General features: G+C 34.1%; 2 protein-coding genes and 1 long non-coding RNA gene across 3 annotated transcripts; all 3 read left to right on the forward strand.

The window, feature by feature from the left end:
- Window positions 1-16,530: 16,530 nt before the first annotated feature.
- Window positions 16,531-21,948, forward strand: LOC145616486 (syntaxin-71-like). The gene is made up of 9 exons (XM_081671216.1): window positions 16,531-16,757; window positions 16,847-16,972; window positions 17,810-17,978; window positions 18,106-18,191; window positions 18,317-18,385; window positions 18,477-18,521; window positions 18,611-18,673; window positions 18,771-18,847; window positions 21,691-21,948. The coding sequence occupies exons 1-9, from the start codon at window positions 16,602-16,604 to the stop codon at window positions 21,704-21,706; spliced, it is 807 nt and encodes a 268-aa protein (XP_081527342.1). The 5' UTR covers window positions 16,531-16,601; the 3' UTR covers window positions 21,707-21,948.
- An 8,513-nt stretch (window positions 21,949-30,461) lies between these two features.
- On the forward strand, window positions 30,462-31,365 carry LOC145618489 (uncharacterized). The gene is made up of 2 exons (XR_014107921.1): window positions 30,462-30,901; window positions 31,065-31,365. It is a non-coding gene; the product is annotated as an uncharacterized LOC145618489 (long non-coding RNA).
- Window positions 31,366-57,813: 26,448 nt separating this feature from the next.
- Window positions 57,814-62,464, forward strand: LOC145618630 (zinc finger protein JACKDAW-like). Its single transcript, XM_081673403.1, has 5 exons — window positions 57,814-58,000; window positions 58,571-58,967; window positions 60,112-60,374; window positions 61,597-61,992; window positions 62,056-62,464. Exons 1-5 carry the CDS (start codon window positions 57,814-57,816, stop codon window positions 62,370-62,372), a joined length of 1,560 nt encoding a protein of 519 aa, XP_081529529.1. The 3' UTR covers window positions 62,373-62,464.
- The last annotated feature ends 9,625 nt before the right edge of the window (window positions 62,465-72,089 follow it).

Consider the following 72,089-nt stretch of genomic DNA (forward strand, 5'->3'; position numbering starts at 1 on the left):
CCAAATTTTATATGGTTCGATAGATCTTGAAATTATCTTTCTAATTATATATTATAATATTAAATCCGAGCTATAACGAAAAAGATATTAAAGATATACGAAACTCTATCCAAAACTGACACCCTTTCACTATTTCGGTCATATCTTTTTATCTACAGAAGATTTTAATCTGATTCTAATTTCATTATAAAGTAGACGTCAAGATATTTCCAACGACATATTATATGACTTATTTGGACTTCTAGATCAAAAGATATGATAAAAACAAAATCCGCAAAAACTGTCTCTGTCGCCAAACGACAGGTTTGTCGCCTCGCTACAAACTCTGTCGCCTGGCGAGAAGATAAATTTTTGGCGACAAGGTCGGTTTGCTAGAGACAGAGTGGAGTTTTATTCCTTATCAAATTCTATGATTTTCCGGACTATTTTCTTATAAATAGGGTCTCGAACCTCTGTTTTTATTCATCAACTATCAATCCTATCAACAATCAACTTTTCATCAACTCTCATCATTAATTCTCTCTATTCTCCCTCTAAGCAATATAGCTTAATTCTTTCTCTCTCTTTCTAAACTAGCTTTTCAAACACAATATTCTGCATTCACAAGACTTAGAATCTCTTAGCCAAGTTCGAAGTTGCCTTCGCCCTAGACGTGCAAGGTTTAATATTTTCTGAGGGTTTGGTCCCAAATCTAGTCAAAACTTTATTTAATTTGATTTCAATTTAATTATTTAGTTGTTCTTTATTATTTTCATTGAAGTTTACTAACTTGTGTATTTTTTTTATTAGAAAGAGGTACGAGGCTTCAAAGTAAGTAGATTAGCTTACTCCGTATTTTATTAACAATGTAGAAAGCATGCTTATTATTGTTTTATGATTCCTAGTGTCATGTTAGGATGTGTTCAATTCCTAGTATCATGTTAGGATGTTATTTTATGCTTTCTAGTATCATGTTTAGGGTGCCTTTACTCTTTTCTAATGTCATGTTAGCATGTTAGTACCATGTTAGGTTTAAAGCTTTGATCTTTATTGTTTAGTGACATGCTAGGATTGGTTATTAATCTTGTTAGTATCATGCCTAGGATCTTGCTATTATTGTTAAGCTTTATTATGCCTTATCATGTTATTATCATCGTTATTATTATTTATTATGGTTATTGTTTATTATTATGTTGCTTGATATTTTATTGTTATTGCTTGATCACACCTTTTATGATGCTTAAAGGGAATTTGTACTTGAAATCACGCTTAATAAGATAATTATAAATTTGGTTTAGGCTAATGTGATTTTAATACAAGTGATCGCCAATAATAGTCTTATTTGTGCATTAATTTCAACCAACATAGATAAACAGGGTAGGTTTAATATAATGTTTGTATGTTATTCGAAAAGCGCGCATGAATACGAGCAGAACAAAGTAGAGGCCTATTTTTTAGGGCGGGTCCTTTCTTTTGTAGATTGGAGTTGTACCCTTATCCCCGGACCCTGTTTGGTTCAAGACCTTATGGAGTAGTTGATGATCCTTTTGGATTGCCTTTTGGGTTTACAAGTTCCTAAAACTTGTTGGCGACTCTTTTGCTCTCTTTTTTTTTCCCTTTGGAACGCTACCGTACTTTAGTGTATGATCACAGTGGGGTTCAAGTTTGGGGTTATCATAATGCTTGAAATATTCCCTACACTCTTGAACTCATTTCTGGTTTATTTAGACCAATTTGGGCATGGGTAAACTTACGATTAGTGCTAATTATCTCATGAATTCCACATGGGAGAAAGACATGAACGAGGTTTATGAGTTTTCCTAAAACTCATTGGCGACTCCCTACTTGTTTCTTATACAAAAGCGTGATGATAGAATCAATTCTAATTTAAGGTCCCCCAAACAATCGGGAATTCAAATCTTAATACACCCTAACAAGTGTAATGTCCTAGGCTTTTAAAGAGCCATGGGCATTTAAGGAGAAGATCCCCTACGATGGGAACACCCTCCTTACAGTGGCGACTCCACTGGGGACTTAGAGGTTACAAGATTAGTTCTTAGTTATGGTCAAAGGTTTCTAGCACTAGGTTACCTATGGGTTGTAACGGGAATTAACTTGGATAATCTCTAGTTAGAGAGCCAGACTTGAACGCATAATATCTTCCTTTTGCACAAAAGTAAAAACCAAACAAGCAACATTGCATCATGCATAATCATAGCACACTTTAACCTTTGGGGATTGACTCATTGATTAGGGGTTGCCAACACTAGGCTTCTATCCCGAAATCAATAACAATCATCCCACCCATATCGCCAACAAAATGTTGGGAGAGCAAAGCCATGAATCAACACATTAAGTGATTGATTTGTGCATCGTTTCTCAAGATATGGTACCTTTGGACACCCAAGCCTTTAATCTTAGAGTGGCATTGTGTGAATCTTGACTTAAGATATGCTTTATGTGATTATGTGACTATATACGACGTGTTAGGATAGTCCTTTTTCTTTTTTTTTAGTTTGGTTTAGGTTCCCAATTACGAAGTCGTCTCTTCATAATTTTAGTCATATTCGAAGGGTAATATAAAAAAAAATCGAAAAAAAAATAATGACAAATATTTAAAAAAAACGCTCGAATTATAAAAATTCTTACGAGCAGGTGGCTCGCGCAAATCATTGAGTTGCGCGACCCTTACCAGCGCAGGTGATTTGGATGCGCGCGCCAGCAGTGCACAGCTTAATCACTTGCGCGTGCCCACTGTTACGAGGGAATTTGATTTCTCAAAAAACAAATCGGCTCGTTCAAACAATAACTTCATTGAAGAATTGTTTAAGGGTGATATTATCCATTCGAATATATCTTGCGTCATTTCCTTTTCTTTCTTCTAAACAAGCGTATCGATTTACTTATCCTTTCGTACTTCTTTAAGGACCGGTTTTCAAGCTTGTGAACATAGACTCTCGGGCACTCGCATTTTACGTTTACCATCCAATAATAATCAACCCCGTTAAACCACCTTCCCTCGACAACTAGTCCTAGTCCAAAAACAATGTCAACCATGGAAGAACTTCAACAAGAGATTCTTCATTTAAGAGAGGAAAAGGGTCAAGAAACCGAGGAGAAAAGAATTCAGAAACTCGAAAAGGGTTGAAAAGAAAATTGCTAAAACCTTAGCCTTGTAACAAAAGATGGATCAATTGTCCATCAAAGAAAAGTCAATGGAGAAGCTAGTTCTTCGTTCTACAATGGGGAACAATTACTTCGACGCAGAAAAGTTTGCTCCTCCCACAAGACTTGCTTTACCAGAAAAGTTCGTTGTTATGGACTTGCCAATATTAAAGGTGACCAATAATAAATCCAAAAAATCATTTAATGTGTTTTACTGGCACCGTGGCATTAAAGGAAGTTGATCCTAAACTTTATGCTTTGACTTTCCCTACATATCTAGACCCAGCCGCGAGATAGTGGTACTATGGGCTAGACCCAAAATTCAAAACAACGTGGGAAGATGTAGTTTCGGCTTTTATTACCCAATATGAGAGTAACATAGAGTTCAAATCAACTCTACGTGAACTTGAAATGCTTAAGCAAGGCAACGATGAAGGTTTCCTTACTTTCTATGGTAGATGGCAAGAAAAAGCGGCTCACCTTGTCCAAAGGCCACCTGAACTCAAGTTAGTACAAAAATTCATCGACAACTGTCATGAAAAGTGCAACAAACATCTAGGCTAACTTGGTTTAGACACTTTTCAAAAGGTTTATTCTGTGGCTACTAGATCGAAGGTGATCTTGTTAAAAAATAAGCAAATAAACCCCATCATCATCACCCTAAGAATAACTACAAAAAGGGGAATAATAATACCTCATCCTCTATTGATGTATTTGCGACCTCCACGCAATATAATAATGCAAATCAATATAGCAGTAATGATCCTCGAAGGAGATGGACAAAAGAAAGAAAATTTACACAATTTCCCGTGAGCTATAAAGATTTATTAGAAAAATTGAGCGAAAAAGGTTTACTGGCACCAACAGGGCCAACATCACCCACTCCACCAGAAAGAAGGTTTGCTCAATGAGATGGTAATGCTTATTGTGCTTATCATAGAGGCGTTGGACATGATACTGAACGTTGCTACGTCCTAAAGCACAAAATACAAGATTTAGTGGACGATGGGAGAATTCCCACGCCTAAACCTAACAATAACGTATTCCCATTAGGGGTGTTTCATATTGATGAGGATCATATGGGAAGTGATCGATACGTTCAATCCTTTAGAATATATCACACCTATAGGAAAACCTCTAACCACAATACTCATAGGGTCAACTAATGAAGTATGTGGGCTATGGGGTGACGACTTTCAAGACTTATATGTCTCTAAGTATGCCACCGTCCCACCACCATCTTGTTTATGAAATGAGACAAATGGAGCGCTTGATTGGGATCATTTCTTGGGGAAGTCACAAGACTTATCGAATCTCTCCTTGGATGAACAATGACATCAAGCACAACTCATGGAACATCTTGAAATGGAGGCACATTCAAAGCCTCTAGAAGAAAGTTGGTTCACGAGTCCTACAACTAACCCAAACGAGATAGATCATCTAACTCGTTTTGGGCAAGTTTACCAAGCACCACCAAATGGATCTTCGACCACACAAATCAAACTCAAGGTCAAGTGCAAAATCCAATATCACCTCAACTTGAGGTGGAAGATCCATTGGTCAAACAACTTCGCCAATCCAAGGCGAATGTTAGCATTTGGGAACTCCTAAGTACTTCTAAATAAGAACATAGGAATTCTCTTATGAATGCTCTAACGGCTTTGTCTGTAAGTACAGACACAACTCCTTAGGATCTTTTTAGCTTGCTTACTAGCGAGAAATCTGACAAATCAATCATTTTCACTAATGATGATTTTCCTTCAAAAGACACTACCCACAACAATACATTATACCTAACTGTGGGGTGCAAGGGATACAATATCTCTCTTACTTTAGTGACAATTGGTCAGTTATAAATGTATGCCCATTACAAACTGCAAAATACTTAGGCCTTAATTTAGAAAAAAAATTTCAATCAACAACATAAAGCATTAGGGCCTATGACAACTCGAGGAGATCGGTACGTGGAACTGTTAAGCTACCAATTACCACAGGCCCAATTCAATAGATGGTTGAATTTTATGTCATGGACATTTAACCTACATTCAACCTTCTACTTGGACGTCCTTAAATACATGAGCTTGGTGCAATACCATCCGCACTTCATCAAATGATTAGGTTGAACTATCAAGTGCTTCCTATGACTATACATGCTTCTCCACTCAAAATAGCTATAAATGACCAATTACTTTTGGAAATAAACCATGATAATGATGAAGAGGACATGTGGGGATTTGCCGTGGAGCCAATCTGCACAATTGAAATGGAAGAAAGCCTTGAAGAACCATTCAAGCTTGATCTATATTCCACCCTGATTGTAAACCACATCTTATTTAAGAGTAGTTGCTTTCCTGGGATGCCTTTGGGAATAGGAATGAAGAAATCTCTCTTACTTCCTATCCGAAAGAAAAGTTTCTCCTTTAGATTAGGATACAAACTAACCAAAGAAGAACTAGAGTCTCACGATGCAAAAAACAAAGCACGTAGAGACAACAATAAGAAAGGGATAATCAATTTACTCCCATCCTACCAACAAACCCTTAATGGACAATTCATTAGGGAGGGAGAAAATTACTCATGCTATGACTTTCCAGAACCATTAGTTCTAGAAGGAATCAAGAAGCCTGGATTTGAAATATTTCATGATTGTTACTTCTTGAATGACGATCTTAAAATCGTTGAATCAAAACACCCAACTCGAGGGTGCTATAATAGGCAAGCATTCAACTTGCTATTTAGACTAGAGCAAAATCATGTCGCCACAATGACCAATCAGAATGCCATTCAAGATGAAGCTTTTGACCCAACCTTGTTGATCACCCCTTCTAATGAAACCTTTGAGCATGGATGGAGGAAGTCTTTCAAATGGACCAATCATAAAGGCGATAAGATGGAAATCATCACAGACGAAGGGAAGATGTTTGAAGGATCGGATGACGAAACTAGGGTAGACTTTAAGGAAGCTGAAAATTTGGGCCTTGTGGCCATTACTGAATTTTTATTTTCTAGTTCTGCAGACACCCATTTGTGTCTCCCCAAAACCAAACCAAGTGATGAATACCTTTCGCGTCGAACCCTAATCGAATGAAGTGAAAGTGTGAAAAATCTAGTGTTGCGGTTATTTTTATTAAAAATCTTTCTTTCTGTTTTCGAAAACCCACTCTATTTTATAAAAACGTTCAATCCAATTTATTTTGGTCCATGATAAGGGTCCAATAATAGTGTAGTTGGATGAGGCTTGAAAAGACCTTTCCAACGATATATTATAAGCCCAATTCCGATGAATAATGAGGAAGTTATGGCCAAAATACTAAACTGGGCCCAAATCGAATTTTACCTACGACCCAATGATCTAGAGGAGGGTCCAAAGGTTTAATCCTATTCCTAAACTAATTAGGATTGATTAGAATCTTCTATAAGTTTCTAAAATATCTTAATTATCCTTTTTTGAAAAGATAAGATTAAGGAATTTGATTTAAATATAAACTTTCCTTCTTTATAAAACTTTCCTTTTTTAAAGTCCTAATTCTATTCGAATTTAATGATGTTCAAAGACAGTCAGATATTATTTTCGTGCATCATATCCTTTATCCAAATTTTATATGGTTGGGTATTTCTTGATCTTTCCAATGATATATTATAATATTAATTCCAAGCTATAACGAAAAAGATATGAAAGGAATACAAAACTCTATCCAAAACTGACACCGTTATACTATTTCGGCCATATCTTTTTATCTACAAAATTTTTTAATCTGATTATAATTGGGTTGGAAAGTAGACTTCAATATATTTCCAACGACATATTATATGCCTTATTTGGACTTCTGGATCAAAAGATATGATAAAAACAAAATTCGCAAAAACTGCTGTCTACGAGTTTTATTTCGATTTGAATTTGGATTCTTTTCTTAATTCTTCGACCCTTTTTTTTCCTATAAATAGAGGTCATATCTCCCCTTTTTCAATCATCAACTCTCATCAAGGCTTACTTGATATCTTCTCTCTCTTTCTAAACTAGCTTTTTACAAACACAATTCTGTATACACAAGATCTAGAAACACCTAGCCAAGTTCGAAGTTGCCTTCACCCTAGACGAGAAAGGTTGATAATTTCTGAGGGTTTGGTCCCCAAATCCAGTCTAAACTTTTTAACTCTTTCTTTCAATTATTTAATTTAATTCTTTGATTTTATTATTTTCATTGAAGTTTACTAACGCGTGTATTTTGTTAGTAGGTTGAGGTACGAGGCTTCAAAGTAATAGTTTTTATTGTTTTCATTGTTCTTAATCATGTTTTGTTTTGTGTTTCTTGAGTTTATTTTTGGTTTTGCTATTATATTAATCTCCCTTCTATAATCTAATTTCTTAGCTAGGGGAAACGGGTGGAAAATATGTGTTGATATTGGATGAATGATAATGGTTGGATTGAACTCATGCCATAAATTGATGAAAGACATGATTTTTGCTAGCTTGAGATTATTTTGGCATTTTATTTGATGTTCTCTAGTTTAAATGCATGAAAGTGATTTGAACTAGATTACGATCATCTCTATTTTAATGATTGCATGAGAATGAATTGTTGAAGTAGAGTTTTATGGATTGTGCATCTTTAATCTCTTGCTTTGATTGTAACTAATAGGATGCATGAGAATGATCCTAATTAGTAAAGACCTATTTCATTGATTTGCCTAGACTATTGCATGAGAATGAATTGTTTAGGTAGAACCTAGTGTTCTTTGGCATGTTTATCATGATAACCATCGTTGTTCCCCTCTTTTTAATCATGTTTAACACCCCTGTACCCTTAGCGCCATTCTCTCTTGATTTAATTTATTTTATCTTTCTTTGTTTGTAGTTTTAGTGCCTTCAATAAAAAAAAATCAACAAAATTATCCTTTCCTTGACTCTTGCTTAGTGATTTTGATGTTTAGCTTGCATGCTTCCTTTTGGGTTCGACCCTTTACTTACCCCTATACTTGTATTAGGGTAGTTTAGGTGATAAATAATTAATTTGATTATGGAAGTAGTTTAACGACCTATCTAACCCCTATCACACGGTTAGCTCCCGTGTCACTTAACCTCAATTTATTTGGGGGAGGTAGAGTTGGAAACCCGTTCGATGCGTGATCAACGCTAAATAAATTATTTAGTGGTCTAATTGAAAATTCTTGTTGAATGTTGTGTGTGCTTGTAAACAGGTGCATTGACGTAAGTGTGTGTGTTGTTAGGAGAAAGCATGTTAGTGTGTTATTTGCGCTTATGTACTTAACTTTGCTGATTGTGTGTGTTTGTGTGTTTGACCATGTCTTTATCTTGGCCCTATGATGACCCATTTTTAATGAAAAGTAGTGGGGACAAGTAGAGATAAGCTTTTCAGGTATTGAAGCATATTCATGACGGGGCATGAGTGAAGCACGAATCATGATAGTTTTCATTAGTTTACGATGTGTTTAATGCTTTAATTATTTATGATATTATTTATATGTGGAACTAACATTAAGTTTTGGATTTGGTTCGATTTTTAATAAGGGCCTATAATGGTTCCAAGTTGTAGGTTGATTTTATTTGACTTCGTTTGACTTTGGTTTTAACTTTACTCTCGTTTGGTTGATTTCTTAAGTTGACTTGTTTTGAATGATTTTAAAATTAGTCTTCCGCTGTGTGTCTTTGATAATTGTCTTAGCCGTATTCACGGTGGCGGTAATGTCTTAGAATTTCCTATTTCGTATTTTAAAATAGCAAAATAGGTATTTTAATGGAAAGGAATTTCTAGGGTGTTACACTACATAATAGAAAAATGACAAAATTTTAAACAAATAAAATATTAAATGTATACGAGTTTTGAATGATAATAAGTTATGAAAAGCTAAAATTACATCCAGAAATTTGTTTCCTCTAGGTCATGCCTTGGGAGGGTTTTCTTTCTAGCATTCTGGCTAGGTTTTCCTCGTTCTCGAGGCTTTTCTCGATCAAAGATCGAGAATTTTGCTCAACATTTCATCAAATTTTGTGCTGTAATTGTTGTTCTTGTCACAATGGGTGAACCTGACAAAACCCTAACGATCGTGGAGTAAGTAATTAACGAAGGGAGTTTCAAGGATGCGGCGAAACAGTTTGACCCTGATGAAGCAAATGACTGGGGCGAAACTGGAGAAGTCGATGAGGATGCTCGAATTGAGTTAGCGCTTGTAGGTAAACTATGGACAAACCGTAATGTTAATATTAATGCTTTTATTGCTACAATAAAGGGGGTATGGCAGCCTAAACATGGGGTGGATATCTCAAATATTGGGAATAATAGGTTCTTGTTTCAAATTTTATCATTGGAGGGATAAGCAGCGTGTTATGGACGAGCATCCATGGCACTTTGATAGACATTCCCTGATTCTTGGTGAAACTACTGACTCTGTTAAACCCTCTGACATTGAACTCTATCATCTTCCCATGTGGATTAGAACATGCAATCTCCCTTTAAAGGGTAGGCTGAACATTGCTAATATTGGGAAAATTGGCAATAAATTGGGTGTTTTTGTTAAACTTGATATGGCTGCAAAGATTAATATGTTAGAATCCGTGTGATGGTGGATGTTTGAAAGCCTCTCTTTAAGCATGTTAAACTGAAATTGAGGGGAGGGACCGAAGAAGTGTTTGAGGTAAAATATGAGAAGACGCCTCTATTTTGCTTTTCTTGTGGAATGATGGGACACGGGCTCAAGGATTGTGAAGACTATAAGGAGAATGACGAGGGAGACCTTCCTTCTGGCGACTAGATGAAAGCATCCCCGTGGAAGCTCAATGTGGGTAATAGGGAGGCAGCACACAAGAAAGGAGGGGCATGTGCTAGGCCTCTATTTGTCACCAAGCCAAGGCATTCTGAAGAAAAGAAAACAAGTGAGTCTACGCAAGTGAAGGAAGTTCTTGATAAGCTGGGGGAAGTAAGATTGAGCAATAAAGATAGAGAAGGAGCTCCTAATGATGAGAGGGGCATCGAGAGCTTTGTCTTCACGAGTGGTGAAAAGGTGAGCAAGGAGATTTTTCAACCGGTGAGGGAGGAAAAAGCAGGAAGGAAGGGGGAGAGGCAAAATAAAACATGGAAACGTGCTAGTAGGGACTCTGACCATACTATGGAAGGGAGTGTGAATATTTCTGGAGAAAAAAGGAAAATATTGGAGTTGGAGAATAAAAGCAGTAGCATGAGTATGATGTTAGAAGTGCAAGAAAACAATAAGAAAAGATTTGTAGAAAAAATTGTTGAAAAGGTGGCGAGCCCCACTCAAGGGGCTCTTGGTGACCAATGAGTTACATTTTCTCATGTAATTGTAGAGGCTTGGGAGGCACCCTTGCAATTAATGCTTTGAAATGAATTTTGTTTCTGGAATGCCCCCAAATGGTGTTTCTCTCGGAGACACGGTTGAAAGCTTTTGAGTTCGAAAAAATAAAACAAAGTTTGATTGTGCCTTGGTGGTGGATTGCGAAGGGGAGGGAAAGAAAAGAAGTGGAGTTCTAGCGTTCATGTGGAAAGACACGGTGGATGTTGTTGTGAGATCCTACTCGAAGAATCATATTGATGTGGTAGTGAAACTTGAATAGGAAAAATAATTGGCGCTTTACATGACTCTATGGCCACCCCGAAGATGCAAAAAAGCACAAGACGGGTTTGCTTCTCAAAGGGTTGTGGGATAATCAGGAAAGATATGATAAAAACAAAATCCGCAAAAAACTGTCTTGTTGCGAAACGACAAGCCTGTCGCCTGGCGAAAGGTCTAGTTTTCTGGCGACAGAGTGGGGTTTTATTCCTTATCAAATTCTATGATTTTCCGGACTGTTTTCTTATAAATAGGGTCCTCGACCTCCGTTTTTATTCATCAACTCTCATTCAGAATCATCCCAATTCTCTCTATTCTCTCTTGAGCAATATATGCTTTCTTTCTCTCTCTTTCTAAACTAGCTTTTTACAAACACAATTCCGCATTCACAAGACTTAGAATCATCTAGCCAAGTTCGAAGTTGCCTTCGCCCTAGACGTGCAAGGTTGATATTTTCTGAGGGTTTGGTCCAAATCTAGTTTAAACTTTATTTAATTTGATTTTAATTTAATTCCTTAACTCTTTATTTATTCTTTATTATTTTCATTGAAGTTTACTAACTCGTGTATTTTGTTATTAGAAAGAGGTACGAGGCTTCAAAGTATGTAATCTTATTATTCTCTTTCAATGCAGAAAGCATGTTTATTATTGTTTAATATTCCTAGTATCATGTTAGGATGTATTTATGCTTTCTAGTATCATGTTAGGATGTTATTTATGCTTTCTAGTATCATGTTTAGGGTGCCTTTATCCTTTTTAATAGCATGTTAGTACCATGTTAGGATGTTATTTATGCTTTCTAGTATCATGTTTAGGGTGCCTTTATCCTTTCTAATAGCATGTTAGTACCATGTTAGGTTTAAAGCTTTGATCTTTAATGTTTAGTGACATGCTAGGATTTGTTATTAATCTTGTTAGTATCATGCCTAGGATCTTGCTATTATTGTTTAAGCTTTATTATACCTTATCATGATTATCATTATATTGTTATTATTATGCTTATTATTATGTTGCTTGATATTTTATTGTTATTGCTTGATCATGCCTTTTATGTGTTAAAGGGAATTTGTATTTGAAATCACGTTTAATAAGATGATTAATAACTTGGTTAAGGCTAATATGATTTTAATTCAAGTGATCGCCAATAATAGTATTATTTGTGCATTAATAAACAACCAACATAGATAAACAGGTTTAGGATTAATATAATGTTTGCATGTTAGTCAGAAAGCGCACATGAATACGAGCAGAACAAAGTAGAGGCCTATTTTATAGGGCGGATCCTTTCTTTTGTAGATTGGATTCGTACCCTCATCCCCGAACCCTGTTTGGTTCTAGACCTTATGGAGTTGACGATCTCCTGGATCGTTTTGGGTTTACATAAGTTCCTAAAACTTGTTGGTGACTCTTTTGCTCTCTTTTCTTTCCCTTTGGACGCCACCATACTTTAGTGTATGATCACAGTGGGGTTCAAGATTGGGGTCATAGTGCTTGAAATGTTCCCTACAGTTTTTTGGCGACTCCACTGGGGAGGATTTCTATTTATATTCCTGAATATATTTTGGTAATGATTTAGAATGAGCAGATGAGACTCGAAAAATTCTAAGTATTTCTTGTGCGTAATTTTGATTAACATTATTGTAACATGCATAAAAAGGTTCTCATTGGATAGACTAATGAGTCAAAAACATAGGATTTTTACACGTAGGAAATTTGAGAAATTTCTTTCACAACTAGAATTGAAATAATCTAGAAAATTCTAAGAACACATATACCTGCTGAGGCATGTAGGAACTAGCATCTAGAAAACAGGGCTTGTCGCCTGTAAAGAGCTTCTGTCGCCTGGCGACAGGGGTTCTTTTGCGCCGACAATCCCTGTAGTCCGGCGCCAAGTTCTTCCAATACCGAGCCAGAACTCTGCCTTCTTGTTTTGACCATTTCTAGTACTGTTGGCTCGATTCTACTTCCCGATTGAGCTTTTCTCACTTTTCTGAAACCCATATGTGTTCTACATATGGCCATAACCCTCTGGGGGTTCACGCTTCATGTACCCAAACGAACACTCCTGGCAACGACGGGTATATGCAAGTTTGTGAATCCACCAAACCATAGAAGCAAGTTTTTTTAACTTGCGGGGTCCCATCCATACGCGCCAACCCTTCACGGTTAGGCTTCCGCGCGATGCATCCAAACTCATAACCATGGACCCTCTTTGACTTAACCCATATCCTTGAACTTTAGAGAACTAGAGCCATGGTTAGGTCGCAAACTCATTGCATCATATTGTGACTACTTGACTACTTGTGCATCTCTTGCTTGTGCATAGCTTTATGTGACTAAACTAACCGTTTGGTTTGACTTGTGTTTGTAAATAAGTCTTAATAAACTAACCAATGACTAAAGGAATTTGTTTAATTAATTAATTTGAACTAATAAAATTCCCTTAAGTCGAGTCATAGTTCCTTTAAGTCAAACTGGATTTTTATTCCCGTAGACTGCACTTGCGTCAACGTGTTTTGGTCATAGCCGGAGTTCTAGGAAGAACTACGAGTCGTATAACCTATGAATCTGTAGCCTTGAGTTTTATCTTTAATTTGGCGTTGGTTTCGTCTCAATCAGAGCCACAGATCAAAAGTTATGACTAAAATACCACAGTCTGTCCAGTTTAATGCATATACGTGAAGTCTAAACTTAGTCTTTGTTTGAGTCTAGTCACATAGTCTAGCCACATGGTCATGACACAAGTCTTAACATGTCACCTACAATCATTAGTCTTAGCACACACTTTGTATATGTCACCATGACCATGTCTTAGGTTCATGCATGAGTCGTTTTTCCGTCATTTGAGTTGGGGGTCCATTTTATTCCTAATTCTTCCCTATTTCTCCATCTACATCATCTTCCCACTCTCCACATACTTTCTCTACACATATCATTCCCTTCATTCTTTCATGATATCTTCCCATCTATACATGTTGAATCGAGTTTGAGTCATGTGATTGACAACAATAAAAAAAGTAATGATGAGACAAAAGACAAGGCAAGCTTCTCACCAAGATTTCATGCTTTCTTCTTCTTTTTTTTCAAACCCTTCCCCAATAAGTCTAGCATAGGCACCCTTCGTCTTCCTTAGATTTATTTCATAGGTTTTTTATTTTGTTCCCCTTTAATAAAATGAGCGTTTCTTTTCTCGCATATGATCATTGCATTGCATTGTGTAAAAAAAAAAAAAAAAAAACAAAAAAAAAAAAAAAAAAAAAAAAAAAAAAACCGAATTAAGCACAAGGTATACCAATGATGGGAGGCACCTCTTGTAGCCATATCTTATCACTTTTACCTTTTACACTTCAAATATCCAATCCTTTTTTGATAAACCACTTTGAGCCTCGTCTAACGGTAGACCTTTCATTTTTCAACCCATATCTACCTAACCTTGGGATGTGATGGTGTGTAACTTATGCAATTTTCAAAATACAAAAGCTTGAGCGATTCAAAAGAATAAAATAAAAATAAAAATAAATAAAAGTGTACAAAAGGGCAAGTGTTCCAATGTCTTTGATATAAAAAAATCTTTGATAAGAACACGTCTCAGATTGCGTCTCTTATCGAGTGCTCGGTACCGTGCCTGAGAAATATGAATGCCAAGTGAGTGATAGACCACATGATCGGGATTGCCCACACTTATCAAAATAAAAATGCAAAAGCAAAAACAAAAATAGAGAAAGAAAAAAAATAAGCAAAATAAATAGAGAGCAAAAAAAAAAAGAAAAAAAAAAAAAAAAGAAAAAGAGCTCAAAAATGAGAAAACCTCAAGCATAAAAATACAAAGATTCAAAAGCAAGGTTGCCCACCTTGGGGGCTTATCTAGGGTCTTGAGCCTTTATCCCCTTCTTCTTCAACCTTTAGCCTAACCACGTTACAACCCTTAAAAGACCTTTTTGAGGTATACATACACTTGTGCGAGGTTCGGCTAGAGCTACGTTTGGCCTGATTCCTAACGGATACGTAGGCAACCTCACATTGGGGTGCGGCCGTAATAAAAATGCATTCATTCACACACTTACACCATGATCATATCAAGGGATCTCCGATGCTCATCCCTATTTGCTTAGAGCTAGACTTGGGGGCTTGATCCTTACATCATTAGCCTACCTAGCCTACCTACCAATAATAGTATTATTTGTGCATTAATATTCAACCAACATAGATAAACAGGTTTAGGATTAATATAATGTTTGCATGCTAGTCAGTTTGCGCACATGAATATGAGCAGAACAAAGTAGAGGCCTATTTTATAGGGCGGATCCTTTCTTTTGTAGATTGGATTCGTACCCTCATCCTCGAACCCTGTTTGGTTCAAGACCTTATGGAGTTGATGGTCCTTTTGGATTGTCTTTTGGGTTTACAAGTTCCTAAAACTTGTTGGCGACTCTTTTGCTCTCTTTTCTTTCCCTTTGGACGCACCATACTTTAGTGTATCATCACAGTGAGGTTCAAGCTTGGGGTCATAGTGCTTGAAATATTCCCTACACTCCTTGGTGGGATTTATTTTTGGGCATACTATGGGGAATTTGGTTGAGAAGGAACGCTTGGGTGTTCGAAGGAAGAAGAAAGGACATAGAGGACTTATTACACAAGGCCGTGGGTATATAGGGGGAGTATGCACAGGCGAAGGATACTCTCAACACTCATCCTACCCCGCAACAGTTGGAGGCTCGTTGGCTTTCTCCTCCACAAGGTATGATCAAGATCAACTCGGACGCAGCAACTTCCAACTCAACTTGTGTGGGCTTGGGGGGGGGGGGGATGCGTGATATGGTTGGGGAAGTGGTAGTTTCGACTTGTTTACGACTGAGAGGAAACTTCGAGGCCAATGTTGCTGAAGCTTTAGCAATGAGACATGCTATTGCTATTACTCTAGAGTCGGGGTTTAATGCATTATGCTTGGAGACAGATTGTTTGAAACTATACAATCACTTAAGAAAAGGAATGACCCCTCCTACAGAGTTTGGCCTTGTTGTAAATGACATACTCCGTCTTGCTCGTCGATGTCAAGCTTGTACTTTCTCTTTCGTGAAGAGGTAATCGGGTTGCTCATGAGCTAGCAAAGTTGAGTTTTTCTTTTGATGTTCTTAGAGTTTGGATGGAAGAGGTTCCTATGAGTATCTCTGATTTTGTAACTGATGATTTGAACCTTTTAGTTGATTAATAAATTTGCTATCTTGATTCTCGTAAAAAAAATATATTAAATGTATACACAATTTTTAACCAAATACAAACTTATAGTACTCGTAGTATTCCCTTCGTTATTTTTATTTGCATCACTTTCCTTTTAAGGGTGACTTTTTTATAAATGCATTACTTCTATATTTGGGAGCTTTATACTATATTTTATCATTATTCTCTCTTACTTTAAAGCCCACTCAAATTATTTTATCATTTCTCTCTCTTACTTTAAAGCCCACTCCCACTTAAATAATAAAATTATCTATTTTCTCTCACCATCTTACTTTTATTATAATAAATTTATTCACCAACTCACAATATTTTATTACTCTCCTAAAATTTTGCACATCCTCAAATGATGCAAATAAAAAACGGAAAAAAGTATATAAATGTATAATTTTTTTCTTGTGAATATGTGAGCTTTGCTACACTAGTATTTTTTTTAAAAAAACAAAAAAACCAAAAAAAAACGCTGTAAAAAATTTTGAATTCCATTAGTTTCCGAGCTGTTTTCGCCTGTCACTCACAAATTGTGTCCCCCCCCCCCCCCCCCCCCCCCCCCCCCCCCCCTCTCTCTCATACTCCCCTGACGGTGTTGTACGCTAAAGATCTTCGGCATAACCTCCCATCCCACTGCATTAACAATGAGTGTGATCGACATTCTCACCAGAGTTGACGCGATCTGCCAGAAATACGACAAATACGACGTCGAAAAGCAACGAGACTCCAATGTTTCCGGCGACGACGCTTTTGCTCGTCTCTACTCTTCCGTCGAATCCGACATTGAAACTGCCTATCAGGTCTTCCTCTCTCATTCTTTGCTTTAGCTTGATTTAGGGTTTTGATTGAATTTGTGATGGTTCAATTTGGGGGATTTTTGTTTTTTCAGAAAGCTGAATCAGCTGCAAATGAGTCGAATAGGGCGTCGGTTGTGGCGTTAAATGCTGAGATTCGTCGAATTAAAGGTCGATTACTTGAAGAAGTGCCTAAGTTGCAGCGATTGGCGCAAAAAAGGGTGTGTAATTTTCTTCATTTTTGGTTTGTGATGTTACTGAATTTGATTTTATGCTCAATTTTGATTGATTTGTTGCCAATTTTGCCCTAATTCTGCTGGATCTATGTTTACTTGGAACTTTGAAATGTCGGTAGTTTCTGCTAGCAAATACAGTTGAATAACTAAATAGTAGTAGGTAGAAATACAATGAATTATACTTTCTTATTTTGTAGATTGAAATGGTATTATGAATAAGTGTCGTTGGTTTTTAAGATTCTGTTGATATCGGCGAAGTTTTTTTCTTTTTTACTATGTGTATGTGATGCTAAGTTATTTGAGGTTGAATGCATAGGTGGATCAGAATTTTAAGATTGGGCAGGGCGTAAAGCCGTAAATTATAGAGCTTTCTCAAAGAATTAGGAGAAGGAATTCCTAAAGAGAAATAGAGGGAAAAAGCCAAAGTAATTAATAAGAAAATGTAGTCTGCTTATCACATAAAAAGATATTTACTAAATAAACCTGTAAAACTCTGAAATTTGTGTCAACGGAAGCAAATTGAGTAAAGGTACCACCATTAAAATTTGAATTATTGCATCAAACAAGAATCAAGTATGCTAACCCATTTTTCTGTAAAACGTCACATTCAATACTTTCTATAGATGTTCTGGGCAATGAGGTGAGTTGTGGCTTGGATTAGCCCGCCCCTAGATTTGCCCGTGGTTGAATGGTGAAAGACGATGTATTTTGATTTTAATCAAAGCCATTGTATCTTGCATTTTGTCTTGGTTTTTTTTTTTTTTCTTCTTCTTTTTTAAATTGCAATTTGAGTACTTATTTAGTTATTCTTATGTAATGCAGGTGAAAGGGCTTTCGATTGAGGAACTTTCCGCTCGTAATGATTTAGTCCTTGCTTTGCCTGATAGAATTCAATCCATACCAGATGGAACCCCTGCAGCTAAAAAGAATGGGGGTTGGACATCTGGTTGGACTTCTTCAGCTACTCGCCAAGAGATAAAATTTGATTCAGGTGTGTGTTAGAATTTATTTGCGCAGCATTTTGGAAAGTAAACCTACAATTGTTAGTGTTAAGGTTGACGCTTAAAAGTACTTATGGGACTAATATAATTTATTGTGTTTTGTTCTATAAATGGTAGATGGAAGATTTGATGATGAGTATCTACGGGAGACTGAACAGTCCAGCCAATTTAAGCAAGAGTATGAAATGAGAAAAATCAAGCAGGTGAATTTGCACAAAGCTCCCATTTCTAACTCTAAACTCTCAGTTGGAATTTGAGTTCTTTCTTGCATGTCCATGTGTCTTAAACTTTTAATCCTTACTATATGGTAATATTCTTATTTCGTTAGGATCAAGGTCTGGATGTGATTGCAGAAGGTTTGGACACTTTGAAAAACATGGCACATGATATGAACGAGGTTTTCCATCTTTTGTATCCTTTCTCTGATAAAATTCAAATAAGTTTCTGTTTTGATTTTGATGTCGTCCTGTGCTTTTTGCCAAATACAGGAGATGGATAGGCAAGTTCCCTTGATGGATGAGATTGACACCAAGGTGAAAAACAACTTATTCTAGTTGGCAAGCTGATAATGCAGCTAATGGATTGATTATGACCCAGAGATAACTCTCTTTGATTTTTGCAGGTGGATAAGGCAACTTCTGATCTCAAGAATACTAATGTCAGACTCAAGGACACAGTGACACAGGTATTGAATTACAATATAATGCTCAACTGTTACCTTTATATCCTTAGGTTTTTATATTTTTCCTTCTTAGTGACTTGACATGCATCTTTATTTTCAGCTGAGGTCGAGTCGAAACTTCTGCATCGATATCATCCTCTTGTGTATAATTCTTGGGATTGCTGCATATTTGTACAAGTAAGATCATTGCTTACTCTTAAACCGTTTATAAAAGTACTTAAGGATAATAGTTAAACATTCTCGCTTGCATTTAATTTAGAGTAAAAGGAGAAAATCTATTCATGTTGCATGTTAATGTTGAATCATGATTTTCATGAATGTTATTAGCAATTTTCCATAAGTTACCTTGCTTTAGGGTAATACGCCATGCTTTGTGGCCTTTTCCTTAGTGCTCTAGGCTTACTAAGCCCAACCTCTTATTGATTGTTTGAGCTGTAATGTTAAAATACATTCCAAAAGCTGTCTTACAAAGTACTCTTGCAATGTTGTTGCTTTAATTATGATTTGATCAAAAGTTTTGATTTAAATTTAAAATGCAATACTCCCTCCGTTGTTAAAATTCTTGTTCAACTTTTCATTTTTGGCATTTTTTATATAATTCCTTTATTTCCATACTTCGAAAATTTTACAATATTTAATTTATTTCTCTCACCTAGTGAAACCCAATATAATTATATTTTATTAACTTTACATTCTCTCTCCCAGTCTCCCTCCAATTTACCTTCCACTAATCCTACTACCTCCATATTTTATTACTTTCTCAAATTTACCTAAAAATTCCGCGTATGGAGGAATGGAGCAAGTATAACGGAGGGAGTATATCATTTTAATTTTTTTAAAAACTTTTTTTTAAAAAAAATAAATTTATTAAATTATGGTTGAGTATTGTGAGTATTGTAATGGACTGATTAAAGAGAGGGCCGGAAAGGATTTTGTAGTTGAGCTCTGTAATTTGAGAAAGTTCACGTGTTTTAGATGAGAAAGTAAGGAAGTCAAAACAATGTATAAAAAAGCTCGAGGTGAACCAAGTTATTTAAGAGTTCCCTACTTAAATAATAAACAATTAAAAAATTATGAAAATAGTCTGTGTGCCTCAAGGGTGCGCCTTAAGTTGCGCCTTCACCGCACATCATCAAAATCGCCTCACCTAGACCACGGAAAAAAACATGACCCCTAATGCCTTGCGCCTCGGCGTGCTTTTTCAAGCACTAAATCAAATTTTTTGTAAAAAGAGGGAGTAGTGAAAGAGGTTTCAAAATTGTTGAGAACTTAGTTTTTTGTTTGTTAGTTTGTTTAGGGAGAATTAAGCTTCTTGAAAGCTTGAATAATCTTTTTATTTCTTTGATTTTCCAAAGTTTGGTAGAATCTCAGTTTGGTAGCCTTTATCTCTCTAGAGTGAGTTGTAACCATTATGACCGTGTAGGCACCTAAAAATGTCTCCTCAAAATTGAACTTGATGATGAACAACTTTTCATTTAATTTTTGGAGTGCTTAAAATCCATATTACATCCATTTTCATTTAATTCACCTAAACCGACGCAATTCCTAGCCCATTTTCCTAAACCATAATCCATTTTTCTCTTTTCGTAACCATAACCCAAAAACCATGTGAAACTTATTTTGTGGCCCCAGAACTTTGATCCAAATTTTACTTGGTTGGATAGGCTTTAAAATAAGCTTTCCAACGATATATCATAAGCTCAATTTCGATTTAAAATGAAGAAGATATGAGCAAAACACTAAAACTCGGCTTAAAACCGAGAACCTTGCACTAAAACAGCCATATCTTAAAATCTACAAAGTTTTTGACCTAATATCAATTGGGTTGTAAAGTAGACTTAAAGATCTTTTCAATAATATATACTTTATTCCAAGTTACAGATCAAAATTATCGAAGTTTTAAAAACACATAAAAATTGGAAAGTACCGTGCCACGGTACAAGTGTCGTGACACCACACCAAGATCTTCCAAGATTCTTTTCTTAACGTGCTTTCTTTCCGAAAATGATAGAATTTGGTACCATGACATAACACCCAATGGATGATGGGAAACTTGTCACCTCTTTTATTCATTGAATCGCTGGAGGCGTATTGGTTCACGATAGGATTCCCGAGGTGCAAAAGACTATCATTCAACATCCGGTAGATTTATGGAGGTGCAAAAAGCTACCTAACGTGTTTGCCGCCGATGCACTTGTATCCCCTTACACTTTTATTTGTGGACCAAACCAACACTTTTTTGCAAGTATCAAAGGTATCGAGTGATTTAGGATCGCATTATGTCTTAAATCATTCTCCGTCCCTATCGACTTACTTTGACTATGGTTTTCAAAACTTACGTTTCTACAAACTCAGTCAAAGTATGTAGGGGCTTCTGTAGACACCTAAAAGTGTTTCTCAAAATGGCCTGCATTTCATTGGGATTGTGAATAACGTAAAATGAACATTTCTATTCCCTCATTTAAATGTACTCGCGTGGCTCCGTTGCATATTGTTTTCTGACCTAAAATCTTTATTTTTTTGGGACAAAATTGGTCGAAATGGGAAGAATGATATGAAACGGAGGTAGTATGTTTTTTTTTTTTTACTTTTTATTTTTTTTTAAATTTTATCCTTTGTATATAAAACCTAGGAATACAGGCCAATTTTATATACACTTGCCCGATCCTATATTCAAAAACCTCCATAATATATTTTCTCATTTACAAAATAAAAGTCTAAATATGCTAGACATAGGAGACTTAGGAGTTATTGATGATATGCTATTGTTAGCACAAGTAGAATTGAGTTATCTCCTATTCCTCACATGCCTCTCTAAATATTTTAGGTCACCATTGGGCATTTTTCTGCCCCTTTCATTGTCTATGTGTAGTTGTTCACCGAAATATCATTGTTATGCATCAAAATAAATACTGATGCATTTTGATTATAATTAGCATAATATGTTCAATTAGTTGCTTTTATTTATTTAAATTTATCTATTTGAATGTTTTTTAAATGGAAGCCAACTGTTTTTGCAGTGTATTGAAGAAGTAAATGATAAGGGGAGCTGACTGCCATTTGGCTTCGGTATTTTCTCATCCATCAGTGTTTGAGGGTGTGGGTTGTTGGTGTGTTTATCTCCATGTCTTTTTTTATACCTTTGCTTGTTCTTGGAAAATGAATGTGTATTGCTTATCAAAACTTCATGTACATTTGTCCTTGTATACTACATCATTATTAGTAATGTTCCTTGTTATTACTCCGTATCATTTTATAGAGAAGGTTATTTCTAGTTCTCTTCATCTGTCATGACATAGTAGAATCCAATAATACATTTGTTAGATTAAATCTGTAGCAAAATCATCTGGATGAAATATATGGAACCATTGGCCAAATAAATGACTTATGGTGAATAGGCTGTTTTGTGTAACATTTGTTTCTCGAGACAGGAGAGAAAGATTTCTTGTATTACCAATATATTTATAAATGCCTTCATTCTGTTAATGAACCAAATTTAATCAAGTATTGTTTACTAATTTGATTCTGTTGTTGATATCTTCGTCGTCACCTGCCATGTCTCTGTTTCTGCTATCACCATCTAACCCACCAATACCGGACTCCTTTCCCTTTCCTCCGGCTCGCCTTAACACCCTGTAAATCCCCATTCCTCCTTTCCACAGCTACCCTATCCACTTCTTCCAGATTCCTTGCTTTTCGCACCATAGCCCCATCCCTCAATCTTTTCTTGGACAAGACTATTCTAAAATTAAAGTTATGTCTGCTAAGGCAAAAAGGGGTCCTGATTTAATAAAGTAAAATCCTTTGATGGTACTATCTGGCATTTCTGATGATATACATTGTCAAATTTCCTGAGTTTTTCTATTTTCAATTTTAAACCATACCCATTTCTAAAAAATTCAGTATAATATTGGGATCATAAAACACAACAAAATAATCAATGACATGTGATTTGTTACTAAGTTGAGCTGTATTTTTGGAAACCCAACTGCTTGAAGATAATTGTAATGAACTGATTAAAATGCACTTAATTTAATCCTTGAATGAATGTCCCTCCTTTCTCTGTAATGTACCCTGTACAGAGTATTCTGTATGCATAAATCGTCCTTCCTATTCTTCCTATTTACTCTCACCTTCAGCTAAAATGGTCAATTTTTTCTTTTAGCCAAGGATGATTTACAGTAAGCATTTGCAAGTTTGATTTGTTTGTTTAAATTTTTTATTCCAATGGATAAATTTGCGGAAACATAGGTACATGAGTAGGAAGAGGAGGAAAGAACTATTCTTTTATCCTGGTTTTGATAAAAGGTGGAAACTTTTGTAAAATTTGGGAAAGATGGAATTAAAGGGTACCCTTGAGTTTATACGGGCACTTAAATAACTTTGTCACAGAAAGAAGACCTAATAATCTTCCTTGATTGTTCATTTGTACTTAGTGTCAAAATTGTTTATTTGTACCTTTTCTTGTTTGCCTTGGGGATAAGATGATTTCTTATAGAGCTGGATGTATGAGATTTTTTCTAGACTTCTTCAAGTGTCGCTGATGTTAATGCTTAAAGATCTAGGGAATAGCATGATGAAATCAGGGTTTTGGTTGCTATAACAGCCATGAAAACCTAATTTATAGGGCAATGTAAAATTGTAAATGGCTTTTGGCTGTTGCAGCTTAATAGCATGACTGGTAACTCGAAAACCTTAACAAGTTTGGCCACAATGCTGTCGGTGATGAAGCCAAGATTTTATAGCTTGATGGAAATAAAGAATTACCGAACTAGTCATTTTTTTTTTCTTACAGATATGAACACGTCGGTTGTTTGGCTTTTATGCAATTATGTAAGAAGCTGATTACTTGAGAACTGAGTGACAAGAGTGAGGTTTCTGTCTTTGTTTACTGATTCTTTGTGAACCTTAGAGTTTTAGATCTCCTTTCCATTTTTGCTCTACAAATCCATTTAAATGGGGCTTAGTTTATTCAATACAAGTAATAAATAATGGAGTATATATATTGTAGGAATGTGACAACTCTTTTTGGATATCTGAATCAGTAAAAACCTGAATAAGGGAGTACTAAATCTGTAGTGTCATCAGTTTATAGTTGCTGACAATTTGTTAAAGATTGCATCCATTTTTATTTGGTTGCCCTATGCTCAATTTATGCTGAGCAGTTGATGTAACTCGCGTTTTCAAAATTGTTCTGCCTTGTAAGAATCTAAGTATACTCGGGAGGTTTGCACATCACAAAAAAGGGTTAAACCACTAGTTTGGAACTTGTCCATTCTTCGTTGGTGCTATTTAGATTTTAGTTTGGTTGCAAATGAAAACAATACTTGAAATATTTTTATTTGTTTCTTTTCTTTTCAAGAAGAGTATTCTGATAGGTTTTGTTCTCAGTTTTTAAAATATTGTGATTAATTTTGATTAGAATTTGTTATGCAATCAAGCTTGCACAAGCTCACAATTGTTGGCATAGCCATTGTACTCATCCCGTTCGTTCAACACAGTAGGTCGTTGTTAAACTTCTGCGTGTGACTTAGATTGCTCATGTCAACCTTCTAGGACCCTAACATGGGCGGTACACGTAACTTTTACAAAGGGTGTATAACTTAGAAGTGTATTGTCATTGTGAAGAGCTGCTAAAACTGACTGACCCAACCTGAAAAATTGACTCAATCCTAACCAGAAATTAACCCAAATTTGATCATGACTTGAGTTGTTTGAATCCGAAAAAACTTGAATCCAATTATGATACGCATGAAAAATTTGGAATTTGTGTTCTTGTTTTTGTTTTACCATGGAAGCAACATTTTTGGGTATTCTTTCATCGTCACCAATCGTCATCTTAACAAGGATAGACCCTTTTGGTTTGAGTTATAGCCTTGTTTACCTATCATTCGTTTGCTTGGGAGTGCTCGTGTGACCGGTGAAATCACATGCCAGCGCTTCCACCAAGACGACTGCTAGCCTACTGCAAACCTCAACTTTGTCGACAACAATAGTAATTGCTTCCCATCAACTCATGATAATTCTTCATGGTCCTTGGTCAAGAGTACTTTATACCACGATATCTTCATTGATACTGAGCCAACTCTGTAATTTTTCTAAACTTAACTTGAGATAATGAGATCTACAATTGGTTAAATTCTCCTCCTCCAAGCAATTTCTAGGATCAAGGCTGCCTTGTGGGAATGTTGAGTTTCCTTGAATTCTAGACTACTTTCATTATGTCACCTGAACGGCTGGACAAACCATAGGAGTGTTTCGAGCTCTTTAGTCCCCAAGCTCTGAATTATAGTAACTTTAGGCTAAAATTGTCATTTAGCTAAAATTTCTCAATCGGCTCTTCGAAAAAGCTCCATTTTTCCTTGTTTTTTACTCCCTCTGTTTTAAATACTTGCTTAATTTCTCCATATGTGGAATTTTAGGAGAAATTGATGAAAATAATAAAATATGGAGTTAGTGGGGTTGGTGAACGAATAAAAACTGTAAAAGCAAAAGTTGTGGGCTTGTTTGGTATCATTTTTAGTTTTCAGTTTTCTGTTTTTTTAAAAACTAAAAACCAAAAACAGGAAACAAGAAAAAGCTGTTTCCACATTTTGTAGTAAGTTTTTAAATTTATCATAATTTAAATAAGTCTAAATAATTTTTAATTCATTATGTGGCATATATAATATACTTTCAAAAAACAAAAAAACTAAAAAACACAAAACCACAACAATGCCAAACGAACCCTTAAATTATGATTTGTATTGAGTCCACTAGTTGAAATAAATAAATTAAATATTGTAAAGATTTCCAAATAAGGAAATGGAGCAAAGTATTTAAAAATGACCATAAAAGAAAAGTGAAACAAGTATGTAAAAACGGAGAGAGTACAAAGTAGTGTATTTAGCAAAATCAGCTATTTCAAAAGGCTTTTATACAAATCAATAAAAAAAAGTTGTTCTATATGTAGCCAACCCTTTAATTTGGCCGAATCAGCTCAATATATCAAAGTTCTCTATCAAACAAGGCCTTTTTATGGATATACAACATTACCTCCATTTTTTTTTTCTTCTTCTTATGCTAGCAGCAAGTAACATAATATCAAGTGTATACTTATCTTAAATTGTTTTTATAATGTCATTGAGTTTTCTCTTACTTAGTTACATGCAGTGGTGGAGTAGGATTTTTACAATGATAGGTTTTTTAAAAATAAGTTAAGACACATTTACGTGTTGCATAACAATCGTGAAAGATCGTTCATAATATATTTGTCAAACCTTTATTTTTCCAAAACACATCAAATATTACGCAAGTTCAAGGTTTTAAGCAATGATCTAGCTAAATTCTTTTAGATCTTTATAATAGGTTTGGAATCACTAAATAAATTTTTCGTATCAAATAGCATGGTCCAAAATACCAATTATAAGATTTCATAACTAATAATAATATTACAATTAAACTTGTCGAGTCTTCAAGTTTTAAAAGTGCATTAGTACAACATCAATTTTATTATCTTAAGTAGAAAACTAATTTTGTCCAATGTGTTCAAATTAAACTTTTTTTGCTATGTTATCGTGTTATTTGGGATGATAAATAAATATAAAAATTCTAGCATGGTCACTCTCACAATGACCATCACTATACTCAATTTTCATTGGCTGATTTTAGATTTATTTTTTTAGCTTGGTCAAACATTCATTAAGGGTATTTAAGGTATTTTCCTTTTTTTATTTCATTTTTTTATTTTCCATAATTCAATTAGTTATTTTTTGAAATTCTTATTTTAATTTCGAAATTATTTTATCTAATTATAATTTTAATAAAATCCAAAATTCTAATTAAATATAACAATTAAAAATCGAAAATTTTGTTCTTCGAACTTCATCGATGTTCATCGTTGTTCTTCGTAGTTCTTCAAAAAAATTTAATCAAATAATGAAATCAACCACGAATTTATGTTCCATGTACCTTAATTTCAATCGCGCATCAATGGAAATCGAAAAATAGGCTAGATTTATACAGCCATTGCGCAATTTTCTAGTTCACATAATCGGTTTCTATCATCTTCTTGCAAGGGATTCTTAATCTTTGAATTATAGATTTTAATTGTACAAAGTCAAGCATCGAATGCGAAAATAGCGATTTTATGCATAAGAAATAAAATTTTTTAAGTTTTTCGGTAATATATGTTCGTCATGAAAATCCGAGAAGAAACGGTATCACATTTTTTCACAACCTTCTTTGATCCGAAAAATCGAAGATCGAAATATAAAACTTGTTTGTGATTAAGGTATTGACCAGAATATAAATATGACATAGCCTTAACTGAATTTTATTAATTTTATAAAGATAATGACCATACACTATATTGGACATTTCCAATTAGCATAACAGAATTTAATTAGTTCGATGGAAATTTACAATACGATGAACCTGGACAATGATTTGAATTAATCAATTATTTGAAATTATGGAATCGATATCTTTTAAGTTTAGAAATTGCATTTTAATATTGGAAATCACTTATTCTAATTAGGATTTTTTCCTAATTTTCTATCTTTTTAAATTTTAAATAGATTATATATTGGAAATCTGAATAGGATGATTCCCTAATTTGTTATCTTTAAAAGTTAAATGATTTCTATCTTTTAAATTTTAAAATATTTTACAAACAACAAAGTTAGGGTTGTTTGCTTCACATGCTTATCATCCTCGCATACTCTTTTCAACCGAATTTGTTTCACAGTTTGCACAATTACCTTCCGAATAGGTAATGACATAAGTATTAGCAGGATAAAACCGGATATAAGTATATGTAAAAGCTTAGTCAATTAATTTTTTAAATTAATCGCTTTAGTATATTTAATACTGCATTGCATTTCCAAACTAAATTTAAAATTTTTTAAATGACCGCCCTTATTTTTCGCTAGTCAGTTGCAAACCGTGAAACAAATTCGGTTGAAAAGGATATGCGAGGATGATAAAGATGTGAAACAAAAAACCCTAACGCTGTTGTTTGTAAAGATTTTTTAAAATTTAAAAGATAAAAATCATTTAAATTTTAGAGATAATAAATTAGGAAAATATCCTATGTAGAATAACTGATTACCAATATTTAATCTATTAAAAATTTAAAAAGATAGAAATTTAGGAAAAGATCATAATTTTAATAAGTGATTTCCAAAATTAAAATGCAATTTCTAAACTTAAAATATATTGATTCCATAATTTTTGTTTATTGATTAGTTCGAATCAATGTCTAGGTTCATCGTATTATAAATTTCCACCGAAGTAAATTCTGTTATAATAATTGGAAATGTCCAATGTTACGTTTGGTCATTATCTGTTTACAATTATTAAAATTCAATTAAGGGTATGTCATATTCAAATTTGGGTCAATACCTTAATCACAAACAGTGTTTATAATTCGATCTTCGATTTTTTGGATCAAACAAAGTTGTGAGAAAAAATGTGTTACGGTTTCTTCTCAAATTTTCATGACGAACATATATTACCTCAAAACTTAAAATTTTTTTATTTCTTATACCTTAAATCGCTATTTTCGAATCCGATGCTTGACTTTGTACAATTAAAATATGTTATTCAAAGATTAAGAACCCACCCACAGGATGAAAGAAACGGATTATATGTACCATAAAGTTGCGCAATGGCTGTGTAAATCTGGCCTATTTTTTCGGTCTCCATTGATGCGCGATTGAAATTAAGGTACATTGAACATAAAATCGTGGTTGATTTCATTATTTGATGAAAAATTTGGAAGAACTAGGAAGAACATTGATGAACATCGATGAACGACGAAGAACAAATTTTCGATTTTTTTTTTTAAATCTTAATTTTAGATTTTATTAAAATTAGATTTAGATAAAATTAATTCGAAAATTAAAATAATATTTTCAGAAATTCATTAATTGAATTATGGAAAATAAGAAAATGAATTAAAAAAAGAAAATACCTTGAATACCCTTAAATAAAGTTTGACCAATCTAAAAAAATAAATCTAAAATCAGCCAATGAGATTTAAGTATACCTATAATCATATCTAAGATGACCATAGTAGAAACATCCAAATGACATTAAGTAAAAAAAAAAAAAAGGACATTAAGAAGAATAAAAAAAAGAGAGAGAAAAAAAAAATTTGGGCAAGAAATTAAAAACAATGACCTTTGATTGAAAAGGTAATGTTCCAACCACTAGGTTGTTGGTAAGCTTGAACATAATACTGCACTTTGTGTTCTATTTAGACAAAATTTTAACATTTTGTTCCCCACGTGCCCTATTTGGACACAAGGTAACCCCGCCACTGATTACAGAGAAAGTTCTAATACATCACCATTAGATACAAACAAAATTGCATAACAGTCTTTTGTACTACTGAAAGTCTTATTAATACTATTGAGATGATTTTTCAGTACTATTCAGAGTGTCTTTTGTACTAGTGAAATCATATATCGTAGTATTGAGAATGTTCCGTAGTATTACATTGCCTCTCAGTAACACTCTTAATGTTATTATTTACAAAATTGTAAATTGTTATGTAATTATTTGTGCCTAACTGTGAGATCCTAGGAAGTGCTATTGATTACATGCATGAACTATTTCATTGCTTAAGGAAGAACGAACTCGTACAAGTTACATAATAGTCATTATAGATGATGATGGAAGATTTTCTTTTTGACTTTCTCATGGTAATCATGACTTCTAGTCTTCTACTCTAGCTCAAAAGAATTCTTATAGATACGTAAGTTATTATTTTTATAGGTACGTATATATGTTAAGTAGTATTAGATGTGTTTTTCTTGCTGTAAAAAGTTATTTAAAATTCATTGACTATATACTTCTTAGTTGAGTGATGAGGCATAGACAAGTCTACAACAAAACAAGCACAAACTTCCAAGCATGACAAACATAATTGGTACTACTTGATAATGTGACACGCCAACGCATATTGTGGAACAACATATTGTGGACTTTATTTTTATGTTAATATTTGTTCCGTAACTCTTTTTACAAAAACATCAATAAGAAAGCCGTTTTTACTATGTCAAAGATACTCCTAATGAGTAAGTGAATTAACAAAATGTTTATATCTATCTATGTAATATATAAAGGGAAGAGGTGTTTTTGGTTGGGAATTTTTGAATGGACCATTTTACCCTCTCTAAAAATAATAATAATAATAATAATAATAATAATAAAACTGCCATCATAAAAATAAGCTGTTTTTTTTTTTTTTTTTTAAAAAAAAATAACAGTCTTTTTTCCTAATTTTTCTCCCTCTACAATCTTAAACTGATTAAAAAAAAAAAAGAAAAAAAAACCAACCCTCCAACCAGTAAAAACAAATAAATAAAAACTGACGTTTTTTTTTTTTTTTTGAATTTAACAGTTTTTTCCCCTAATTTTTCTCCCTCTACAACTGATAATTAAAACCAAAAAACCAACCAACCAACCCTCCAACCAAATAAAAACTTACTAAACAGTATAAATCACCAGTACACCAAAAACTAGATTAGAGATCGCAAAATATAGAACGGTTAACTTAGATATGCGACCTCTAGAATTATATAGAACGCCTATCTTAATTAACCGTTCTATTTGATTTATTTTATTTATTTTATTAAATTGTGTTTTTATTACATAGAACGCATTTCTTACTTAACCGTTCTATTTGATATTTCCAAATTTTACACTTACAACATAGATCGCTCCTCTTAGTTAACCGTTCTATATGTTCAACATTATTTTTTAAAAAATAAAAATAACAATAAAAATCTAACATACTAAGAGGCCCAAAATTCTAACCCTAACTCCTCTTTCCTCTTAAGAAAAAAGATAGCCGTCGTTCTCAAATAGTCTAATAACTTCCCCTCTTCATTTCCTCATCCTCTCACGCATTTCTTCCCACCTTTGAAACCCTTAGTCCTTTCTCTTCTACCTTCATCCCTCAAAGTCTGATGCTAAAAATTTCGGCTGACGCTCGATTAACCCCTTCTCCGTTGTCTTCTTCCTATATTTACAACTATCCTATTCGTCACATCACTTTGTTTTCCAACCCCAACTCCGATGCAATACGGTGCACGAAAGCTCGAACCATTAAAATCTTGGTTTTTCTCTGTTTATGGTAGCAAGTTGTTGCGGGTTGATTAGGGTTTTGCGTTATCAAGGTAGGTGGTGGCTGATATTGAATTGATTGGTGGGTCGGGTAAGGTGGTGGCTGACATTAAATTGGTAGGTGGGTCGTGTAAGGTTTTACATTATCAAGTGCATTTTAGTTCTTAATTATTGATTTTAGATCTATAACTTTTATCAATTGATTTTTATGTTGTGATTTGGATTATAATTTCTGATTTTTCATCTTTGATTTGTGGGTGTTTTGGTGCGGCTAGTTCAGATTTGTGGGTGTTTGGTGCGGCTAGTTCAGGACGTTGCGGTGGTCGACTTTGGTGGAGAAGCTGCAATGGTTGAGGCGCTGCTAGTTCAGGTTGTTGAAGCTCCGCTGCGGTTGAATTGTATTATTAAGGTGGAGGTGGTTCGAATTTCATGGGCAATTCAAGTTGCATTTCTGAAGTTGTTAGCAGTGTAGCACATTGATAATTATTAAGTTAGGGTATAGAATTGTATCAAATGTACTTGAGATGTAATTATTTGAATATAAAGAATACTCCGTAATAAAGGTTCTTTTTAATTTGAAATTTGACTTTTTACAATTTCAATTCTATTTGATTTGATTTATTAATTGATGGTGTTGATTAGGATATATGCAACCTCTGTGATGCAAAATAAATATATTTTTTTTGAAAAAAAAAGACAAAGAGAACGGTTATCTTAGCTAACCGTTCTCTTTTATTCATTTTATATAAACATATAAAATAGGAAAGAGAACGGTTATCTTTTGGATGTAGAACGCCTCTTGTACCCGTTCTCTTTTCCCTTGCATATAAAACGCCTCTTGCACCCGTTCTGTAAACTTTACACATCGCTTAGCAGAAGAACGTCTCTGAGACGTTCTATAAGGCCTATTATAACAGTTCTCTAAGGCCTTTTTTGTAGTAGTCCAGTGCCTTTTTGGTGCAGCAGGCCACATGGTGTGGCCTACTGTCAAGTCAGCAAAAATAATGGGAGTTACTGGTATTGTCAGGGTTACTTGTATTTTTCAGGTGTTACTTGTATTTTTTTTTTTTCAGGAGTTACTTGTATGATTATGTATTTAGGGGCTACTTATATATTTTTTTTCAAGAGTTACTTGTATGGATTACTTATTCAGGGGTTACTTATATCATTTAGAGGTTACTTGTTTTATTTTTTTCATGAGTTACTGATTATTACTTGTATTTTTTAGGGGTTACTTTTTTTTTTAAGGGGTTACTTGTATGGATTACTTATTCCGAGGTTACTTGTATGAGTTAATTCAAGAGTTACTTGTATGATTAATTATTCAAGGGTTACTTATATGAGTTACTAGCTTATTTAAGGGTTACTTGTATGCATGGGTTACTTGTATGAGTTACTTATTCAAGGTTACTTGTTCAAGGGTTGCTTGTACGTATGCCCTATACTAAACCAGTAACACCCTACAAGTAACCCCGACCAACATTAGTAACACCCTACAAGTAACCCATGACCAAAACCAGTAACGTCGTACAAGTAACTCTTGAAAAAAAAAATTGTATTCTGGGTTACTTGTTTCTGGAGTTACTTGTAGGTATTACTTGTAGAAAGTTACTTGTATTCTGGGGTTACTTATATGGAACACTTTAATGGGTTGAGTAACCCCAGACCAAAATCTCGTACCAAACCAATAACACCCTACAAGTAACCCCTGACCAAAACTAGTAACACCAATATAAGTAACCCCATAATACAAGTAATACCTACAAGTAACTCCTGGCCAAAACTAGTACGTAACACCCATACAAGTAACCCCAGAATACAGGTAACACCTACAAATAATCCCTGACAAAACCAGTAACACTCATACAAGTAATCCCAGAAACAAGTAAAACCTATAGTAACACCATACAAACCCCTGCCGCACCATGTGGCCAGCCGCATACAAAAATTTGTGTAAATCACCTTATATTTATGGTTATCAATTGAAAAGGAGTAGTGATCAATTTCTTTGATTGAATATATTTCGATAAGTTCCTATAATTTTTTCCAATAATTCCTACAAATAATCCCTGACAAAACCAGTAACACTCATACAAGTAATCCCAGAAACAAGTAAAACCTATAGTAACACCATACAAACCCCTGCCGCACCATGTGGCCAGCCGCATACAAAAATTTGTGTAAATCACCTTATATTTATGGTTATCAATTGAAAAGGAGTAGTGATCAATTTCTTTGATTGAATATATTTCGATAAGTTCCTATAATTTTTTTCAATAATCTATGTAGAAGAACAATTATTCATCACGGGCTATGATTGTGTCTAATGTACTGTATCAAATTCCAAATAAGGTAAATGTTCATTCATTTTTTTTCTAATATTGAAAGCAAATTAACAATTAAAATTCCAACTTCATTTTTTTTTTGATGCAAAAGTGGGAAAACCCGAACAAGAAAAACAAACAACAAACCTAAACAACAAACCGGGGTGAGGCAACCCCAACTATGTCCTCCCAGAGAAGATTTTTTATTTCGATTGGAGGAGCATCGAAATAAACTACCCTCTCATCAAGAACGACACCTAAATTAGCCAAACGCTCGGCTACTTTATTGCCCTCCCCAAAACAATGAAAAACTAAAACATTACTAAAAGATTTAAAAAGGTTTCTACAATTGTTCAAGATGTGATAACACTCACCTCCTTGAAGTTGTGCATTCTTGAGAGCTTCAATACAACTTTGATTGTCCATTTGAACTATTAGCTTCTCCACCCCTTGATCAACAGCCATCTGTAACCCAATCTCCAAAGCTAGGAGCTCTGCTCTGTAAGAATTGCAGACCCCAAATCTAGCTGAAAAACCATGGATGAAACTGCCTGCTGCATCACGCAGGATACCCCCACCTCCAGCCTGTGCTGGTGCTCCTTTGGCAGACCCATCAGTATTAAGAGCACACCAAGTGACAGGGAGAGCTTTCCACTTTACAAGTACCTCATGTCGAGGCTTTTTACCCAGGGGATTATCATGAATCGGGTCAGTACTTAGAGCATACCAAGTTTCCTCCACTCTTGCTTTAATGAAGGCTCCTGTATCTATTGGGATATATTCATCTTTACCAAAAGCACTCAAGTTCCTCCACCTCCAAATCCACCAAAGAGTGATTGCAAAGCAAGTTGGCCATTTATCCGAGCTATCTTCCATGTTTCGAATGAACCATTCACTGAAATTTCCAGAGAAGAAATTGGGAAGGAAAGCAGAACTACCTACACTCAGCCATATTTGCCTAGCTGTAGGGAAATCACGCAGCAGGTGAGTTACTGATTCTTCCTCATCCATTGAGCAACGAGTACACCTCGGGTCTTCAGCAATTTGTCTTTTGAACCTGTTGACATTGCACAAGATTCTTTCGTGAAGGCATAGCCACAAGAAACTACGGATTCGCTGCTGCACTGGTGCCTTCCAAGCTAGCTCCCACTTAGGATGTTTCTCAATCATGTTATGTTCTTTCATAATATGCATAGCATATTTGATTGAGAATTTGCCAGATTTCGATCCTTTCCAGAATCTCAAATCCTCCACCTCTGTATCTTCAATCAGTTTGTGAGACGCAATTAGCTGCAAGTAATCATTGGGAAGAATATGCGCAAAATCCTCCCACTTCCATCCTAGAATCGAATCCCACATGTCTTCAACAAGCTTACCATCCAGGTCTGATGGGATTGCAGCACTGGCAACGTCTCTCAAAGGTACATCAGACGCCCAACAGTGATCCCAAAACAAAGTTGATTTGTTCGTAAAAATGATTTGTTCTATTCAAACTCATAATTTATATTTTTGTTTCTTTAGTATAGAGTTACCTCTAAACTTTATCTCCAAAAATGTGTTAAGTAAATAGAAGGCAAAAGGAGTTGTGCACGCATTGCGTGCGCGTCTTAACTTGTTTTTTTAAAAGCAACAAAATGTTTATATGTAAACCAAATGTACAAAACAAAATGTATTAATGTAAACTTTTGTTGGATTTAGTCACAATTAATATTCTCAAAATATCATATTTTATAAGTTAACTAATACAAACTTAAAAATAAGTTTAACCATTAATATTTTTTCCGATAAATAATATATATTAATGATTAAATTTGTGCATTGTACGTTTCTTATGATAGTCAAAATAATGTATTTATAAAAGTAGGGAGGGATGGAGTAATATAGTTTGCCTTAAAACTTGATGCAAAGTACAATCTATTCATCACCTAAAGAAAATTCATGTATGAGGTAATTTGTAATGATCTATTATGAGATTAAGAGCCTGTTCACATTTATTCAACTGAGTTGAATTGAATTGAACTGAACTGATTGGAGCTGAACTGAACTGAACTGATTGGAGCTGAACTGAGTTGAAATGAATATATTATGAGATAAGGAAATTAGGAGCTGAACTGAACTGATTAGAGCTGAACTGAATTGAAATGAAGTAAATGTGAACATGCCCTCTAACTATTATTTTTAAAGATAACTTGTTGCATTTACATCTTTTTGGGAGGTATATAATAACTATAAGGGGGCGTTTGGTTCAAACAATGGTATGGGTTTAGAATGAGGAATGAAACCTGGGTGGTATGGGGTTGGAACTTGATACTTGATTTCATGTGTTTGGTTTTATCTAGGAATGATAGTTTTCCTTTTAATTTTAAACCTAAAGGTATGGGTATGAGCCATACCCACCTCCCCCCTTGGGTTTCAAAAACCCATACCTTGGGGGTTTGAGGTATGGGTTTGAAAAATGAAATTTCAAGAAACAAACACAAGGTATGGGTTTTGGTCATTCCAAACTCATACCTTATACCTAATATGCTTGAACCAAACACCCCCTAATATGTACTCCAATTGAGTTTCCAACTTCGATCCGTAGTTTCTACACACAAACTTGGCTTGTGGGACAAGTGATACTTATTTACATCTTTGTGTAACGATTATATATAATATATAGTAATAATGTTGTATCAATGTTGTATTGGTGATGAATATTTAGACAATGTAAAAATAATCTTGTTTGTTATTAACGGCATTGGTGACGATGGCGGACCTAGAAAAAAAATATATTGGGGTGAAATTATATTTTACAGTATAAATATTAATGGGGTCAAGTAGCTAATTTATGGGAAAAAACTCAATTTTACAACAAAATAACTACGAGTATATTTGAAAAAAAAAAAAAAAAAAAAAAAAAAAAAACTACGAGTATATTATTTGGTTAAAAAAAATACTTTTTAATATTCAAGTGGGGTTACTTGACCCCCTCTTCCTTATACATGCATCCGCCGGATGAATTTTTACTTTAAGACTTTTTTTTCACTAACTATCTTATTTTTTCTGTTTCATATTACTTGCAATTGTATTAACTTTCTTTATAAAATTGTCTACAAACTTTGTGTTTAATTATCAGCATTATCAGATGTCTCCGAAGAGACTTAATTATTTAGCATTATGGACAAATCTATTCTTTTTTGTTTTCTATAATCTCCTATGAATATATTGAAATTAATATCTTAAGCTATATACGTAGTATGTTATATAAGTGGAAGTAATTTTAAAAATAAGTTATATTTTTTTTATTAAAAAAATCGTCAATAAAATCTAACAATATCACATGTATTTTTTTTCCATGTTATATTTCCATAGCACATCTTTAGTTGCAACAATTGGACTGAAAATGTGAGAATTTTTTTTCAAACTATTAAAACTTAATTTTTTTTCGAGGAAAACTATTACAACTAAAAGTAAACCAAGGAAGTATAATTTATAGGGTTTCAAAAAAAAAAAAAGTATAAATTATAGAATAGAATCAAAGTTTTTCTTTTTTCATTTATTTGATGACATGAATAGTAAGTGACTCATATTTTCAAAAATCAGATATTATGCAACACAGAAATATAAAGAAAACGGAGATTAGGAAGGTCTCTATATGGAACGATGCGAAAACTTTGAAAATCATTAATAACGTCAAGCTTGAAGTAGAAGAGTGTGAGCTATGCCAAATCTGCAAAGTATTTATGGTTTTATTGTAAATTTATGTTTTTTTTTTTTTTTTTTTTTTTTTTTTTTTTTTTTTTTTCTAAATGAGCGGTTTACAAATTAAATCTTTATTATTAATGTAGATATGTATGACTATTTATTAATGACACTTCTTCCATGTTTTAATAAGTATTGCACTAGTCTACCAAATGCATCCGTGTTTTAATTAGTGTTTTTTTTTTTTTTTTGTTTGACAAGGTATTTTAATTAATGTTACATAACCTTTTTTGGCAAAAAAAAATTACATTTTTAATATTATGTCTTTCTCTTCTCATCCCCACCTATACTACCCAAACCCATTACTATTTTATTATTTATTTCCTCTCACATTCATTACTTGTTAATAAACTATTAACTCCAGTATCTTTCTTGTACAGTTTTTCAATACTCCAAGTACTCTATTTACGATTTATCTCTTATTTTATTCAAGTCAATTAAATTGTCAAAGGGCATGTTCACATTTACTTAATTTCAGTACAGTTCAGTTCAGCTCCAATCAATTAACAGTTCAGTCCAGTTCAGCTCCAATCAATTAACAGTTCAGTTCAGTTCAGCTCTTAATTTCTCTCTCACATAAAATATTCATTTCAGTTCAGTTCAGTTCAGTTCGATCAGCTCAGTTCAGTAGATGTGAACAGGCCCTAAAACTATATGCCGGTTAAAGTGTAATACTTATTAAAACACGAAAAAGTATTACTTTTCTTATTGTAAAAAAAAATGCCTAAAAATTAGAAGGGGATTAATATATACGAAGTAGGAAGAATCCATAGAAGATCTATATAAACCTAGTCACATAAACTTTTTTTTTTTTTTTTTGAAGGTATAGTCACATTGTTGATGTATAAAGGTTTTGATGATGATCAGGAACTTAAACTGAAGCAAACTCATCTAATAAAGGTTTTTCAAGTGTTTGTTTAGCTTAGGTGAAATTGATCTTGGAGATGGAAGAAGTAGCTGATGCTAGGAAGCCTTGAAGAAGTTCTTTATTCAGAAAGTTATCCAATAAGAAGAAGAGTTCCCTTACAGGAGCTAAGTTCCCTAACAGGAACGTTCCTAACAGGAACCTGAAGATGAAGGACTAAGTTCTTTGGAGGAACTTAGTAAAACGTGAAGCCCAAGTAATCCTACCTGTTCAAGAGCACAGCGAAGCAATAGTTTAGTTAAGATTTTATCTTCTAGATTTATTGTTAAATATGTTAAGTAGGATATGCATGGATTTTATTAGAAGCGTGACAAGATAGCTTGGCAAATTAATTATTTCCGGAAAATATAAAAGATAGAATTCGAAAAAGATTTTTAACTTAAAAGCTAATTTTCTAAAATCTGTTTGTTAAAAAGATATTATGCTTTTTAACTAAATACTTCTATCTTATTTTCTGAAAAGATTTTCTTCATATAGATTTGCTTAAAACCGTGTTTTAAGATAAGTTAAGTTTAACTTATTTATCTTTTTGAAAACCTACTTTCTATACGAGTCTTGCTTGTATAAATAGTAGAGGTTGAAATGAGTTTAGGTTTTTGTGAGTTTTATGCGTGAAGAATTACAGAGCTTAAATTGTGTAAGTTTGCCAAGCTTATAAACTTGTCATATTAGTTTCGGGTTTCATGCATAGCTTGCCTATCATATACTAGGTGTTATTATTTGTATTTGGTTTGGGTTAATTAGGTAGTAAGTATTTTGTTAATCTTGTTTATTGTGTTAGCTTCTGGTGAGAAGGGGAAGTTTTGTACTTGGGGAGTACGAGTGAGTCTAAGTGTGGTACTTAGACATGGTAGAACAGGGTGCTGTTCTGTAGTGAGTTCGTTTAGGAACTTGAGAGTAGAGTCTTTATTATAGTAGGTTGTAACTTGGTGTTTGCCCTATTATAGTGAAGTGATTTGTGTTTGAAATCCCTAAGGTTGGGTCGAGGTTTTACTTCTAGTTGGGCACTAGAAGGTTTCCTCGTAAAATACTGTGTGTCTTACAAGTTCCTGCTTTATTCTGTTTTGTTATGTTTTATATTTCAAAAAATAGTCACTAGGAACTCACCTACAATTCACCCCCCCTCTTGTAGAGTTCGTCTCAACTAACACACATAAACTCATAGATAATAATTCTACCAAATAATCAAAGGTTCTTGTCAAAAAAAAAAGGAAAAAAAAAATAATCAAAGGTTGCTTGGGGATGTCGTATATGGTCGGGGCTTTGAATTAAAATAACAAATCTGATTATGTACACCGGGAATTAGGGTTTTAATTCATTAAAAAGAAGACTTGTTCAAGTGTGCGTCTCCATACGTGTGCATGAGAGTTCCCATGTTATCGATCAACTTTTATATTTGTCATACAACTATTTTATTTTTATTATTTTAGAGTATCATAATCTTGGTATAAAGGTCCAAATGCATGAAGCCAAAAGCGTTGAATAATATATCTTTTTGTGATGTAGATCTTCTATAAGACTAATACTTCACATTTTATTACAAACAATTCAATTACTATATTAGTTTAATGCATATCATTGTATTAATTTTTTAAGTTAAACAATTTGGTAAGGGCCAGGATTAGTCTTCATCACATATTCGCTCTTATTTTCAAGTTTCTGTTGCATTTACCTCATAAACTCTCCTGCTATCTATTGAAAAATCAAATTACAAATATATCTTCTATTAAAATCAACTCATATCACGTTTAACTCAAAATTAATTACTATTGATGTTAATATTAATATTTGAATAGAGAAATTGGAGGTTAAGTATTACAAACAAGAGTCATAAACTCATAATATCTCTAATATTGTACATTACCTAGGTCATGATCATCTATATTAATAACCTATTAGTTATGGCGATGCCTCGAGCTGTTGATAGAATTTACGATAATTTTTTTTAGCTTAAATGTTAAATCTTATTATCACACTAGTGTACCCCGGGTGATGCCTCGGGTTCTCTCCGCATATATATATATATATATATATATATATATATATATATATATATATATATATATATATATATATATATATATATATATAATACAAATTCTCCTAAAGACGGGTGTATGTTAACTAATTGTGAGACAAATTAAATTTTTGTTAACAGTATTTAATAGTTATACTTGTTCTAAAGGTGGGTGCATGTCACACTAATTCTTATTTGATATCTTTATGACGTGTCACTTGGCAAAAAAATCAATATGCATGCCAAGTTTTGATATCTCATTTTAGTTGATTAAAGTATATCATAAATAAACCTTGTTTTGTACAACTCTTTATAATAAATTTAATAATATAAATTTAACACATATATAAGATAATTTTTTTAAAGTTACAATCTACTTATTCATATGGAAATTTAGAAGTACTATCAAAATTTGCTTTCATGCCACAACACTTGGCAAAAAGTTGAAACGCTAAATGTCAATGTCTCGTGAACTGGCTAAACTTATGAGATGACTCATGATCTGACCCTAATTGACAGGTCTAGTAATAAAGTTCTATTAGATTGTGAAGTATATTATTTTAACCGATTAGTATATATTAATGGATATTTTATGTTTTGAACTACTTCCTTCGCTCCAAAAAATATTATGATATAAAAAATAAATTTATATGATAATTTTTTAGAATTATAATCTAATAGTTTTTTGAATAAAATTATATTTCAATTTTTAAATCTGAAATATTGGTATTTATTCGAAAATAAAACTCTAAATTAACAATTTTATCCTAAAATTCTATCTAAATAAAATTCTAAACTAACTTTTTCATTTTATGAAGTTTATTTAAATCTATCTAACGTGGCGCGACACTTGGCAAAAAGTTGAAACGCCAAGTGTCACTGCCTCGTGACCTGGTTAAAAGTTCAGCTTTATATACTCCTTCTGCCCACAATTATCTGCAACATTTGCCATAAATGGGTGCTCTATGTTATGTGCAACAATTTTTTATCTTTCATCTTCTAGTAAATTTTAAAGTGTAAAAAGACCGTCTGACCAAACTTAAACATATGAGACCACTATCTCTCTCCTATTTCCCACTCATTTTAACCCACTAATAAACCTAAATATATGGGACCACTTTCTCTCTCCTATTTTCCCACCTTTTTACAACTTAATTAAACCCACCTAAACTTAATTAAACTACGAGACTGAAAGTTTTGTCTAGGAGTCCGCAAAAAGGACGTTTGGTGCAGATAATAATCGTGGGCGGAGGGAGTATTAGTTATATGATACTGATAAAAGTACTATACAAAGGGCACATAAACCTTTTTGATATTATAGGATATTTAGACATAGTACGTATCTTTAATTTATACAATATTATACACTTAAATACAAACTTTTCAATAAACCTGGTTCACATTAATTTATTGTGGACCATGAATATTAGAAACACTATGAAAAAATCACTCTATTAAAATAAAGGTGTTGTGGTAAAATAAAAGTCTCCGTGTTATTATAACAGTCATAAGAGGGTTTTTTTTTTTTTTTTATATTAAAAGTATAATATACTAATCAATATGGAAAATAAAAATAATTATTTTAAAGTTAGGGTCACCATGTTCAATATAATGTCAGCTAATATGTGCATATTTCAAGTTCACAGTGATATTAAAGGTAACATAAAATTTAATAAAGGTTACTAACTTAAAATTAAGGCCACCATGTTCAACAATATATCAATTGTGCGCAGTATAAAATTATAAACCTCCACACATTTTTTTTTTCCACGTTTTGTAGTTTAAGTAGTAAATATATATTTCTGTTATTTCACTTTGCCAGTCAAGAATTAATGATCCCTTGATAATTATATTTCCAAAAATTAAAAACTATTTATTTAGGATCTACAAAAACTTTTGTATACATCCGGTTTACACTAATATTAGTGTACATCGAGCAGTATAGGGGTAACTTTAAGCCAATTTAGGGTAACTTTTTACCTTTTTTTGGGTAACTTTGAATATAATATGATTTTTTTTATAAATCGAAGAAGAAAAGTTTTATAAGGGTGATAAAATTACTTTCAATCACTAATAATTGAATTTTAGTCATTTAAAATGTGATTCTTTACCAATATAACGTAGATTATTTTTATTTGTATTGGGTTACTTTTATACATATTAGGGTAACTTTTATTCATTTTAGGGGTAACTTTTGATCATTTTAAGAGATATTTAAAATGGATGTACAATAATTATTGTACACCCGATTTTTTTAAAAGTTTATGTAGGCACTAAAAGATACAAAATCCAATGTAACAAACATAAATCTTTAAGATCATGTTCATTTCATCTTATTTTTGCTAAATTGAAATTTTTTCTGTTGAACTAAATTATTTTTACTTACTTTCTTCATATTTTTTACTTACCAAATGCGATCGTGGTAAGTGTTACACTTTCATTATTTTTGGCAGAATGCTACGTTTAATATTATATTAGAGCATCTCCAATGGTTTACAAAAGGGACCTGCTTGCAAATTGAATAAAATTGCAAGCATGTAGCTTACCATTGGAGTGAAAACATTGATGTAGCTAAGTAAAGCAACCTTGCTAAAAAAAACTACATTGCTTGATTTTTCAAAGAAAACTCCATCCACTTAAACTATGACATGTGTATGATAAAATTTATTTATTTATTTATATATTTAATTTACAAGCTACGTACAATATGCAATTGCTCACCATGGGTGCATTTTAAATTACTAGCTTAAAAAATAGATGTATTAAGGTAAGCTACAAGCTAAGGTATTAAGAACATCTCAATTGGTATACAAAAAGAACTTGAAGCATGCATGTAGCCAATTACCATTAGAGTGGAAAAATTGATGTAGCTAGATTAAGTAACCCTGCTCAAAGAAGCTACGTTGCTTAATTTCTTAAAGATAACATTACACACTTAGGCTTTGTTTGGATAACTAGGTGGGAGCTAGGGAAATTAAAAGAAGGGGAGGGTGATGAAGGGGAGGGAAGAGAAAGGAAGGGCAGGGGAAAAGGATAAGTTTTCCTTCCAAATCTTTCTATTGTTTGAGAGATCAATTTCTCACAAATTAATTGCTCCATTTCTCTCCCCTTCAATTCTCTTCATTCCTCATTTGTTATCCAAATGAAGGATACTTCATCCCTCCATTTATCTTCCCCCCCTTTCCCTCCATTTCCTTTAATCCAAACATAAGGTTAAAGTAAGACATGTGTATAGTAAAAACTATTTATTTATTTATTTATTTTTCTTCCAAGCTACAATATGCTACAGTTAACCATTATTGGAGCACTTTATTTGTACCTACAAAATATTGAATATGGCAATGTCTTGTAGCTTACCATTGGAGATGCTCTTATGATTCCCACCTAAACCAACTACTATTTTTTTATTTTTTATTTTTTTGTACTATTATGACTTGTTTTCTCTCACATTCATTTTTTTTTAAACAAAACAATTCATTAATCAAAAGTCATACAATATCTAAAAATGAAATATAAATCAATAAATATAGAAAATTGAATCAAATAAGGGTTTCCTTCATCAAAGCTATGATCATTGAATAGATCTTGCAATGCGGTACATCGCTAAAATATACATCCATTTCGGAGAGACGGTCTAACGGTTTTTTCCCTCACGTTCATTATTCTTAAACAAACTATTAATCACACTATTTTTTATTTACAATTTTTTTAATATTGCAATCATCCCATTTACCTCTTATTTTATTTAAGTCACTAAATTGCCTAAAATTATGTGAAGGTCAACGTGTAACATTTAAATAATTAAACACGGATGAAGTATTAAATCTTATTTTCACTAAAACTCTATTATGTATGTTCTTTGAAGTTCTTCTCTCCATTTTTTTAGTGTTACGCTTATCAAATACGAGCGTTTTTTTTAATTGTTACACTTTCAATTTTAACAATAAATACATTTTAGTAATATATCTCTCTCCTCCCATGATCCCCGCAATCAAATTCACTACTACTTTTGTTTCCCTTTCACGTCATTAATTTACTTTTCAATAAAATATTAACTCTACTATCTTATTTTATAAATATTTTTATACCCCAATATAATTACCGCACTTTCTTTTCATGACATTAAAGTTAGCGGTTGTTTGGTTGGAGGTATTTTTCAAAGGGAATGAGAATCAACTGTCTTCATTCCCTTTGTTATTGTTTGTTACTATGTTAGACCTTTTTCCCATTCCTTTTACCCTCTTCATCCCCTAAAATACTTCCATGTTGATTCCCCACTCCCCTAGGTATTTCTATTTCCATTCCTTACCAACTACCACACCTACACCCTCATACTTTCCCACACCATCGAAAACCCAACAACCACACCACCGTAACGCACCAACGCCCCCACCCTTCGTTGCCTCCCCCTTCCCCCCGAAAAGCCCTCCCCTTTAATCCCCACCCTCGCAAAAACCTAAAAAGCCCTCCCCCTCTCTGTAAAACAGCCAGCCATCACTCCCGCACCCCCGAAACCTAGATGCAACACCCCAAATTTCCCTATACAAAAATATTAGCATAATACGTATAATTACATCATAGAGGAGATAGACTTAGGCGTATTAATGTAAGACTATTGTAGGGAATATTTCAAGCATTATGATAACCCCAAACTTGAACCCCACTGTGATCATACACTAAAGTACGGTGGCGTTCCAAAGGGAAAGACAAAGATCAAAAAGAGTCGCCAACAAGTTTTAGGAACTTATAAACCCAAAAGACAATCCAAAAGGACCATCAACTACTCCATAAGGTCTTGAACCAAACAGGGTTCGGGGATGAGGGTACGAATCCAATCTACAAAAGAAAGGACTCGCCCTATAAAAATAGGCCTCTACTTTGTTCTGCTCGTATTCATGCGCGCTTTTCGAATAACATACAAACATTATATTAATCCTACCCTGTTTATCTATGTTGGTTGAAATTAATGCACAAATAAATCTATTATTGGCGATCACTTGAATTAAAATCACATTAGCCTAAACCAAATTATTAATTATCTTATTAAGCGTGATTTCAAGTACAAATTCCCTTTAAGAAGCATAAAAGGTGTGATCAAGCAATAACAATAAAATATATCAAGCAACATAATAATAATAAATAACAATAATGATGATAATAGCATGATAAGACATAATAAAGCTTAAATATAATAGCAAGATCCTAGGCATGATACTAACAAGATTAATAACAAATCCTAGCATGTCACTAAGCAATAAAGATCGAAGCTTTAACCTAACATGGTACTAACATGACATTAGAAAAGATTAAAGGTACCCTAAACATGATACTAGAAAGCATAAAATAACATCCTAACATGATACTAGGAATTAAACATTAATAAACATGCAATCTACATTGTGAAAGAAATAAGGAGTAAGCTAATTTACTTACTTTGAAGCCTTGTACCTCTTTCTAATAACAAAATACACAAGTTAGTAAACTTCAATGAAAATAATAAACAATAATTAAAGATTAAAATTGAAATCAAATTAAATAAAATTTTGACTAGATTTGGACCAAACCCTCAGAAAATATCAACCTTTCACGTCTAGGGCGAAGGCAACTTCGAACTTGGCTAAGTGTTTCTAAATCTTGTGAATGCGGAATTGTGTTTGTAAAAAGTTGGTTTAGAAAGAGAGAGAGAAAGAATAAGAATTAAGTAATTCTTAATGAGAGTTGATTGAGAGATGATGAATAAAAACGGGGTTCGGACCCTATTTATAAGAAAACAGTCCGGAAAATCATAGAATTTGATAAGGAATAAAACTCCACTCTGTCGCTAATCAAACCGACCTTGTCGCCAAAGATTTATCTTGTCGCCAGGCGACAGAGTCTGTCGCGAGGCGACAAGCCTGTCGTTTCGCGACAAGACAGTTTTTTGCGGATTTTGTTTTAATCATATATTTTGATCTAGAAGTCCAAATAAGTCATATAATATGTCGTTGGAAAGCTCTTGAAGTCTACTTTCTAATACAATTAGAATCAGATTAAAATCTTTTGTAGATAAAAATATATGAACGAAATAGTGAAAGGGTGTCAGTTTTGGATAGAGTTTCATATATCTTTAATATCTTTTTCGTTATAGCTCGGATTTATTATTATAATATATCATTGGAAAGATAATTTCAAGATCTAACCAACCATATAAAATTTGGATAAAAAATACGAGGCACGAAAATAATATCTGACTATCTTTGAATATCTTTAAATCCGAATAGAATTAGGAAAGTTTTAAAAAAGGAAAGTTTATATTCAAATCAAATTCTATGATCTTATCTTTTCAAAAAAGGATAATTAAGATATTTTAGAAACTTATAGAAGATTCTAATCATTCCTAATTAGTTTAGGAATAGGATTAAACCTTTGGACCCTCCTCATGATCATTGGGTCGTAGGTAAAATCCGGTTTGGGCCCAGTTTAGTATTTTGGCCATAACTTCCTCATTATTCATCGGAATTGGGCTTATAATATATCGTTAGAAAGGTCTTTTAAAGCCCCATCCAACTACACCATTATTGGACCCTTATCATGGACCAAAATAAACTGAAATGGACGTTTTTATAAAATAGAGTGGGTTTTCGAAAACAGAAAGAAGGATTTTAATAAAAACTAACCGCAACACTTGACTTTTCACACTTTCACCTTATTCGATTATGGTTCGACGCAAAAGGTATTCATCACTGGGTTTGGTTTTGGGGAGACACAAATGGGTGTCTACAACTATTTTAAAACTTAACTCAATAATTAACTTGCGGTGGAAACTCAACTCTTTCTTTATTACTCGTTTAAAATAATTCAACCATTGTCATGAATACTCAAAAGCTGAATTCAAATACATCATCCCTAATTTAGGTGAAGTAATCTCGAGACTGTCATAAGTGCATTAATGACTTTATCTGGAAATTCACTACTGTTTGCCAATAAGACAAACAGGTGATTCAAAACAAAATAAGAAAAACAGATTAGCAGAATATGCTAAGCACATTTAAGTGCAATATAAGTAAATTCAATTTATTAGCAAACATGCTTTCAAAATCCAATCATAAAAAATCCAATATTAATTCCAATAATTCTCATAATTTCAAACCAATTTCTAAATTCTCATATACTTAAATAATATTTTAATTAATGAATGTCAATTTTATTAGTCCAATTCCACACCCCTTAGATAGTATCTTTATGTAGAACGGTTATTCTTTGGAAAATACTAGGTGAACAGAAAATATTTTTTACTTAACAGAAATTAATTTTACAGAACATAAATTATTTTTACCGATTCTCCAATATATTAAGGAGTTATTTTTTATTGAACTGCGAAATTAATTTTACTGAATATTATTTATTTAAGGTGAAGTAAATAGGGCCTAACTAATACTTAGAAAAAAAAAAGCCGTATTTAGCAAGTATAACACTTATCAGAGGGAAACCAAACATCTAAACTTCTATATTAGACTCAAAAATGATCATTTAGACTCAAAATTGATCTTACTTAAAAATCAACCTACCCTGCCCAAAATTAAACAGACTTGCTATTGACTAGAACCGAAATTGACCCGATTTAAACTTGAACCCGACCCAAGCATAGCACGCATACGGCATACCCGAACAAGTTAAACCTAACCACAATATCTTAGATCTAGATTAATCTGACCCAAATCAACCCGACCCACACCTGATTCGAACAACCTGTTTGTCAAGGTCTATCAAATATGCATCGGAAAGTCCGAGACAAAAGAATGACCGCCATCATATATATTCATAATTGATGAAGGATAAAAGGAGAGGAGCATAGAAAGAGCATCAAACCACATGGACTGCACCCCAATATATAAGTCTAGTATCAATGTTTCATTTTTCATTCATAGATGAAGGTGCCCATGCAAACATATTCTAATGGGTCCCACTTGGTCTAAAAGGTCAGCAACTTATAGACACAGCCTTCACGGACCAACGCCATCGTACCTATAAAGAAAATGTTTTGCATAGATTACTGTAATTTCTCTTGTCAATTTCTACTTAACTTTTTTTTAATTTTAAAATTTTGTTTTTAATATTAATAAAAAAGTGGGTCCTACTCCTAGACTCCTACTGTAATTATGATATAACCATGTTGTTGAAAAGACTATAGAAAAAGGTGACTGACTTTTCTAAGCTTCGAACCTATTATCAATTCACGTACACACCTTACATTATACGTTGTAAAGTGTAATTCCATACTTTGCCTTTTCATCTTCACTTTTAACTTTTTACGGAGTACCTTTTAGTTTGCTGTGATCCCAAAAACCTAAGATCAAAAGTACGCTGAGATACTTAACGTAGTTTGTATATGAGATAAATTACTCTGTATAGTGTGTTTGACAGATTGTATTTTACCATCATGGCTAAGTCTACGGCAAGTAAAAAAACGAGCCATTGATGATGATGATGTGTTAAAGAAGAGGAAGATGCTAGTGTGCGTGATGGTCGATCTGCGGGTTGGAATGATATAGAAAACTTGAACATTGTTATTTTGTTTGGACATTTGTTATTTTGTTTGTAAACTACTAAACTTTAACTTTGTTGGATATTGGATTGAATTATTGTAGTATTGTACTCATTTTTAATTTTTATTAGTTTAGTTGAAATGGTTTAGTTTTAATGTTTTGTGCAAAAAAAATAAACTCTAATTACTAAAAGGTATTAAATTTTGAAGTTTAAATAGGCAGGCCTGAAATGGCCCGATTGGCCCGGGTTTTGGCAGCAGTAACTTGGCCTGATTCCTGGCCCGACCCGACAATTTGGACAGAAATTATAATCTCTGGCCCGGCCCGGCCCGACATTTGATCAACTTTACCGCACATAGTTTTAGGCAATTTAATTGACTTAAATAAAATAAGAGATAAGTGGGATAGTTGGAGTATTAAAAAATTGTAAAAGAAAGATAGTAGAGTTAATAGTTTATTGAAAAGTAATGAATGTGAGAGGAAATATATAATAAAAAAAGTGGTAGTGGGTTTGGGTGGGGACCATGAAAGGAGAGATAAATAATATTTTAATGTAACTTTGTGCCAAAAAAGGAGTGTAACACTTAAAAAAACGAGGTGTTCCAAACGGAGGGTTGTGAGACAATGTAATTATGTCTCGCAAGGGCAATATAGGCATTTCAGACGTTATTTTAGAGATGTCTCATTGAGATGTTAAATCATACCACTGGAATTTCAGTGGTACAGCAAAATACACTCTCAGTGGTATAAAATGTAGTCTCAGTGGTACTCAAAAATATTCAACTAGAGTTTCAGTGGAACAAAATGTAGTCTCAGTGGTAGTAATCCTGTTAAATTTTTGTCCGTTTTGCACGTGAAGTGGGGCCCACACTACCTTTTTCACTCTTCCTATCTCTCTCCTCATTTCTCTCTCTTCATTGTACCTTTTTATTTTTTTTAATAGTTGTGAGACACTTTACTATGTCTCACAACACTCCCTTTATACTTCCTCTAAAAAAACACGGCCGGAAATGGGAAGTGTAACACTTAAAAAAACACGGAGGGATTATACTTTGTTTCAAACGCCTTTTAATATATAGTACAGATGTTGAAAAAGGTTTTTGTTTCTTTTTAACCTGTTTAATTTTTTTTATTAGTAATAAACGCATTTTAAATTATATGTGGCTGGTCACACAATATAATTGTGTATATATGCATGAACAAAATAACCCCTATTAAATTGATCGGGAAATTTTGTGATACCGAGTGAATAACCCCTAAAAAATTAATCGAGTAGCTCATATATAAATGGCAAATTAACTTCTGTAATATTGACCGAATAACTAATTCCGATAAGACTAACGAAGTAACCTGTATGATGGTTGATCACATGCATGATGTGGCAAGTCATATAGAGTGGGTGAAAATAAAAAGAGTTTGGTAATTATGTTAAAAAACCTAATTTTTCACCCATAAAACTTTATAGCTAAATGAAAACTACGTTTTATTGATAAGAAAAAAATTACCCATCAACAATAAATAAATGAGCAATAAATTACTAATTGAGTAGAATCAATAAAGATTCCATGTGATTGTATTTTTCTTCAGTATATTAGAAAATGTTTAAAATTTGTTCTTTAATTAGAAATTGAAAAAATATACTTTAATAATCTCAATTATGGGCTATTTACTTATAATAAGGTTTATTATCTTATAATCCCAATTATGAGGTCCGTTTGCCTTCAAAGGTCTAAACTGTCCACAAAAGGCCAATCACCTGTTTTAACATGTGACCATTATACGTGTAAACAACTAAACACATGATTTAGTACAAAAAAAAAAAAAAAAAATATTAAAAAATAAAAACCTTAAAAAAAAAATTTAAAAAAAAAATCCAAAGTTCCAGCCACCCTTTCCCAACCCCCTAACCTCACCGGAACCCTAACTCCACCCCATTACCTTGTCCAGGGCCGTCCCAACTATTATGGAGGCCCTGTGCGATTGAGATAAAATTAGGCCCCTTTTTTCAAATGAAATGCATAATACTCCCGTATATTAAATAAGTGCTCTAATCCACATGATTTTCACGAAGGTTTAGAACAAAGAATTAAATGAATAAATTGATATTCGATAGAAACATGTTGAATTTTTTTTTTTAATGAAAGTATTAACAGTTAGTTATTGTGGTGAAGCGAGAGAGAGAATGAAAAATATTGTTTTAAAATGAAAATGATTCCGACACCGAGGCAAAACTGAAAAAGTATTAAATTATTGTTACAATCTTCCAAAATATAGGCATGCTTTTTTTTTTTAAAAAAGGCCAAAAATAAAAAATATAGCACATATTTAAAGATAGAGAGAGTCTAAACCTTCTAAAATGAAAAGTAGAGCACATATTTTAAAATAGAATGAGTATCTAAACTTTTTTTTTTTTTAAAAAAAAGAAAGAAAAAAAAGTATCAATGGGAGTCGAACCACGTACCTACGTGGGACGACAAAAGCATACAAACTTAGTCATTACCACTGAGCCACAATAGATATTCTTCCAATATATTCCACAATAATTTGTATATATAGATTAATTTGGGGCCCCAAAAAATATTGGGCCCTGTGCGGTTGCGCCGGCCGCACACCTTAAGGGTCGGACTTGACCTTGTCGAAAATTGGCCACCCAAACCCCCCACCGTAAACCCTCAAAACCACCTTAAAAACCACCTTAACCACTCGAAATAGGCCCTCTCCCATCCTCTGTCGCCAAGACCGCCCCTCCTCCCTTTCCCCACCCTGAAATTGGTCGCAGCGGTGGGGGAAAGGAGGAGGGGCGGTATTGGCGACGGAGGAAGCGAGTGTTCGATATATAGTTGATTTTGGCCTGGTCAACATTTGAACTACAATTTTTTTTAAAAAAAAGGCCTTTAATTTGTTTCTTTCTACCTGTTTAAATCGTAAAAATTTAAAAGGGTTTGGTAAGTAAAATGTTAAACGATACCCTCATTTTACCGAATAAAGCTAGCATTTAAAAATAAATGGACGAATCTACCCTTTCATATACTCTAATGTTTTTCACTCATCTAACTCGAGAACATTCTCTTTCCTCCTAACAAACCACCACCAACCAAGGGGCAAAACTATTGTCTGAGAAAATGCTGTGATTTTATCTATATTTTCAGACCAAGCAAAAAACATTTTATTTATTTATTTATTTATTTTTATTTATTTTTATTTTATTTTTATTTTTTTTAAAATAAAACCAAGGTAATGACCAAAAAAATTTGAAACCCACACAATTATACAAATTCTAGGTGTGGTTTGGAAGAAATGCCTAGATAGTTCGTTGGTTTCGAAAATTTTAGGCGTTTCTGCCCCGGTGATTAGAAATTTTAGGCGTTTTACCGAACATTGAAGAACAACTCGAATTTAGATTTATGAGTAGTGAAATTTGAGTGAAAACGATGTTCTAAGGGCATGTTCTCTTTAGCCTAAGTTCAGTTCAGTTCCTAATATCTTCCTCTCATAAAATATTCAGTTAAGTTAAGTTAAGTTAAGTTCAGCTCATTTCAGTAAATCAGAACAGACCCTAAATCAATTTGAACCTAGTATGTACTTAGATGAGACTATCTAGAGGCCAAATTCCGCTCATAAATAATTTTTTCAAGGGGTACGGTTTTCTTTGTTTCAAACTATTTTTGTTTTTTTTTTTTTTTTTTTTTTTTTTTTTTTTTTTTTTGTGACAAGAACGATTCAAACCTTAACATATAGTTGCTTGTTAAGTCTTTGATGTGAAGTATTTACTTGTTATGTACTGCACTTATTCCTAAACTTTTAACGTAGATTTGGATTAAGTTCATTGATTAGATTAGAAAGGCCCAAATGGTTTTTTTTTTTATTTTTTTAAGTAATTACGTTTTGACTTTTTACACTGTTTAAATATATTATTTTGAGGGTACTTATTGGAATCGTCTCATAATTTTTACTTATTGATAACTATTGATATTACAGGTCAATGTTTCGCATTAATACACGTGCATAAGAGAAACATTTCGCTTTGCAATAGAGCTGTCAGAAATGAAACGACCTAATGTTAACCGCCTACTCGATTTGCTCTAATAATTTATGACCTAAACTCGAACGTGCACCCAACCTCATAGTAATCCTCAAATGATTTAATCCAACCCAACACCAATTCAAACTCAAACTAATTACAACCCAAAAACAATTATAAAGTGACATAACCTATTAAATGGACCCAAGTCATGGTGACCTGTTACCATACTTTATTTGACTCATCACTATTGTTAACCCAACTTTCCATTGATCTAACCATAACTAGAACTAAAATGAAACTAGATATCAAGACGACCTGCTATTACCTAATAACCCAAAACAGATTTAGCCAAAAAAGATATAGAGTATAATTTGATTACAATGACAAAACCGTATGTAGAATTGTAAAGTTCGTTCATATCATAGCAAGAAAAGCACGAACAATAGTCATTTTAGCAACCGGAGCAAAGGTCTCACTATAATCAATACCTTCTTGTTGATGATTACCGAAGACAACCAAACGAGACTTGAGACGTTCAACATCACCATTAGACAAATATTTTGTCTTGTACACCCATTGACTTCCTAGAGCTTTCTTCCCGGGAGGGAGATGCTCCAATGTCCAAGTCCCATTGTCTTCCAAAGCTCGTATTTCTTCTTGCATAGACCAGCGCCAACCTTCAGATTGCATAGCTCCTTTAAAGGATTTTGGATCCTTTCCCAGAACAACAGCTGCAAGAAACTTGCGATAATCCACAGAAAACATGTCACAATTTATATAATGTGCTAAAGGGTAAGGCGTACCTGAAGGAGTATTGGATGACGGAGAGGACGGAGACGGATTATTAGCAAAAACGGAGTGAGTCACAAAATCACGAAGCTTCACCGAAGTAAATTTCTGTCGATGACCCTTACCCATGGCCTCTTGCTCAACTTGTTGCTCTATTTCGGACTGTTGTTGCTGCTCGGTTTGCTGTAAAACAGAGCCCTCCGCGCCCCCCCTGCGGTCTGTGGCAGTTTGCCGCGGGATGGCAGCGGAGCTAGCTGCTGTGGGCTGTGAATCAGGCCCCTCCGCAGCCCCTTTGCGGTATGTGGCAGTTTGCCGCGGGGTGCCTGCGGAGCTCTCTGCCTGGCCGTGGGTGGGCTGCTCTGTTGCGGTCTGCCTTGGCTAGGCAGCAGGGTCTGCCTCCTCGCTGGCAGCCACTGGTGGACCGTGGAGGGTGCTGGCAGGTGGCTGCTCTTCGACAAGCACACTAACATCCTCCACACACACCTCACCATCATTAAAAATCATCTCATCATCGTCAAAAACCTCATAACCCAAAAAATCCTCATGAATTTCTCCATTATCATAAGCCGAAGATAAAATATTCACATCATCCGGAGTAGTAAACGGAAACACCTCCTCAACGAATTTCACATCACGAGAAACAAAGAAAACTTTCGATTCAAGGTCATACACTTTCCAACCCTTTTTTCCAAAAGGATACCCCAAAAAAACACATTTCCTACTCCTACTTGCAAATTTATCACCGTTTGTTTTCTGATTATGAGCAAAGCACAAACATCCAAAAGTGCGGATTGCATCAAAAGAAGGGGTTTTATTGAAGAGAATTTCGAAGGGAGTTTTATTTTGAAGAAGAGGTGTGGGTGTACGGTTAATAAGATGAGCAGCAGCAAGGACACACTCACCCCAAAAATAAATAGGTAAATTAGCTTGAAATCGCAAAGCTCTCCCAACATTAAGAATGTGTTTGTGTTTACGCTCAACCCTCCCATTTTGTTGTGGAGTTCCGACACAAGAGGTTTGAAAAATAATTCCCGAAGCAACAAAATAATCATTCAAGCAATTAAACTCAGTACCATTATCACTTTGCACAATTTTAATGGTTTGAGAAAACTGTCTATCAACCATTGCAACAAAGGCCAAAAACATTCTAAAAACTTCAGTTTTATCAACCAATAAATAAATCCAAACTGCTCTCGAATAATCATCAACAATAGTAAAAAAATAACGAGCTCCACACGACGAAACATGTCGATATGGACCCCACAAATCACAATGTATTTTCTCAAAAATTCTTGACGCCCTACTATCACTTAAAGGAAACTTGTCTCTAGGATGTTTAGCACGCATACATACTTCACACCCCTTATCTAGACAATCTTTATTACTACTAACATGAGGAAGCAACTTAACTACTTTCTCGGAAGGATGCCCCATTCGACGATGTCACAACTCCAAATTTGAGGTTGCTTCACCAATGCCAACATGATGCACCGAATCCGAATTGCTAAAATAATATAATCCGTCTCTCCTAGCTCCCGTTCCAATCAGCTCCTTCGTTTGGTCCTGTATAGCACACATATAAGAGTTAAATTGGACAATGTAATTAAGCTCATCAACAAGTTGAGACACAGAAATCAAATTACAACTCAATTGAGGAACAAAAAGAACCCCTGTAAGAGTAATCTTATTCGATAAACGAACCGAACCAACCATAGAAGCCACCACGGTTTGACCATTAAGCAAACCAACAGGACATTCGAAACTCTTAGTATCAAACAACCAAGATTTTTCACCGGTAACGTGATGTGTTGCTCCTGTGTCAATAATCCAAGAAGTATCATCAAACTTACCATTCAATCGGGTTTCGGGAATTTTTGCATTACCAAACAATCCCGTAATAGCTTTCCATTGTTCGCTAGAAAAGACTTGACCATGAGAGGAAGAGTTGTCATTAGAAGCAACAGCGTTGGCACGTACTGTGCCTTGGCCACGACCAGACGAAGGCTTCCCCCCCTGGCTGCCATCTCTCGGAGGGGGTCTACCATGAAGATCAAAGCATTTAGCCTCCACGTGACCTTTCTTTTTGCAATAATTGCAGATCTTATCCGACCAACAATTCGAGGTCTCGTGACCCACCTTCTTACACTTAGCACACACCGAGGCATAACCTCCATGATCATGCACCTCCTGCCCACGACCTGCTGCTGTACGGACAGCAAAGCCAAGAGCTTCACCAGGCCTATGTTCTTGTTCCTGCTTTGCTAAACGAACCCTCTCATCCTGCACTACTAACTGGTACGCACAGTCTAGGCTAGGAAGAGGATCTTGTGACAAAATATTTGTACGCAACGAGCTATAAAAATCAGAGTATAAACCCATAAGAAAATCGTGTAACTTCGATTGTTCACGCCTAGTTTCATGTAAACGACCAGCAACACAATTTGAACAGCAAGAACATGAAATTAGAGGCTCATGATGATCCAATTCTTGCCACAAAGAATGCAATTTTCCATAATACACCGACACAGACATATCACGAGATTGTTCACACTTAGCAATTGATGATTTTAATTGTTGTATTCTAGGACCATTAGTCTGTGCAAAACGTTTCTTGAGATGTTCCCATAGAAATCGAGCCTCACGAAACTTTGAAAGGGAAGAACGTACCTCAAGGTCAATTGTGTTTGTAATCCAGGATATCAACATGGCGTTGATAGCTGTCCAGTCAGACGCCGTGCATGGAGAAACAGGGGCAGTGATGCTACCATCCAAAAAACCAAATTTGCGTCGAGCCTCCAAAGCTGTTTGCATATCAGCAGCCCAATCATCATAATTATCAGATTTTAATCGAGTAGGGGTTATGAAATCCCCGAGTCGATCTTGAGAACCAAGGTAAAAGGGGGAATTTGGTTTAATTTCAGTCGATGGGGGTGGCGGGGGTGGCGGAGGAACACCATCTCCGGCCATGTTTTAGAAAAATCGGAAAAAAACGAAAGGAATTCAACCTGCTCTTGATACCATGCTAAAATATGTAAAACATCAAAGCTTGAATTTCATTGATTACTCTCATCAAAATATATAATACATGTGATTCCCTAATTTGATAGAATTAGGAAACTACCCAAAAATATACTGAAAAGATATTATGCCATAAAATAGGTAACAAAATATATCCTAAGATATTCTCAAAATATATCCCCCAATATATACCTTTTGTTCATTTTAAACCAATATGTTAGTTTAACAACTTATGATCAGATTATTTTTGTTTAGTATTAATTACTCCATATATAGGTTTAATAAAATCTTCATAATGCTTAATCAATTTATGGAAGGCGTAATAATATATGTTTAATCGTACCGATACCGATTTGACTTAAACTTGAACCAAACCTAGAGCGAACCAACTTTAATATTATTCGACCTAATAATTATCTAACCCAACCCTACCTGAACCCGTATTTAACAACTATTAACCTGCCAAACCCGACTCGACACTACATAAACCTAAAATTAAACCCGACTCGAATTTGACTCGAATCGAACCCGACCTAAGGGTGAATGGCCTGAAATAATTTGAACCAAAATAGACATGCCACGAGCCTGAGCCTAATTTGGAGGCTAGATTGACTTGGCATAATCTGAATCTTATTTGACTCCACCAAAACTTGACTTGAATACCAAAATCTTCATCTTTACTTTAAAATATACTCAACTACCCCACTACCTCCATATTTTATTACTTTATCCAATTTCTCTTAAAACTCCGCACATGAAGAGATGGAGCAAGTATTTAAAAACGGAGTAAGGAGGGAGTACCTAATATACATTAATCCTCAATCTTTAACGCTTTGCCAACACCATTTAGATGGATAATTATATGGTTAAAAAACCCATAATTTGAAATTTAAAAAAGAAAGAAGAAACAAAGCTAGAAGACAATAAGAAAGACACTGGTGGAGTCTGTAGCACTCTATACAGTCCTACTCATTTCCGGGAACAACAATTCACAAGCACCTACGCCCTACAGCAGCCTCTCTCAGTACTCACACCTAATCCTTATTTCTTTTTTATCACGAGCTAAAGATCGACAAAACTAAATTAAATAAAAAAATATTAGTGGGCCCTCCATTTTTTAAATCAATGGCTGACCGACCGACTACTCGGATAAAAGCGAAGAAGACGACGTTTAGAAACAAAAAAAAGGCAACAAAAAAAACCAATTATTCTCTACTCTCTATACTCTCATCTTCTCATACTAGTTTATTTTGGTGTTTTCCTGTAAGAGGGGCGGAACTTAGATCAAAACAAAAACAGTTCAGCTTGAGCTTTCGCATTAATTAGTTAATTCTAGTGATGGTAGTTGTTACCAAGTAAAGTTTATTGTAACAATATAGTAATAGAAGTAGTAAATTATTTTTGGTGATAGCTTAGGTTTCTTGTTGTTTTGGTATAATCCGAACAGATCATTGAATACTTGATCGAATCGAGTTAACTCGAAATAGTCCTATATACACCCAAAATACATATTACTAGTACTAATATCTTTGTTGCTTTTCTTACCAGACCTCTTAAATTCTAGTGGTTTTTCTTGGAAGTTAGCTGTTTTTTTGTTTTTTATTTTCATTTTTTTTTTCATCCAGGAGTTTGATATAAACTTCCAAAACCCAAGAAAATAACAATGAATTTGCAAGGTATTGGAGATGGTTTTTCTTTACGTTCGTCAATCACAGGATTTCATGAAAGTCTTATTCAACAACAACCACTACTCAGTAACTCTAACCCTAAACCTTCTTCGAACAACAACACCAACAACAATAGTAATCCTCCGGTTTCGAAGAAGAAGAGAAATCTACCAGGAACTCCAGGCAAGTAATTATGTCTCATCTCTGTCATTTAACATTTGTTTCTATTGTAACTTGACTTTTTGCTATTTATAGATTTTTTTTTTTTTTTTTGGAAAGAAATAGGTTACTTATTTTGATGCAAAGCAATAAATTGATTTATTGCAAGCTTAACTTGAGTTTTGCATTAGTAGTTGACATTTTACTAAAGTATATCGTTGATTATTGAAGTAACTTTATTTGTAATTATAGCAAGAAATAATACTTTGTATGTTCTTTTCCTAGCTTATAGAGATTCGAGCAACTTTTTGACTAATATTATGGATATATAGGATCAATCATTTAATATGGATGATATGTTTTTATTTCAAAACCAACCCATTTTTAGTCAAAAAATCCACGAAATTACAACTATGTCAATCGTCTAATTTAATCTCTAAGATTTATCATTGCTCTCTGCAGACAATTTTTGTTAGACCGTTAATATCAATTTAATTATTTTACAAGTTTTCAAATAATTATTTTTTAATGATTGGATGATTGATTTTGGTTTGTCACTTAATATTATCATTATATCTTGAATTACATGAACAGATCCGGATGCGGAAGTCATCGCTTTATCACCTAAAACGCTTATGGCGACAAATCGATTCATTTGCGAAATATGCAACAAAGGATTTCAAAGAGATCAAAATCTGCAGCTACATAGGAGGGGTCACAATTTACCATGGAAACTACGACAACGAACAAACAAAGAAGTAAAGAAAAAGGTGTACATATGCCCGGAGAAAACATGTGTGCACCACGACTCGTCTCGAGCTCTCGGCGATCTTACCGGAATCAAAAAACATTTTAGCAGAAAACACGGTGAGAAAAAATGGAAGTGCGAGAAATGTTCTAAAAAATATGCAGTGCAATCAGATTGGAAAGCTCATACTAAGACTTGTGGTACTAGGGAGTATAAATGTGACTGTGGTACACTTTTCTCTAGGTATGTGCAAATTTAATTTTATTCTTGCTCTTTCTTGTTTTAGAATTTTTTAGAAATTTGGTACAATTAATGTGAAATATATTACTCCTTCCATCAAATAATATAATAACTTTTTTCTTTTAAAAAAACGGTAAATAAGAAATTGGAAGAGAAAGTGGATGAATGGTCTATTAACTTCAGCTTAATTTCAGTTCAGTTTAGTTTCAATTTATTCAGTTCAGTTCATTTTAGTTTAGCTCATAATTTAGTTCAGCTCAGTTCAGTTCAGCTCAACTCTATTTAGTTAAGTTCAATTCAGCTCAGTTCTGTAAATTTGAATATGCCCGAAGTACATTAATAAAAGTGAAAAATAGAATCATAGACAATAGTTAGAGAGAGAAAGGGGGCAAACGTACAAGACATGTGCAAAAATTTAAGGACAATTTAGAAAGTACAATGAATAAACTTAAAGAAAAGTGAGGGTATAATGGCCTTTACATGCTATGTAAAAATTTAAACAGAAACAACACTTTAGAACTCCAAAATAGGAAAGCAGGAACTATATTATGTGATGGAAAGGCAGAAAGACTTGCGTGGACCTGGTCCACAATAATATTATTTTGGACCCGAGGTTTATACACACGCAAATGATATTATATTGAACATAGTGACCCTTATTTTTGACATAGTAACTTTATTTTTAGCATAGTAACCTTTATTAAAACTAGTATAACACTTAATATTATTGTGAAGTTGAAATACGGCGTATGACCCTAATTTTTACATAGTGACCTTTATTATTTATAGTGACCACTATATAAAATATTTCATTGAAAAAATTAACCTCTTACAGCGTATTTATTATTAAAATGACTTTTATTTCAACATAGTAACCTTATTTTTATTATAGTGACCTTATTTTTTATCAATAAAACAACCATAGTTTCTCTAATGTTAATGGTCCACAATAAATTAGTGTGAATCAGGTCCATTTAAGAATTTGTAGACGGCAAGGTTATCTACCTTTCACATTATTTGCAACAATCAAACATTTTTTACTCACGTTTTTATATGTGTCAAATCATTGCAAATAATATGAAACAGAGTTAATATATAGTTGTATACTTTATGATTAATGATTTTGGGTTTTGTCATGAATTTGTAGGAAAGATAGTTTTATCACACATAGAGCATTTTGTGATGCCTTAGCTGAAGATAATGGGAGGAATTCTTCATCAATTGTACCTCCAACTCTAAGTTTCAAGACAGATACTAATAATAAGCCTATGATTGATCCTCCTCAACCCGGTTTTCGCCACGAGTTTGTGAGCCAAGGGATACAAGATCATGTTGGTGGAATTTCACCGTTTAACTCGCTTTTCCGGCCCGATTTCAACTCAATGGCCGGTGGCAATACTCTTACAACAGGTTAGTTCATGAGTGTTTTTTAATAAGCAACTGAAAACATGTGACTTGACAATATATTGCAGAGTTTACTCGGATATATTATCCACCGACCGTTTTCATACTATGTAATTGTTATTACTGAATGACTAAAATGAGCCTAGCTAATTATTTAACTTGGGGTTTAATATATTTGTCCAGATTTTTAAGTAACTAGGCCTTGTTTAATATTAAAATTATAAAAATATGGAGTAATTTAATTTTCTTCGATAGTATAATTTTACAAAATAACTTATTACATATAGTTTATAAAAAGTAGTTCAAATTTAATGTTGGTTATCATTATACTACATCCGTTGCATATTATTTACAATTATTTGACATAAAGTAGAGAGGGAAAGTGTTTAATTGTTGCAAATAATATATAACGGAGGTAGTACGAGTATTATTTTGATTGATCTTGCAACTTAAAATAAAAAGACAATTTTGAATTTCCTAAAAAAAAAAAAAACAATTTTGAAATGTTCACGTTAATCTAGCAATTTATGCGGAAAAACTTGTATGTTCACGTTAATCTAGCAATTCACTTGAACACTAATACAAGTACTATATTACTCTACTACGGGCCTACTCACATTTACTAAAGTGAGCTGAACTGAACAGATTGGAGGTGAACTGAACTAAACTGAACTGTAATGAGCTGAAAAAATATTTTATGAGAGAAGGTATATTAAGAACTGAAATGAATTGAACTGAACTTATTGGAGTTCCTGAAGTAAACTGAAATTAAACTTAAGCTCATCGTTATAACTTTTTAAAAAGATACTCCCTCCGTTCCACAATGATGTTCCTGTTTTGAATCTTTGACTTTTTTAAGAAAGAGAGAATCTTCTAAATTTCTCTTAATCTATAAGAGCAAATATAGTCATGTGGGATCTAGTTTGATTCGTCTTGGTGAGTAGATTATTAATATCTAACTTTTATAATTTTTGCTAGTGTGAGATTAAAGATATTTGCGGTCAAAGATGGGTAAAATTTTGCATCGATTTGCGAAACAGGAACATCATTATGAAACGGAGGGAGTAATTATTACTCCGTATATGTGTGACTATAATTTAAAACAAGTGACTGAATGAGAGTAGATGATTATATACAACAAATTTTTCAACCGACGTTTCATGGTACCTGCAAATTTAAATATGAGTGAATCAATTGACTATAACTAAAATTGCAACGGTTTTTGTAGGTTTTCCTGAGATGGTACAAATGGCAGCGCAGACTAACCTTTTCGGTTCATCTTCCATCCCCAACTTTATGATGAACAATCAATTTTCATCCTTAGACAGAAATGCTACAACCCCATCCACTACTGCAAGTCTTTCCCTATCATCCTTTCCACCCGCGATGAAGGAAGAAGGAAGAGAAAACAATAACAAAGCCGGTATGGCTGAAGGCATGAGCTCTATATATTCAAATGATCAAAACAACTCATCTTCTTCCTCGTCGAACCCTTCAACTCCCATGTCAGCCACCGCACTCCTACAAAAGGCAGCTCAAATGGGCTCAACAAGGAGTAATCCTTCTTTTCTAGGTACATCTCTTGGAGTCATGACAACCTCACCATCTACCAATAACATCACTTGTAATGAGCCACAAGTGTACCATATCCCAGTTGATCCGACTCATCATCAAGAAAATTTATTAGGCGCCCCAGTATCCAATACTGGGGCGTCTGATGTAGGTAGTTGTGGTGGTGGCAGTAGTAGTATTGGTCTAGTTGGGAGCTCAAACATGGGTGCCATGAATGCGACTTCTGTGAGCAACCTTAGCCATGTGATGATACACTCGAGTACAAATTCAAACCAACTTAGTAAGCTCCCTTCTGTCTCAAATGGTCAAACTAGAGACTTTCTTGGCATGGGAGCTGGTGATGGAAGCGGTCGCCCCTTTTCGCCACAAGACCTTGCCAATTTTGTGTCAATTAGCTCAGCTATGGGACTCAACCATTTTGGTCACAAGTAGTAGCTTTTGATTAGCAACAAGTTATATTTATGTAGCTATTAAAGAATGTAAGATTAACAACAATCAGGGTAAATGAGGTTGTGCAGTAAGAACTTTTTCAGCTCCATCCTGATTGTTGAAAAGAAAAGGTAGGGTCGAAATCTAGCTGCTTGTCCATGTTATATTGCTGCTGTCTTCATATGTTTTTTGATAAGTATATTTTTTCCACTTACTATGTAGTCCCTTAGAAATGATACTACTATTTGATAAGTATATTTTTTCCACCTACTACGTAGTCCCTTATATTTTGGGAGAAAAGTTTATAGTTTTAGCTAAGTACGCTGTTATATTTCTTGTACTCACATTTTAAAAAAGTTAAGTATTCAAGTTTTGAAATTCATAACTAATTAATATTATGACAAAAAACATCATTGGCTTCAACTATTATTTATGGAAAATGCTATACATAGCCCATAAAAGCATTAAATTTACACTTGAAAATCGTAAAAAAGTTAAGAAATCATAAAAATATAAACTCTAATTACACTGATTTACGCGTGTTTTTGTCATGAATTCCTAATTTTACATAATTTCTAAGAGTGTATTTAATGCTTATATATAGCCCTTAGGGCTATAAATAACATTACCCTTAGCTTTATTTTAAACTTTTGATTAATTAATAAGTTGGTCCTCTCATATGATATACTAGCCTTGTGAACCCGAATCATTAAATCTGACTGTTTCGAACAGATCTGAAAAGAAACCGAATCATTAAAATGTAGGAGATTATAGGTACTAATTGCCGAATTAACATGAATCATATTCATATAGCACCAAACGAAGGATCTCATGCATAACACATAAAGAAGTAAGAATTATACCTTTGAAGCGTGATTCCACTAGTAATCGAGCAAGAACAAGGGAGAAAGAGAACCCCACGTGTCATTCCTCTACTAAGTCCACGAGCACGGATTAAACCTTCACTAATGCTAGTTAGTCGTTACCAAACGCTTCTATCAACTTTCTACGGAGATTAGAGTCTCGATCACACCACAACACCACCCACGCACCACCACACGCACCACCACACGCACTACCAAGGGAGGAGGAACGCACGGACAAAGGGAGGAGAGAGAGAGGGCCGAATGGAAGAGAGAGAATTAGGGTTTGGGATTTCTTGGTTGCTTGTCTGACAATTCACAGTGTGTTAATTGTTATGTTATGCAACCCTAGGCATGGTTTATATATATAGATCATATCTAGAAATAAAACCATGTCATGTCCAAATCCTAATTAGACTCTACTTACAATCCAAGTCCAAATCAATAAGGTGTGTCATATACTCATGAGGCCCAATAATGGGCCTCTAACTTGTTTAAACCAATACTCTTGTGTGTGACCTTGTAGGATCCATTCTATAAGGCTTTGGGCCATTTAACAAGTCCAAAGACTAATTGTCACATCTAGTAATAGACATTGGCAATTTTATAGTATGAACTTATTATCTCCATAACCGTGATTCTTTGATATATCTAGTAATTGCACTTATCGAAGACATAACTCCTTCAATCTCCCACTTGTTTGAGACAAGTGCACAATATTCAAATTCCTTAAGTCAATGTGTGTTGATTTGATAATATGATTGCATCTCATGTCGTAATCATATTAATCTACAAATTTTTTCTTGAAATCTGAGTTAGAATTACAAAACAAATGGTTACTATGTAACACATTTGAGCACGGCCATGCATTTTCTGAATTCTCCCTCTTTAAGGGGCCAAGACACATTCCTAGTCAATAGGTAGACTCAATCCAGTCTTGTGGCAACCAAAGCTCCCACTCAACTCATGAAGTAACCGGGAAACATCCTTTATAATCTCCAGTTACGGCTAGACGTTTGAATGTACCACAGTTAAAACAATCATTGAATAAAATCAGTGTTCCACTCATGTCAAAGGAATCCACTAATATATCCGGAAGTTCTATACTTGAACTTCAAAGTAGGTCTATAGTTCGATCATGCATCATTCATGCATATCCATGTGATTGAACGAGCATCATCACTATGCTCCTATAGCCCATGAAACTGCACTATCCAATCTTACATGCTAGTTCAATTTTATGAAATCATTTATGTCCAGCTTAATGATTCCGAACTAGGAACTTAAATAATATATGAATTTTGTTCACCTGTGGGGTTTCATTCAAAAGGTCATCAACCTAGTGAGCCCATCAATTCACAATTATTTTGGACATTTTATTTAACATTGAAACCACAATTAAATAAGAGAAATAATAGAATTTCTGATTAAACATAATTCTGCAAATAAATGTATTACATATATAACTTATTTTTCTCAAAAACAAATAACAACTTCTAATTACATCATTCGCCTCAACCCAGTTTCATTAGCATGTTTCTCATGCTTTGGAAATGGAAGGGGTTTAGTAAGTGGATCAGCGATATTCTCATCCGTATGAATTTTGCACATCTTGACATCTCCTCTGTCAACGATCTCTCGAATGAGGTAATACTTCCTCTCTACATGTTTGGATTTGAAGTGTGACCTAGCCTCCTTTGATTGAGCAATGGCGCCATTATTGTCACAATACAACTCGATTCCCTTTTGAGCACATGGTACGATCTCCAGCTCAGTTAGGAACTTCTTTATCCAAACTGCTTCCTTAGCTTCTTCAACAGCAGCCATGTATTCTGATTCTGTCGTAGAGTCTGCAACAGTGCTTTGCTTCGAAATTTTCCAGCTCACCGCTCCTCCATTCAGACAGAAAATGTACCCAGATTGAGATCTATAGTCATCTCTGTCTTTTTGGAAACTTGCATCCGTATAACCTTTGACAACCAACTCATCTTCGCCACCATACACTAGAAACATATCTTTAGTCCTTCTCAAGTACTTAAGGATAATCTTGGCAGCTATCCAGTGTGCTTCTCCTAGATTTTCCTGAAACTTGCTACACATACTTAGAGCATATGCAACATCCGACCTTGTACATATCATGGCATACATGATTGATCCTATTTCCAAAGAATAAGGTTTATCATTCATGCTTCCCATCTCCTTTGGCGTTTTAGGGCACTGAGATTTACTGAGAGTAATGCTATGAGACATGGGGAGAAATCCTCTCTTAGAGTCCTTCATGGAAAACCTATCAAGAACCTTATCAATATAAGTCTCTTGAATTAATCCAATCATCCTGTCTCGATGGATTTTGATCCTCAATATGTATTCGGCCTCACCTAACTCTTTCATAGAAAAACAACTTTTCAACCATTCCTTGACTGGCTCAAGCATTGGTATGTCATTTCCCATGAGTAGTATGTCATCCACATACAAGACTAGGAAGACTACGCTGCTCCCACTAGACTTCTTGTATACACAAGGTTCTTCTTCACTTTAAAGAAAATCAAACCTTTTGATTGCTTCATCAAAACGAAGGTTCCAACTCCTGGATGCCTGCTTCAATCCATAAATGGATTTCTCAAGCTTGCATACCTTTCTAGGATTTTCTGGATCTTCAAAACCTTAGGTTGTGTCATATACACTTCCTCAGTCAAGAACCCATTCAAGAAGGCGGTTTTGACATCCATCTGCCAAATTTCGTAATCGAAAAGTGCAGCAATCGCTAGAAGAATCCAAATGGACTTAAGCATTGCTACTGGGGAAAAGGTTTCATCATAGTCAATACCATGAATATGTCTGTACCCTTTTGCAACCAGTCTTGCTTTATGGATGTAGGCATTTCCATCCTTGTCTGTTTTAATCTTGTAGACCCATTTGCAACCAATGGGTTTTACCCCATTAGGCAAGTCTACTAGGGTCCACACTTTATTTCCAAACATCGCTTCCATTTCGGATTTCATGGCCTCAAGCCATTTATCTGAGTTGGGGCTTACCAAAGCCTCCTTGTAGGTTGTGGGCTCCTCATTCTCCAATAGGAAGATTTCAGAATCCTCAGTTAACAGAACCTCAACAAACTGTTTATTTTTTATTCTTGTAGACCTACGTGGGGTAGGAGCACCAGTAGAAATTTTCTCTCCAACTCTTAGAAGATTTTCGCATGAATCAGATTCAAGCGGGACGATAATAGGAGTCTCGCTAGTGGAATTAGCTTGCTCCGACGCATGATTAATCGTATAATGCGCCCTCGCCTCTGACGTGGTGTTATCCACATCCATTTGTTACTCGTCTCGAATTTCTTCGAGAACTACTTTACACCCACTTGGCTTTCTAGAGAGGAATTCATATTCTAGAAAGACACCATCGCGAGCAACAAACACTTTGTTATCTTCGCGATTGTAGAAGTAATACCCTCTTAGCTTGTTTCTTTAGGATAACCCACAAAGAAACATTTGTCTGATTTAGGGTGTAGTTTATTTCCTTGTAAACGTTTTACATAGGCTTCACATCCCCAAATGTTGAGAAAAGACAACTTTGGAACTCTTCCATTCCATATCTCATATGGAGTCTTTTCAACTGCTTTGGATGGGCTTCTGTTTAGTATTCAGGCAGCTGCTTCTAATGCATATCCTCAAAATGATATGTGAAGATCAGTAAAGCTCATCATGGACCGAACCATATCTAGTAGAGTCCTATTTTTCCTTTCTGACACACCATTTAACTGAGGTATCCCTGGAGGGGTCAATTGTGAAAGTATTCCACAATAGATGTTCATCAAACTCTTGGGTTAAATATTCACCACCACGACTAGATCGTAATGCTTTGATTGTTTTTCCAAGTTGGTTTTGTACTTCATTTTGAAATTCTTTGAACTTTTCAAAGGCTTTCGACTTGTTCTTCATTAAGTAAATGTAACCAAATCTACTTAAATCATCAGTAAAAGTAATGAAGTAATTAAATCCACCCTTAGCTTTTGAACTCATTTGTCCACACACATCTGTATGCATGAGTCCCAAAAGGTCACTAGCTCTTTCACCTATACCCGTAAAGGGTGATTTAGTCATTTTTCCAAGCAAGCATGACTCACAATTTTCAAAAGATTCATAATCAAAAGAAGAAAGAAGTCCATCCTTATGTAATTTCTGGACGCGCTTTTAGTTAATATGACCAAGTCTACAATGCCATAGGTAAGTTGGGTTTGAACCATCTGTTTTCTACTTTTATGATCTATGTTGTAGACATGAGTTGCATATTCTAAGACATACAAGCCATTAATTAACTTAGCATTAGCACATAACATATTTTCTTTCGAAATAAAACAACGCTTGTCTCTTATTTCAAATGAAAAACCTTCAGTATCTAAAACGGGAACTGAAATAATGTTTTTAGTAATGTTACGTGCAGAATAACAGTTATTAAGCACCAAAATAAGTCCAGAGGGAAGTCTCAAATGGTAACTCCCAATAGCAAGAGCAGCAACTTTTGCTCCATTTCCTACTCGAAGTGTTATTTCCCCTGGTTCCTACTTCCTACTTCCTTTTAAGCCATGCACGTCATTAACGATGTGAGCGCCACAACCGGTATCGAATACCCAAGTGGAAGATGAAGTAAGATTAATTTCTGCAACAAAAACATCAAGTAATTCCTTACCTTTTGTTTTCACTAGTGTATAATGGGGACACCCTGGTTTATGGACTTGCCAACCACCACAAAAGAAGCATTGACATTCTCTCCTCTTCAGGAACTCTTCAGCATGGTTAAGTAAGATGTTGATTAAATTGGCTGATGATCCCTCATCATTATGAGAAAGTCTTACTATATCAAAACCATCATGGAGCGAGAACAAAATAATATCACGCGCTGAGTCATCATCGATTGGTTTCCCAAGGATATCCATTTGATTGATTAAATCAGTCATTTCATTGACATGGTTCCTCGTGACTGACCAGGTAAGAGTTTCTTTGCCATTATCTTACCATGAATCTTGTAAGTCTCATACCTTAAACTGTCAGCCTAGGAATAGTAAATCTGAGGGATCGAATTAACGATCTCTCTTACATTAGGATCGTTGACGCCTCCACTACCCAATGCCCTCATGCCACCTCTATAGATAGCACGAAGACATTGATACAAGTTGGTTAATTCATACCGACTGAACCTATTATACCAACAGTTTGGAATAGATTCCAGTATTAGGTTCCTGACTCTCTGTGCATCCGAAACCAATTTCGCATGCCTTTCAGGATCTTTACCTACAGCACACTTGTTCTCAATGGGTACATATAGATGAGCTTCAAGCTTGTGGCTTGTGAGAACATTTCTCAGCTCGTCCTCCCATTCCCTATAGTTTTTGAGATTTAGCCTTAAATTGAGTTTCATTGGTAAATCTGTGTTATCATATAAGTTATTCATCTACATACAAAAACAAAACGAGGCAAAATTCAATAATTATATTTAATAAATTTAAAGTACCATAAGCAATTTCAAATTTGGTAACTTTAAAGCATTTATTCAATTTTAAATGATCCTTATTGAATAAAATGATTCCAAGATCCTTTATTTGTGCAATAATTGACTGGACTGAGGCCCTACCATCAACCATTACATTTTCAAGGTGAGTAAACTCTTTACTGATTACAACTCTTGTAATTCTTGGTTAAATAATTAACCATCACATGTTTAATTATTACCCTTAGCTTCAAGGTTCTAAACTGATCTTTAGGTAACCTTGTTGAGTATAACCAATTAAAAGTGTAGAACGTGATCTACCCCCACTTTCCCAAGATATATTATGACACTCTGCTGAGGCCGACCCATCATAAACGATCGAAGGTTTCGTCGGATTTTTAATTGGAAAAGCTGCCTCAATATTACTAAGATCTAGATTTATTATGTTGTGATTATTTAGTGAACTCTAGCGCATCATCAAGCAACATAAATATACCTAACATGCATAATCTACTAATGCATAAATAAAACATGACATAGTATGACCCCTTAATCCTAAGAAAACTGATAAAACGAATATGCTCCCACTTGAACCTTCATGGATTTCATCCATCTTGCTCCTTTGGGCCTTCACTTCATTGGCTTTTGGATCAACTGCAACCTGTAATATAATTTTATTCTATCTACTACATAAATAAAATAAAATAAATTACAAAAATACTTAATGCCACGCAGACCGTATTTAGATTACAAATATACATCACGATGCCCAGATCGTATTTAGAATCTATGGGCCATACTAGACTTATATATAGAAATAAACAATATCATATATTATAAAGTGCCATATAATAATTCACTCATCATGCTATCCTAAACTACAACATCGAATGTTCACAATAAAGGAAACATGGCTCCTAAATATCTCATATTTTAATTAATTACCGTAATTAGATAATATCATATATTATTCATGACCAATCATAAAATATCATATATTTTAATTTAGGTATGAGATAGAATCAAATCTTATTTTAATTATGGAGGATAAATCATATTTATTTTCCATGATTATCCTAATTAATTTAGAAAATTCTATCCTAATTACTAACCAATCACATATTTTAAATCAATTATTATCCATAAATAATTATGGGATAATCACATTATTTAATCAATCATTATCCAAATAGAATCTTTTGCTCCATAACAAACTTAACAAAATTAACAACTTTAATCTTAGTAATTATCTTTTCAAAGTTAAAACTTATCCTTTTAAAATTTGAAAAACTGATTTTTTATCAAAAATAAAATAATTTTTTTTTTTTGAAAACTGTCGCAAGTCACCGTGGTGTGGCCAGCCGAAGCCGGCCACGGCAAGGTGTACAACTGCTGCATGGTGCTGCTGTTGCATGGTGCCGCACAACTGCTGCATGGTGCTGCTGTTGCTGCTCTTCCCCGACCCGAGCCACTACCCCACCCCGCCTCCCTTCGGACCACCAGCAGCGGCAGCCGCCGTGGCAGCGCCACCCAGCCGCGGTTGCTGCTGTTGAGAATACTTATTTTTGTTTTTGATTTTAATTTAAATAAAACAAAACAGATATTGTTAAAATTAAATTAAACTTAATATGGTCCAATTAATTCCAAAACTAAATCATATTCAATTTTGAAATTAGGGTTCTTCATGAAATTAATCCCCAATTTAATTTAACACTTAAATTAGATAATTTGATCATGAAAATTCATAATTTTTACATGTAATCAAATAGATTAAATTCTTTAAACATATTACTATCGAATTAAATCAAAAACTAAACACGAAATTTCATAAATTAGGGTTTAAATTTTCAAAATTTTTGAAAATTAGGGTTCTTGGGGTTCGAAATTTTCAAAATTCTTAGGGCAAAATTCGGATCAAATTAAGGCTTAATATGGAGCAAATTAAACAACTTTAATGATTCTGTATTGTTAAATTATTCTCCCTCTTAATTGAATTAAAATTGTGGATTATCAAAGAATTATTACTCAATATATGAAATTGCAAGAGGCTAACTGATACCACTGTAGGAGATTATAGGAACTAATTGCGGAATTATCATGAATCATATTCATATAGCACCAAACCAAGGATCTCATGCATAACACATAAAGAAGTAAGAATTATACCTTTGAAGCGTGATTCCGCTAGTGATCGAGTAAGAACAAGGGAGACAAAGAACCCCACATGTGATTCCTCTACTAAGTCCACGAGCACGGATTAAACCTCCACTAATGCTAGTTAGTCGTGACCGAACGCTTCAATCAACCTTCTACGGAGATTAGAGTCTCGAGCACACAACAACACCACCCACGCACCACCACACGCATCACCAAGGGAGGAGGAACGCAGGGACAAGGGGAGGAGAGAGAGAGAGGGCCAAATGGAAAAGAGAAAGAATTAGGGTTAGGGGCTTCTTGGTTGCTTGTCTGACAATTCACAGTGTGTTAATGGTTATGTCATGCAACCCTAGGCATGGTTTATATTTATAGATCATATCTAGAAATTAAACCATGTCATGTCCAAATCCTAATTAGACTCTACTTAAAATCCAAGTCCAAATCAATAAGGTGTGTCATATACTCATGAGGCCCAATAATGGGCCTCTAATTTGTTTAACCCAATACTCTTGTGTGTGACCTTGTAGGATCCATTCTATAAGGCTTTGGGACATTTAACAAGTCCAAAGACCAATTATCACATCTAGCAATAGACATTGGCAACTTTATAGTATGAACTTATTATCTCCATAACTGTGATCCTTTGATATATCTAGTAATTGCACTTATCGAAGACATAACTCCTTCATAAAAACCTATTTTTTGAAAATCGAAACTGACCCGACCCAATTTTTTCCAAGTCGAAATTGAACTGCACCGAATTTGTACAAATCGTCATTGACTCGACTCGTTATCTAGCCAAACCGTTATAACCCAAAACCGAAAGCAACCCAAACCGATTACATCCAAAACTCGATAGTAACTATGGGGAATATTTCAAGCATCCCAAACTAGCCCCACTGTGATCTTGCATTTAAGCATGGCAACGTCCAAAATAAAGGAAGCTAGAGCAAGATCCGCTGCCAACAAGTGTTCGGAACTAGTAAACCGTTCACAGCGTGAAGGTTACACCCCTTCACGATCCTAGAGTCGCTAACTCCATAGTAGTCTGGAACCATGACTGGATATTTGGGGATGAAGGTATGAATCCAACCTAAAAGAGAATGAACTCGCCCTAAATTAGGCGTTTACTTTATTCTTCTCGTATTCATGTGCGTTTTCTAATCAACATACAATTAGTAGGTTAGCCCTAAACCTATTTAATCTATGTTGG

Source organism: Chenopodium album, chromosome 26 (assembly GCF_948465745.1).
Source record: "Chenopodium album chromosome 26, dcCheAlbu1.1, whole genome shotgun sequence".
Classification (NCBI taxonomy): Eukaryota; Viridiplantae; Streptophyta; class Magnoliopsida; order Caryophyllales; family Amaranthaceae; genus Chenopodium; species Chenopodium album.

Coding starts and splice junctions, on each gene's coding strand:
- LOC145616486 (XM_081671216.1), top strand. CDS start 16,602: ATGAGTGTGATCGACATTCTCACCAGAGTTGACGCGATCTGCCAGAAA. Junction 16,973..17,809: donor AGCGATTGGCGCAAAAAAGG/GTGTGTAATTTT, acceptor TATGTAATGCAG/GTGAAAGGGCTTTCGATTGA. Junction 17,979..18,105: donor AGAGATAAAATTTGATTCAG/GTGTGTGTTAGA, acceptor TATAAATGGTAG/ATGGAAGATTTGATGATGAG.
- LOC145618630 (XM_081673403.1), top strand. CDS start 57,814: ATGAATTTGCAAGGTATTGGAGATGGTTTTTCTTTACGTTCGTCAATC. Junction 58,968..60,111: donor TGTGGTACACTTTTCTCTAG/GTATGTGCAAAT, acceptor ATGAATTTGTAG/GAAAGATAGTTTTATCACAC. Junction 61,993..62,055: donor ATCTACCAATAACATCACTT/GTAATGAGCCAC, acceptor AAAATTTATTAG/GCGCCCCAGTATCCAATACT.